Genomic DNA, 58396 nt, shown 5'->3' with positions numbered 1-58396 from the left:
GTTCCAAGACTAAGAATGACACCAAAACTCTTGGACTCTTCTCCAGTACTGAAGGATTTCCCAGGTTTGTTCTGCTGTCAGTGGTGGGCTACCTGGCCGTGCCGTGAACTAATCTTTCCGTGTTAAGGAATTGAAGGCGCTAACAGAAGACAGCATGATGAAATCTTGCAGCAGTTGGGGGGTGGAAGTACTGATCACCAAGGCATTCAAGATATCTTGCTGCACTACTTCTGTAAATATCCGTAATCATGAAATATCTTCGACTAAATGATGAGATTTGAGGTTTGCGTGATGTTCGCAGCCAGTAACCAATCACTTAGTGCTGCTCCAGTTTTGGAGATGTGGACGAGGCACCTGCTCATAGCTCGCCACCCCCAAGGATCCCCCCTTTCCTTGGCAAAGAGCCAATAAGTATGGACTGGGTCTCTGTTACCTTCCTAGCTTTCCCTCTGGATATCACCAGGACTGCTCAACTTCTTGTTATAGTTTAAACTCATTAATTATCATCATTATCAGTAACTTGCCCTTTTTACATGAACTGTATGGCATCATCGTTAGTCCATGCGGAGTGAAGGTGTGTGCGCTTGGCGTTCACCAGCCATTGTGATGTCGCCGTACTCATAAGGTCACAGCCACGATGAGTGGTTGTGATTTTTTTTTTTTTTTGGAAAGCTGAAATGACTAACCCGAACCATAAAAAACTTGCCTCCTTCTAGGCTCAAGTCACATTCCCCCAACCCCTTACATGTTCCACAGCTTGCAAGTTAGAAGCTTCATAGTTTACACTGGTCTTCTTATTTAGAATAACCACACTATCCTGTCCACCATCTCAAAGATACTACATGTGCAAAATACGTTCGCTATTTATTATCAACCATCATATATTTCCTGGACAGTGATTTCATTGAGAGAGGGTGTGTTTTTCACTGTCAGCTGTGTCAACTGGCCATGTAAAACAGATAGAAAGGCCTGGAAGGAAAGGCATTCATATTGGTAGTGTAATGATTTTTATGAGGAAATATCCGAAGTAACTAGTATTTACTGTTCTTGGTCGTCTCTGTCAATCTGATGCATGACAGTCCGATGGTCCTGCTTGTTTTTTGGAAGTATGTTAAGTACGGTAACAGGACAAAAGGTGGCTGGCATATCAATACATGCCTGCTGATGCCCCAGGGATGCAGAGAAGAGCAGACAGTGAAAGCATAAAGGTCTGGCATGCTGACTGTGACCACAGCTATTTGTGTGTTTCACAACACAGTGTGTCTGAAGAGGGCCCGATAATGCATTCTTTAAGCATGAATTAACTTCTGGAGCTTTGCCAACATACCTTCACGACTTAATTTTTATCTGTAAGTGCGAGCCAAATACAGCCAAATAAAGGCATATGGAAAAGGTGAACTGTCAATATTTCTTAGACACCACCATATTTATTTGAAATACAGTCATGATTATTAGCTCCTGCTGAAGCTTTGAACCTTAAGTTGCAAGTTTTCGTAAGATGGTGATTTTAAACTGCCCTTTCTGTGTTTGCGTGTTTTGTGAATGATTGTGTAAGGGTGCCTTGTCATGGACTAGCATCCTGTCCAGGGTGTGTACTCTGCCTTGCACCCTGACCTTCTAGGATTGTCCCCACATCATATGACCCTGTGCTGGAGTAACATTTTGAAAATAGATGGATCGCTTTTGTTCAAAAAACATATTTTCGTTGCACTGCAAGCATTTATACAACTGGATATATTCCACTGGAGTCGACCAGGATCAAATATGATTCTGAAGTGTATGATCGCATACAGCAACTTATCCCAAATGACAAACCTTATATATACTTATGCAGTCTTTTCTATTAAGTATGCCTCTTGTATATATCAATGTAACAGTTATCTCAATTTATTCAAAGTGACAAATTATTTTCTTTTTATGGGTAAATTGCTATTCAAGTGAAAGATTGTTGTAATCATTATTAGGACAAATATCCTTCACTGCATTTGACCAGCTGATGGGAAAAATTTCAGTCTTGACTGCCATTTTGGTTCGTCTGTTGTGCTTAATGCATAATACATACAAAAAAGAGAATGACAACAACCACCAAGTGACCGTCCTTTCGGCACTCTGAAGTTCACCACTTCAACAATCAAAGGCATCCTGCTTTGACTGCTTGTTTCCATGGCAACTCAAGAGAGCTGTGTATGTGCTCTAAAGGAGGGTCAGTCCAGAGGAACTTCTTGACCAATCAGGAGACTTGCTGGGGGACTCCCTGCCATGGCCCCCACTTACAAAGGTCTGCAGGGGAACACATTAGTCTTCTTGATGACCTCTGCCCTCGGACATCCAGATGACGTGTTTCATTAAGGCCAAGAGCTTTTAAGACACTGAGCATCTTGACTGGATGCACTGTGTTTGTGTGATCCCTGAGGAACTTCTGTTATACCTTTTCGGTATAGCGGTAGGAGATCCGTTTAAAAACAGGGAGTGTTCACTTTAGAGTGTTGAGTGTTCACCAAAATCCCAAATTTTGTGCTTGCTGTTATGGCCTGCCTGAAGCAAACTCTAGGCGATGAGAGCAGCAACATCTGCAGATTCTGCAGGGGTTTTTAAAATGAGCAATTGTTTTATACAAGGAATTCCAGGAGAGGTCATTTATGACTTATTGAAATAAGGACTGAAGAGACTGAGCTGGAGATAAAACTTGTGGCTCTCAATGAATCACAGTGCCCTGTCTCTAAAGCCTGATCTCTTGTTGGCCACCATTGACACGTCATGCCTTTGTGAGGCAAGGTGTGGTACCATGTTTACAAGGATGGAATTCACACTCGACACAGCCTGGGAGCACATGAAAATATTTTATAATTTCCATTTCAAAAGTATATAAAAATAAAAGAGCCTAGTACAGAACCGGGCAGGAATTTACCGACTGTTTGTCCTGGCAAGACCAGGTATGTGCAGTGCTTATCAATAGCAAGACAAAACAGGCAAGCACAAAAAGAAGCTGTATCAGATGATTATAAACAGTTATGGAAGAATGTTCTGGAACAGATTATTTTCCATTGCTGCTGAGACACATTAAGAGGCCTCTCAGCAGATTAGAGTGACCCACACCACAAATGTCTCTGTGGGACTTTATCTGTCACACGTTGTCTTACCTTGAAGTGACTCTAATTAATCCCAGCTTTAAGCTTGTTTTGTCAGCATTTCAAGAAAGTGATGTTTCTGGATTTATTTCTCTCTGAAGGAAATAGCTTACTTTTTCTGAATATTTTGTGTCATCTTGGTGATTTATAGGACCATTCAGTGGTGGAGGATCCTGAGGAAGTGGTGTTTGCCTTCAAATGTCCTTTTGTTTCATGTTCTTGGAAAAAAGATGGAGTGTATTATTTTGATTTATAGAATGGAAGTACTTTAAGTTCAGATAGTTCAATGCAATGATGGGTCTTGGATTTCGAACATGAGAAATGTATGGTGGAGTATTATCCTTGGCAGCACTGATGATGTCTTCTGGGAATAGGAGGCTCTTCCAGTCTCATAATGACTGTAGCAGGGGCTTCTGCTGAGGGCTGTGAAAACTTGCATTAACATGTGTTTCACGTTCTGAGAACGTGCCAAACTGCCATTTACCAAAGGTAAGACACATCCACACAAGTTACAGAATTAAGTCATATATGGGCTGGAATGGGGCAATACAATGTTCATTGACGCTTATTCACCATCGGAGTCAAAGGCACGGTGAGTAAGAGGAAAGCAGTGCAGCAGTGTTTGACTACGCTAAGAGGATCCTGATTTTGCAGTTGGATGCTGCTAATAAGAGCACTGCTCTATCAGTATGCTGCCTTAATCAGTGGGTGAGAATGCAAATGCTTAGGTTAGCGGCTGGGATTTTGAGTGACAAGCCCATGAAAGGAATAATTTCACTAAATGCTGCCTGTCACTCAGAGAGGAAGTGGATGAGTGATCTCTAACTGTTGGCCTCCTGTCTGGATGTCTGGCCCTGCAGGATGACAGAGGTGATGAATACCTGTGAGCCCCCCATGGAAGACTTCAGTGCTGCCGGTGGTCCTGAAGAGCAGGCCATCACCTTCCAGGTGCTGCTGACATACGTATGCAAACATGTATTTAACACACAATGAAAGACAAAAATATACTTATAACAGATGAACCCCTTTATAAGCACACAAATAAAGCGATATATACAAATATACATTATATATAATTATCTTTTTTGAATAACTCTCATCTTACTGAAGTAAATTATTTCTATATTCACCTAACAGTGCAAAAAATATGTGAAAACTGACATATAAAAAGTTTTTGTTTTTTTGTTTAGTTTTTAAAACGCATTCAATAGTTAAAAACTGCATTGACATTGTCACCACAAGGATTGCTTTCAAAGTTTCCTCCAAAATGTTTCCACCAGGTAAAACACAGTGTACCCTTAGACACATGTAGACACACACACACACACACACATTTTCAGAACCGCTTGTCCCATACGGGGTCACGGGGAACCGGAGCCTACCCGGGAACACAGGGGCGTAAGGCCAGAGGGGGAGGGAACACACCCAGGACGGGCACATGTAGACATACATAGCCATATCCGCACAAACACATACACTGGCAAGTGTATGCAATGTATGTCAAACAAGTGCATGTGTAATGTATGTCAGACACAAAGTTTCCATACAGAGACACACATGCACACGCATAACTTACAGAAAATCTGCAGCCCGTGTAAAAGAAGCAAGAAGTCCATGCACACAAAAACATACAGGTGGAAACGAGCGTGTATGATGACACGAATGCTCAAATTGTCGAGGCTGCCATTAGGTGTGTAGAGACATCCAAGAAGTCCTCTGCTGACTTCAGGAGCAGCTGTCTGCAAGCCATCTTCCACTCTTTGCCACTGCTGGTGGATGATGTGACAGGTGTAAATTTCCAGTTGCTCTTCTTTGACAACGGGAGTTACTTCCATCAGCCCCCCCAAACGATTCTGTCTGGACTCCCAAGCCACGTTTTTCACTGTGTGCAAAAAGGTGAAAGTTACAGATTTTCCTTTGCTCCGTATCAGCTCAGACTCATTGCAGGGGGCACTGATTGCAGCTGGGAATGGAAAGGTCATGGTTTTAAAAGGGGAAATCGTCCCCATCACTTGCCGGGGGGAAGGAAACCCCTCCCCCTTGATCAGCGCGGCATGGTGAGCGGATCCAGTGAGCTCTCCTCAGCAGGGCTCGGTTTCTATGGGCCGATGGCTCGCGTTCAACGGCTGCCATTTCATCCTCCAAGTCTGCTGCTTGGGAAAGGATGCAGATGCCTGTAACCCTCTCACCTTAAAACCCTCCCAAATCCCCCACCTCCACCAGTGCCATCAGAATGGCTTTGGAAATTACTGCAGGCTTCATTAGTCATATTCTGTCACCCTGATCCTTGTTCAACGTTCCTAATTTAAGCCTCATTATCTCAAGCAAATTTGCACGTAGAACGTGCAGAATACGAAGGATCAAGTTGCTTTGTGTCTTTATTTTTAACATTTGATGCATTCCTAGGCAGAAGAGGCACCCTCGCACCACATACCTAATAAAGGGGGTCAGAGGGAATGTGTCCCACTAATGTCACAACTATCTGACATTCATTCATTTAGCTGAAACTTTTTTTCTAAAGGGACTTGCACTTAAGTCAATTTTTTACCCGTTTACACAGCAGGATCATTTTTTACTGGAGCTATTCATGGTAAGTACTTTGCTCAAGGGTACTGCAGCAAGAGATGAGATTCAGACCTGGCTCTAAGCACCACACTACCCCCTGCTTAATGTTTGCTTCCAGTATTTATCCTATTGCTAATAATTTTTAGGCCGCCACTGCCTGACACGTTGTTATGCCACCACCCCACACACATATATTTGTCCTCTCAGTGTTGTGTAGGGCTGGCAATTGAATGGGGTGTCTTCTATTCCCTCCTCCTTCCCCATTTCCCCTTTAATTAGATCTTCCCCGACTCCCATGACCGGTACCCCAAGTTGTCAAAACGGCTGCCTTCCATCGTGGTGGAGCCCACAGAAAGCGGGGAGGTGGAGAGTGGGGAGCTCCGCTGGCCTCCGGATGATATGACCCCTGTCGAGGGAGCTGGGGAGACTGCAGCCACCTGCTGTGACCAGACCAAGCCACCTGCACACTGTCAGACAGCAGGTACAGAAATGAGACAGCTGGTCCCTACCAGAGCAGCCTGAAAAGGGCAACAGGGGAATCTCGGTAAATGGAGGCAGGAGTAGGTGCAAGACAGAAGCAGCAAGAGCAGTGTTTTCTTACCGCAGCGCTAAAACATTAAAAATCTAAATAACAAAGTGGTAACACATTTAATAATGGATCTTTTATTCTCAGTTTATTTTAACTGAATAATTGAATGGAATTTGCCTGCTTGGCTCAAGCTATACTGGAGGCTGATGTTCCACTAGATGCCAGCATGCCAGGCCTGAAGAGCTGTCGAGTGATTTGTTTTCCAGCGGGGAAGCCACCTGTTCACGCTGGCACCTGGCCGTCTTATCGGGTCTCTGTCGTAGTCCTTGGTCACCTCACCTATGTGTAGCATCACGCCCGGTTCGAGCCCAGATGCATCTTGCCAGCCTTCCTGCATCTGTGACGCAGATTCAGGGGGCCTCTTCCCTTCCCTTCTGTCCTGCTCCCCTCTCAAAATGACAGCAGGGGTGATTTGTGCCTTATTTGTCTCTATACATTATTGATTTGTTGAGCATGCATCCTTATCCCCTGGTGACTTAAAGCCTCATAGTATTTACTGAAGCAGCTCTCTTTCAATTTGTCCTGTTGAAATGTACATGAGCAGGGCTCCTGTAGAGATTTAAATCAGAACCTTAACCAGTGCTCCACAGGGCAGTTGTTGCCATGGTCTGTTGCCATGCCATTGCCATTGCCATGGCTAGGTGTGTCAGACTGCAAAGAAAAAATGTGACACGTCCTATGCCGCAACGCGTTGCTTGTTTTGTCATGCAAATAGACTAGAGATGGAGTCATAACTCAGTTCCTCTGTTTTGAAGTCATCATCATCTTTGGGGAGAACGACAGGTAATGCAGCCATTAATGTAATGCAAAACGCTAAAACTAACAGGCAGATTTCGGAATCTCCGAAAACTCCATGTCAAGGATCTCGATCAGGAAGTAGTTTGAGAAACATTTGTGTGAACCCATTGCCCATTGGCCTAAGGTGTGTAAAATCATCCCCTGTTTTCCTACAGAGGAGCTGGATGTTGCTGGTGAAGACAGCCTGGAGATGAGCGGGGTCATGGGTGGAGACTCCAACTGAAGCCACTTCACCCTCATGACCTCAGCTTTCACTGTGAATGTCTCCAGACAAACACGAGCACAGAGAACAGGGGTGGAGGGTGTGGGGGGTTGGGGTTCAGGAAGGGGCTAACCCACCTTTCCACATATTACCTGGTTCCCTACTGGCAGACCGCAGTTTGGACACACCAGAGTAAAATGGTCTCTGATAGCTCACTCGTGCCAAATTCTGGTGGTAGCTACACTTCTTTGTAGAGCCATTTTTTGGTTACATACCCACCTGGACCTATGTAAAACCACAGAACTTATCAGATCTCTTTTGTTTGTGTTTTGTCTTTGGTTGATTTTTTTTTTTTTGGTAATTTGTAGGAACACAGACAGAAAGTGTGCGTGCATTTGTATGATGTAGTGTACGCTAAGATTTTGACATATCTGCCTTTAATCCCAGTCTGGAAGTCCTCTATCAAAAAGTACAAACAGCGGAGTGGAATACATTTCTGCGTGTGTGTGTGTGTGTGTGTGTGTGTGTGTGTGTGTGTGTGTGTGTTTATTACCTTGCTTATTGTTGTACATTTGGTTGTGGCTGTCAATGTCTGTTTACTTCTGGGGTGGAATAAACACTGCCACTTTGCATAGATTGTACCTTTTAATGAGCAGTATTTCTGTACGTGTTTTTCTGCTGTCAATTTAGCATTCCAAATTTCAGAGGCTATAAGTTTCTGCATAACTAGATAGAGATCCTGAGAAACCTTGTGGTTCCCTTTACTACAGCACAGGATTTCTCCTTTGACCTGAAAGTTTCTGTCTGATTTTCAGTCCCCGGGTGCTTCCCTAAAACTAAGTGGTCATCAGAGCATCATCACACCAAGTAGGTACTGGGAGCAGTCAGTACTGTAGTCAACAGACTCCCTTTAAAAACAAGAAGGGAAGCATCTAAAAGACAACTTTATTATTATTATTATTATTATTATTATTATTATTATAGCAGATTAAAATGTGCTGTCCAGTTTTTTAAATTAATTTAGTGACTCTGTGCATCTGTGATTTTTGTTTTTTGTAATAATGCCTACCCAGTCAGTGTGTCACTGAGTCTTTGTGCCTCTCTGCACATGACTCATAAGTCCTTACTCCAAGCCATCCTGCTCCCAAGCCTTACTGGCCAGAGTTTCCCCTCATTAGTAGTCCTCCGTGATGTTGAACCTCGTGCCAGTTAGCGATAGCTTAGCTTTGGGAGGACAGAAACATACACCAATAATTATTATAGCCACTTGATCTATTAAATAATAAATTGTTCTCTTTGTATTATAAGAAAAACAGATTAAATGTGCATAATGTAATAATTCAACTTAGAGGTCTATTTTATGTAGACATTGATTTTGTTCAGTCACTGAAATTATATTTCCAGATATTTTTATTTAGAGCTAAATATAGAAGTTGTAGACAAGTAGAAGTTGTACAAAGGATCATATTTCTGTATATGTTGCGATAAAGATGACTGCAGGTTTACAATAAACTCTGGTGTTAACTAGAACTGCAGGTGGTAGAGTGTGTTTATTTCTCATTTGCTGGGTATGTTGGAACACAGAAAAGTGCAGACTTTGTGTAAGAGTGTGTATGCCCTATTAACCACTACTAGGACTACTTCAAGTTTCCCCCAAAGGCTGAAGGGATGTCTTCCAAACCACCTTGCACGAGCCATTCAAGCCGCTTTGCTTCTTTCTTCCAGGTACAGTGCTAGTCAAAGGTCTGAGAACAGGCAACATGTGCAGCCTGGGCAATAGCTGTATGGCACAAACTGGGCAAAGAGTCAAAGCACAGCAACTCACAAGTGTCCTACATCTCTAGGAGTTGCTGCAGAAGAGCTAGGAAGTAATGTTGGCTTTTTTTCTGTACAAACTTACCAAAACACCTCTTGAAAAAATAGTGCCCTACATATGTTCCCAACTAGGATAGTGTATTTTCAGGGATCTCTGTAATGTCTCCAATGCCATCACTAGTGGGGTAAATAGTAGTGCTAATTATAGAAACCCACACTTGGAGAGGGACCACAAAAATTCCAGTAGAAATTCATGTTTCTTGTTTAAAAGAGCATTTTACAGATAAAAGCAACAGAGCAATATTCTTTCAAGTGGCCCACAATTCCTGGCTATGGCCCTGATTGTATTCTACCACCACCCTAAAGGCTACATCTCAGAGTGGACGGTCCAAGCAAGAAATAACCATCTACTCATGACCTTCCTCCATGGATGTGGCCTCTGTCCATCAGGGCTGCCTCTCTGCATTGGTGTGGCTTTGCTCCCGAAATGTCAAAGAAACTGCTCAGTTGTTCTTCTCCGGTAATAGAGAAGGTTATGCCGGAGATCCCTTTGAATTGCCAGAGGATTCTCGGCAAGTAAAGCACAGGCGAACTGACCTTGAAAATACTTTTTTCTATTCCTCATGCAAAACAAGCAATAAAAGTCCAAGAATAACAGTACGGTGATAGTCTTGGGCAAGAATGAAAGTGGGCTGACCCTGTCACACTGCTAGCCCTCGGTAAAGAAAAATCACCCAGAAATGGAGGCCCACTGGCGTGTGGGAGGCTATAAATGATTCAGATCCCAGAGGGACTCAAAGGTCATTGCGTCCTTCATACAATTATGTAGGGGGAGAGCAAAGTGGAGGCAAGGGCCCAGTGGGAGTGGCACTCGCTCCCAGCTAAACGGTGGTCAAAGGAAAACATCATCCACTTCCTCCAGAGAAGCCAGCCACACCTACCTGTCACTGGTGGTAACTAAGGTCATCTTGAATTTCCTGGCTTCAGAGTTTGGGGAGCATTGCACTACCATTAGGAAAAGCAGAAATAATACAGTGTTCACGTAACAGCTACAGTGTATCTTGAAAGTTTGTGAGCTCTTTAGAATTTTCTCCATTTCTGCCTAAATATGATCTAAAACTTGATCAAACTTTCACTGAAGTCCTAAAACTAGATAAAGAGAACCCAGTTAAACAAATGAGACAAAAATTTTACTTGTTAATTTATTTACTGAGGAAAATTATCCAATGTTACATATCTCTTTGTGTATGTGAACCTCTAGGGTTATCACTTCATTTGAAGAGGAAATTAGAGTCAGAAGTTTCAATCAACAAGATGACAATCAGGTGTGAGTGTTCTGCTTTATTTAAGTCTGATTTTCACAACAAAGGTTTATGGAAGTGTGTCATGGCTTGAACAAAGCAGGTTTCTGAGGACCTCAGAAAAAGAGTTGTTGATGCTCACCAGGCTGGAAAAGGTTACAAAACCATTTCTAAAGAATCTGGACTCCACCAGTCCACTGTCTGGCAGACTGTGTACAAATGGCGGAAGTTCAACACCATTGTTACCCTCTGCAGCAGTAGCTGACCAACAAAGAAAACATCAAGACCAAGGCGTGTAATAGTCTGGGAGGTCACAAAGAAACACAGGGTAAAATCTAACGAACTGAAGGCCTCTCTTGCATTAGCTAATGTCAGTGCTCATGAGTTCACCATCAGGAGAAGACCGAACAACAATGGTATGCATGACAGGATTGCAAGGAGAAAGCGTCTACTCTCCAAAAAGAACATTACTGCCTGTTTACAGTTTGCTAAAGACCACATGGACAAGCCAGAAGGCTACTGAAAGAATGTTCTGTGGACAGATGAGACCAAAAGAGAACTTTTTGGCTTGAATGAGAAGTGTTACGTCTGATGAAAGGCAAACATTGCATTCCAGCATGAGAACCTTATTCCATCTGTGAAACACTGGCTGTGGCAGTATCATGGTTTGGGCATGCTTTTCTGCCTCTGGACCAGGATGGCTTGCTATCAGCGATGGAACTATGAATTGTACCAGCAAATTCTACAGGAACATGTCAGGGTATCCATCTGTGTACTGAAACTGAAGAGAAAGTGGGTCATGGAACAAGATGACCCTGAACACACAAGTGGCTCTACCAAAGAATGATTAAAGCAGAATAAAGTTAATGTTTTCGAGTGGCCGAGTCAAAGTCCTAACCTTAATCCTATAGAAATAGAACCTGAAGCAGGCAGTTCATGTAAGGAAGCCCATCAACATCCCCAAAGCTGTTCTACAAGGAGGAATGGGCTAAAATTCCTGCAAACCAATGTGTGGCACTGATCAACAGTTAAAATTGTAAAGGATTCACAAACTTTCAAGCACCACTGTTATGTTATTCAAGCGCAATTAGATCTGGCCACTTAAAAGAAACCATTGAGACAGATTCCAGGCATGTCTAAATCATGTGCACGCAAACACACACACACCAGCGTTTGTCAGATCCTGGGCGTAACTCTGAACTGGTCTGACTGCTCTGCCATAACAAGCCATTTCATGAGCTGCCAGAGACCAGTGGGCTCTCTGTGACTCGCTATGACAGTTTAACATGGAAATGGTTAACCCCAGAATGTGATTAACGCGATCCCCTCCCTGTCCAGTCCCACTTTAAAGGTCCGTAGTAAAACCCTAACCAAATTTGTGTTTAGACTGCATATCCATTTGTGTCTATATTGTGAACTGCGCTGCGTTATCCTTGTCCACTCAAGAATCTTTTGTAATGCTTTAATCTTTGTCCACTACCCTACTTCAGTATCAAAGAGGCACTGGATGTACATTTCCCTGTATATAAGCAATTGATTCACTTATGAATGCAGAAATGATTCTACTCAATATTAATATCAATCTCAGCATCTCTGTTAGCCTATTGTTGTAAAATGTGAGACTACAAAGAAAAATTTGGGGTAATTTTTTATTCATTTTTCATTTCCATTTTCCACAACAGCGATAAAGCAACATCACATAGACACTTACAAATCTGTTGATGTTAAAGTGCCTTTTGATAGAGACCATTAAGGCAAGGCCTGTTAGGCAGGGTATTTTTTAACTGCCTGTGTCATGTAAACACTTTTATCTCTTCCTCCTGCTGGCTTCAAAAAGGGCCTTTGAAATACGCATAAGGCTTCCCTAGAACAAGACTGTCACTGCTGAGACATGTCCACCTACTTTCACAAGCCATGCGATCAATAGGTTCAGCTCGATCAATGAGGAAGCTGCCATGTGGCGGAACTGAGCAAACCCTTTGCCCTGTAAGTGAACCAGACCAGTACGTCAACGATGTTGTTTTAGTGAAACCTGTCGGCACTTGTGCATTACACCTCCTAGGCCCCTGACGATGAATAAGCTGGAAGCACTCCTCTATTCCACCTCCATCCAGATACCTCCATCCACCCTGCCCTCTCAACAAGGCTCGCAGCTCAGCTCATCATAAGGGATTCTTCCAAGATAACTGCGGAAAAGCTGGCAGCCAGGGTATAGTCAAATGACAGAGCAGCGGATGATGACAGTTGGATGCCGGCAGCAACGGTTCTTCCATGTAAGGTGCTAGCAGGGCCCCAGCTGGGTGTGGGGATTTTTGGAGCTTCCCAGGAGCTTGGTCTGCTCAGTCATGCATGTCCACACCTCTCCAACCTCCATGTTACGGCTAGCAAATGAGTGTAAGTCCAGAACAACAGGTCCCAGATAAGTACAGAACAAGAAGACAAGCTAAATCACTGTCATAGCTCCAGGAACGCAGAAAGCATGCTGAAAAAGTCAAAGGGCAGTGCTGCTTACAAAAGTATGGTTGGTTCCATAATTGGGGAAACAAGGAGATCTTTTCTTTTTATGCTCCGTTGCATGTAAAAAACATCCAACCGAACCTTTTCATGTTCACGGTAATGCAATAGCTTAGCCTCAAAACCTTCTAGTGTATTTAGTGTGGTTTTTGATGACCAAGGACACAGCTGTATACCCGTAGGCAAGGAGAATGAGACCCTCTGATAACGATGTTCATCTCCCTCTATGAATTTTGCAGGCTCCATGCCCGCCCTTTAAGCTGTCCCCAGTTTTGTTACCGCTCCTCCTCTGTGTATGGGTGGTTATCAGCACTGAAGACCTCACAGAACCAATGCTGGAGAACAGCAACTGTGTCATCTGACAGCCTCAGACAGTCAGATGAACACAACATGCAAAATGGGTGGCAGACCAAGAGCAGGCCTGATTGCTTGGTTTGCTTGAACAGGAAGCAGAATACACAGCTCTTTTCCATAGACATTTGCCAGGCTCCTTTTACAGCCCTGCTCATTCACCACCTGCTCATTCACAAAGATGCTAAAGTTCATTCCGAACTGCCGTCGGCATCGAGGTGTTGTTGTGGGCAGGGGTCAAACAGGGGTTGCAGTGTGAATAAGCAGTGACTGGACACGAGGCTGATGTCACCACAGCATGCATCTTTAAAAAACCCGATAACTGTTCCAAGCCATGGCCTCATCTGCCCCTAAATAAGTCTGTCAACACCACAATCAGCCCTTCTCACCTCTCACTCACACCCCCAGGAGGGCTCAGATTATGCTTGCTGCGCGTCACTGCTCTCGGTCACATACAGTGTCACCACGACAGTTCAGGCCTAGTCCCTTCAAACGGGCTTCAGAAGCAGAGCAGGGAACAGAAGATGTCTGTGTAAGTGGTTTATAGGGATGGTATGCAGGAGTGATCCCACATTTTGTGAAACTTCGATGTGAGGCTATACCCCATGTACACGGAGATAAAGACACAAACTTGTCAGGGAGTAAAAAGCCATCCTCTAAAGCAGGGTATGTTTACTAGAGCAGACGCACAAGGACACACACGCATAAACCACTATGATAGTGTCTCCGGCAGAGCTACCCATGCAGCGGTACACACACAAACACAGAGATGCCTCATGTCACAGCATGCATAAAGCCCTCTCACGTACCGAGACAGACACATCCATGAAAAGCTTGCGCTCAGGGGAAAAGTCCCAGACAAGATTTTAGCATTCACATATAGCTGCAGCTCCATCATCCCTCAAGACAGAACCGGTCTCTCACCTTCCCCGCTGTGTGACCTGGGGATCCGGACGGACGACGGGATCTTCAATGGCTCCCCCAGGCAGCACGCCCTCCTCTCGGACGCAGAGCCCCCCTTTCGGAGGTAAGGCTGGTGTTATTGTAACGAAAAGGACAAGCTGAGCTTTTGCGCCCAGCTGCTTGCACTTCCCGCCATCCTGCCCAGCGCACTGCAACCATAGCGGAGCCTGCTAAGTGTCCTTCGCAAGCTGTGTCGCATGTCTGGATGACACGGTCAACATAGCGTCACTTTCCACCTGCAGCTATTCACTGATAATTCTTCCGCAGGGCCACAAAACGGCACGAGGGCATCGACTGCGCATTAAAAGAAATAGCAGAGGCCGTGTCGAAAAAGCAAGACGAAACAGAAAGAAACGGAGGCACAACCAGCCTCCCTTCCAATGTCATCTGGACGCATTTTCTGGGCCTCACGCCAGACCTTCATTCCTCAGCCAAACAGAAATGTAATGAATTTTCACCTCGAAACTCAAGCATGTTACCACCATGGCCGGGGCAAATTTAGCACCAGGAAGTTTTGGAACTTTTTGGAATGTGGCCTCTGGAAAAAACAAAGCGATGTCTGGGTCTAGGCCTTGGAGCGAGGACTGACGCTGTGGTGTCTTGCGCTACGACAGTGAATCCATCCAAGGTGATTCAAGCCTAAGATTCATGTGGTTGGCTTTCACTCCAGCTTCCACTTACGTAGTACATGGCAAACAATGTAGTTTAAGGACATAGATAGAACAGCGGCTGCTCTTTGATGCGGCATCAGGGTGAAGAAAAGAAGTTATGAGTGGGTAGGCGGAGAGTGTGGGGGGGTTATTATTTTAAGACCCCAGAGTGCCTCATAGCCCCCTGACAGTTCCCCTGCTTAGCCTGAACATCCCCCAGCAGCCTCTAGGTGACGGGGAAGGAGGCGCACAGCGGAACACAGCAGCTTTCAAGTGCCTGTCAAACTCAAAGGGGAGGAAACGCTTCTATGGCAACCCGCATTTTGATATGCAGCCTTTGGGTCCAAAATAACTGTGTCAGCGCACAAAGCCGGCACTCAGGAGCCCTGAAATACGCCTGTCTGTGATGAATGGAGGAGTGCGCTTAAATATTCATGTGGCCGACCGCGGAAGCCTCACGTCTCCTACCTTTTATCAGTGTACAGTGTGGGAAGGCGCCCCAAGAAAGAGCAGGAACTTTTCTTGGCGGCATAGTTTTGCGTCATGCCAAGCCATCTTGCGGGCACGAGTTTCGACTCTTGTTCGATATTTGTGTCTGAGTCACGTCAGTTTGAAGGTGAGCTGTTTTGTCATTCCAAAATCCAAACGGGTGCCGACACCCAGCGTTCAGTGTATCAGGAATTACATTGACAAACCCAGCCTGCTGGTGAGTTCTTAGTAAACCCCTTGGAGTGTCTGAGACATAGACGTAACAAAGGAGGCTTGGGGTGTCCTCCAATATTGATTCAAGCCTAATTTCCCCACCCGCAAAACTTGTGTATCGCTTCATTGATCACCTTTGCTATATGTTTGGCCCCCAAAAATACTTGCCACGTTGTTATGCCTCTAGTGTAATAATCTCTCTCACACACACACCCACACACACTGTCTGAAACCGTTTGTCCCAAGCAAGGTCACGGCAAGCCGGAGCCTAACCCAGCAACACTGGGCATAAGGGACACACCCAGGACGGGACACCAGTCCATCGCAAGGCACCCTAAGCAGGAGTTGAACCCCAGACCCTTGAGAGCAGGACCCAGTCAAACCCACTGTGCCGCTGCACCCCCCCAATGTAATAATATGTTTAACGTTATTCATAATATCTTAATATACACTGAGAGGGCATGCACCCAGAATCTATCAAGTGTTTTTAAGTTCAGGAATAAAAAGCATAACGGCTGCAAGACGTCAGCGTTCCAATAAGACGTAAGAGTGTGGGAAAGCCTTTCAATACTTATAAGCCCACATGATCCACATGGGACAAGCGGTTCTGAAAATGTGTGTGTGTGTGTGTGTGTGTGTGTGTGTGTGTGATCCACAACCTTCAAAATACATTATTATTATTTTTTTTAGGTTAGTGATGCTTCGAAGGACATATCTCTTTATTAAATTATAGAAGGATTTCAGTGTTGGATATGTTTATGTACACCAAGGGTGCAGCTTGACTGAGAGCAGACTAATGGGTTATGCGACTGTTAATGTATAGCTTTCATTAAGCTGTTTATACTGCTTTGAATCTTCTGATCCTGCAGACCATTTGTGAAACATGGGCAAAGTAAACAACTGAAAATTTCATGACATTCTGGGGATTGCGGAACAGATTTTTCTAGGATGCCTATGATTCTCGTCTCAGCATAACTTCAGTTGCCTTTGTAGATGGAGAGGACTCACAGATGTCACAGAATGAAGGATATGGAGGCCTCTCTACGTGGTAACTGGCCACAATTCAGCAGTAATTTTCCAAGAACACCGCTGAACTGGAAGGTGGAAGTGAACCAGCAGAGGTCAGTTTAGCTCAGTCCAGCGTTGAAAATACAGGAGCCCATGATGCAGTTTTTCAGACACTTCAATGACTAGAGAGCGCGCCCAATGAGCAGCCTGCAGCCGGAGGTGTCTGGTTGTTGCCTGAAACCAAAGAGAAGAGCATGAATCGGTGAAGATTCTTCAGTGAACAAACAGAAAAAGGGGGGACATCAAGGCGAAGGGCTCTTCGCCCAGGCGGCCGCATATGCATATAGAGCACTTTGTTGTTTGTAATGGAAGCAACATCTTCAAAGACCAACAAATTGAACAAAACGTCCTACTCGACGCAGATGACAGACAAGTGGAGATCTAAGACAAGGCACAAGGTCCGTTCTTCATGTTAGACTTTATGTTTTTATGCTTCTGCTGGAAATCCTACAGCTTGGACCTCCTCAGATGGGTGAAGGGCAGAGCTGTTAGCAACCACAACTGTTTCAAAGAGGGGAGAGGAGATTCGCGGGGGGGTGTCTCTTCTCCCACTGCAGCTTTGAAAGAATATCAGCAGCCTCATCCCCACCCCCAGGTCCCCGCAGCAGGCATGGCGGGGGTGGGCTGGGGCGTTTTGGAGCTCAGCATGAGTGGTGCCCTTTCTTCAATCCAAGTGGTTATTTCCATGGTGCATGAAGGGGGGCTGTTTTTCCACTGGGTGCGACATGCAGGCGACCCTGTACTGTATGCAAAACCCACCATTTGAATACGGTTGAATCGTCCTCAGGGAGTGGAGTCATATTACAGGGCCCTGTGTCATCACTGCAAAGCTCCGGGTTGAGGAACCTTGACAAGCTACCGGTTCTTTGCTCTAACAGGTACTTCTCTGTGCTGCTGCCGCTCTGTTAAAGCCCAATCTGAGACAGCGGCCCGGCAGAGCTAGACATCCAGAATCCCATCCAAACAGTCTGCTGAGATGCATCACCGTACAGTAGACCACCACTTCATGTAGCATTCAAGATCCTGTGTGTGAAACAACACCGTGAGCCAAGTATTACACTTCACCCACAGATGGAATGGGGTCCAAGATAAATAAATCACAGTTGAACACTCACACTCTAAGCATGTTTGTGTCTGTGGTTCCAGCTGCCCCCTCATGGTGGGCTCAGGAATAATGACTAGAGCTAAAGGAACTGCTGACCAACACCTAAGCTTGGTAAAGCAGTCACGACAGATGAATAAGGTTACTCTCTGTCTAAGGCATGATTCTGTGTGGGAGAGAGCGCTTCGACCTGCTCAGCAACAAGACCGCTCAATCTGAGAGGTGCAATGATGAGCCAGGTAACCCCCCCCCCAACAACCATCCAATTACCAGCCACAGCCCAGTACAAACCATTTCCAATTTGTGAGTGTGAATAAGAGAAAGACAAAAAGGGGAGAAGGAAAGAGAGGCGAGACATCATAGACAGCAAGAAGCCGGGGAGGTTTCATTAGAGGCAGATTAAAATTCATACATTCTAATCAGGCGCTATATTTAGCCGTCTAAGCCGGGTCCACTGCGGCTCCCGCAGGCACTCCATCACTGTCGGAGCACGTCTGCTCCCGGCACCTCGCCTTCGGGAGAAACCCCGGCACCTCCGCGCAGGCAGTGGGGGGGAACAAGCCCTCCAGCTTCTCCCTAGATTATTATCACAGCTCTCCATTCTGCCTACATGTTACTTCTGGTCGAGCGGCAGCAAGAGCGCAGCGGGATGGAAGAAGTAGGCTTCGCATGTTCGGATGGGTTTTCATGGTCGATTTGGCCTTTCCTGCACAGCAGCAACAGCCCATCTCAAAAAAAAAAAAAAAAAGCCTATGACCACGTGCTCCTTCCGCTCCTGCACATTTCCATTTACTCATTTAGCAGACACTTTTCTCCAAGGCGACATGCAATAATGACCGTGTGGTGTTTTTCCTGACACCTTTACTCGAGGCGGCTTTCAGTGTTATATGCTACACCGAACTCCCGATAATCATTCACCCGCCTGTAAACCAGAACAATATAAGAGGATATTCACACACTAAGGGCAATTTAGTGCCCCCAGTTCAACTGAAACACGTCTTTAGAGTGTGGGAGGAAACCAGAGCACCCAGAGGAAACCCACCCAAAAGCGCCGCGTTCAGCATTAGAAGTGTACCATATCCCAAAAACTGCTTTGAGTGCCGTCACAAGCCAGTACATGTCTTGTTTCCTAATTTGTGACCCTTTTGAAGGGGTAAAATTCACCGAAAATGCCTCGGCGCATCAAAACCTTCTCTGAAACAGGAACTCAGTCCTGCAAAACGAGTCGAAGGCGGAACAGACAACAACGCGAACAGAGCAGCATTGTGTCACGGCAAAATCAAATCTCTTTCATCAGAAGATCAAGTTGGGCGAACAAAAAAACCTTTCTTATTCATAGGGTAAGTCCGAAGTTCCCCACTGCAGCGACTTTAGGGAAAACGAGGGAAATGAGAGGATGCCCAGTCACAAGCGTGCCGCCTGTGTGCTACACACACCACTCAATGCAGCTGCGAAGCACGCGTTCCCATACGTCACACTTCACACTGCACCTGAAGTTGGCCTGGGAAGATGCAGAATGCTGGCTAGAAACAAACCGGAGAGACACTGAGAGCCTTTTCTGAAATCAACACACACCCTCTGCAACATGATGTACTTGTTTCCCTCCCACCCTCTTCCACATCCCCCTGCTACCCCCAACCCATGATCTATGTAGTCAGCTGTGTCCTGCTCTCTCACAACCTCCAGCCTACTTCTGCTGAGGACCAGAAAACCCCCCAAACGCACACAAGTGACGAACATTCAAACACAGCCCTGTCACTCTCTTCCACCCAGGACTTGTTCGGCCCCCCTGAACCGCCCCTGTCGCCTCCCCGCCACTGCTGACTACCTGAGCCATCTCTGTGCTGTCCTTCAGTAGCAGAGGCATTTTTGACAGACCTGCAGATAAGCGATGTGAACCGCAAACCCTGGCGGGGAACCTCGTGCGTTGGGCAGTGAGATTCTGGGACTGGCCCTCTGGTGCCCCGACACAATGCGGATGCACAGACACCACCGGGCCTGAACCCATCTGGGCACAAAATCTTCACCCCTGCAGCTGTGAGATGCCAAACATCTCCTTCCTCCCCACCTCACTTCACTCCCCCCATACACCACCCCTGCTCCAGGCACCCCCCTCCCATCAGCACCCCCCCCCACTTCCACCAACCCCACTGGGACCATCTGTGCATCTGGTAAAATGTCAGAAGATCCGGTGAGAATGAGCGCCGCTGGTTCTCTACCTTTTCTGTGAGGAGTGACGGAAGGAAGGCTGCTGGCAATGTCTCGCTTTCACCATCACCGTTGGCTCTTTTTCAATATTTACTTGTTTACTGCACAGTGTTCTGCTATTCAGTCTCTGATTGCTGCCTATGCAGTGGCCTAGAAAATGAGGTTAACGCTGATGCAACAATCTTTCTACCCAGCGTGCTTCTTTTACACATTAGTGGGTACATGTTCTCATGCTGTGGGCATGACGGGGGTGTGGTGGTGCGAAGGGTTTGGCCTGTGCCTGCTCTCTGGTGGGGCTGGGGTTCGAGTCCTGCTTGGAGAGCCTTGTGTTGGGCTGGTGTCCCATCCTGGGTGTCCCCCCCCCCCAGCCTTGCACCCTGTGTTGCTGGGTTAGGCTCTGGCTTGCTGCGACCCTGCTTGGGACAAGCATTGCGTGTGTGTGTGTGTGTGTGTGTGTGTGTGTTATCATGCTGGAGAATTAGGAGTGGACAAACACCCCTTTTCTCACTGCAGACACAAGGCAACCGACATCTACCAATAAGACCACAGTGGTGTTTAACTCTGACCATCTTCAATAATCAAATACCTATCATTTCATACCAGCCGTATGGGTCAAGGAGGCCCCCCCCGGCTTGAGATGTTAAAAGTTTTGTTCCGCTTGTCGCTTGCAGTCACACCATACTCTCCCCTGGACGGCGACAGGGCTACAGATGCAGTCGAGTGTTTTAGGCTGCAGACTGAAAGTGAAAAAATAGAGTAGCTCGTGATGTAAAGCGGAGGAGGTGTGCATCTGTGTTCGGACCTCCCGAGTTGGTGAGGCTGACAAGATGTGAAAGCTGGGAAACTGGTCGTGATTAAATTTGGAAGAAATGGAAGGGAGGTGACACTTAAAAACAAGGATGCGACGCTCGCTCACCAGCCATCTGGAAGACCCTGTTCAACATGAGGTCTGCATCAAAATGTGAAACCTGCTGCCACAGTCCACAGGGAGCGTAGTGGTTAAGGGCACTTAAAACGAAAGGCTGTGTGTCTTGATGTTGTTAGATAGCATCTAATACTGGAGTATCCTTGAGCAAAGTGTTGCTCCAGCAAATAAATTCTACAGCATAAACTGGTTAAATTGTGAGTCTTTTCAGGTGTGTCTGCTAAAAAAAAAAAATGAAGTGACACAAAATTTCCTTAGGAAAAAAGAATGAATTCACATATTTAGCAAACACTTTTCTCCAAAGCAACTTCAAATGAATTCTATGTAGTGTTACCAGCCCACACAGCTTATTCACCAAGGTGACTTAAACTGCTAGATATATTACTTACACCGGCTCACTCATCCATACATCAGTGGAAAATGCTCTCTCTGTCTTTCACACACTGTGGGGGAACCTAAACAGCATGTCTTTGGATTGTGGGAGGAAACCAGAGCACCCAGAGTAAACCCATGCAGACAACATGCAAACTCCACACAGACTGAGCAGGGATCGAACCCACATCCTCTCGCACCACCCAGGCACTGTGCCACCAGAGATGCCTGTTACAAGCAGCAAACATTCTACCACAGCATATAAAGGTCAAACATATATAAGGCAGTATGTGATATTCACCAGAAATAAAGGGCACCTTCTTTAACCTGGTCTTTTTTGGGGGCTTACATGACTCACGGCCTTACGTATGTAAACTATGCTCACAGATGGAACTTCAGGGATGAGAGGATTTTATTGAGACGGCACACCACACGGCATATTTGTGCGAAAGGAGAAATGTCATGTCCGTTTGATCTGTGCAGTTCCAGCATTTTTTTAAACATAAAAACCACAGCAATTGTTAGCCAGGACTTCACCAGTGAAGCAGACAACAGTTCCTTTCTTTTGAATCTGGAGGCACCGAAACAGGTTCAGATGGACAATGCTTGACAGGCTTCTTTTGTACCAGGCTGTTTCCTGTTGATGAAATCTTGACACAGTTCCCGACTACATATACCGGCCATGTGAATATTTTTAATAATGTGCTTCGGTGCTGTGCTGCCCAGTATGTGTTACATCACGAAATTGGTAGAACTTGTAGTGACGATAACCGTTTCTCAGAGAGGATTCCATCACAAAGTTCTAAAGGGTGTAATTATGGTTGTGCAGAGCTGGAAGTGCAATATATAAGTATATAATATACATACACACACATACAGGGGGGCCACGCCGAGTCAAAGCCTAACCCGGCAACACAGGGCATAAGGCTGGAGGGGGAGGGGACACACCCAGGACGGGACGCCAGTCCATTGCAAGGCACCCCAAGCGGGACTCAAACCACAGACCCACCAGCGAGCAGGCACAGGCCAACCCTTCTGCGCCCCCGCACCCCCCAATATATAAGTAATCACATGGTTTTACAAAACCTTTAAGTTTGGATGTCCATGAAATGCTGGAACTATACTGTACTTCATCGCTGGGTGAGTGATACTCACAAACTCCAGCTGGGGATTTAATATGGGAACAAGCTGGCGGTTTCAGTCGAAGGTGTCGCCCTGCAAGCCATCTCGCATAACGTAAAGGTGACGGTCAGCCACTCGGACTCGTCCTTAACGCGGTCTCGCTCGTTACAGATGCGCCCCTCCCACCCCTCCCCCATCTTCCTGTTGCTTTTCCAGGCTGTGCATCCATACGTTCAGCAGCCCTCTTTTCTCTTGTTACATTACTATTCATATGTAAAGTTTGAAAACACACACCAGGACCAGCTTTTAAGCCAGTGTGTGTGGGAGGTGCGAATGGGTGGACTGTCCATTTGCTGCCGGTGACAATGTGGATGAAAGATAGACTCAGTAGGATGTGCAACAGTGATAGACACTGCTGCTCCTGGACATACGTCTTGCAGATTCCTGAAGGCGTTCTACCTACCTATAAATAGTGAAGCTCTGAATAATGGACACTACAAAATGGGACTGTGCAGAATCATGCCGAAAAGTTCTTCTGCGCTCTCCCACATTCCACAAAAAGGATAGCCTCGAACATCACGCTGGCAACTTCATTACAGAGTCTCATTTAAAGCGGCATTAACTTCTATACTTTCGCAACGTGTGGCAGCCTTCGTTCTTGTACGTTTGTGATGGCAGCGTATCGGAAAACTTGAACTTCTCCAGGAGAAGGGCAGCCTGGGGGGGCGAGTGTGACACCTTGCTTATAGCCAGGTACCTCTCCTATTATGTGCTATGTCAAGCTGTTGCCAAGCCCCTCATTGACATCATCTGCATGTTCCATCTTCATCTTCATTGTTCGTGTCACCTGTTCCAGAATCCTGCCAGTCAGAATGTATAATTTTGAGACTGAAAAGAGAATCATTGCATATGCATGAGCCACTAGACAGATGCAAGGTGAATTTGCCTGTGTTGTTTTGCAGCTACTGAATAAAAGGAGCGCCTTGGATGGTTCTTCTTCTTCTTTTTTTCCATCGTGATATTACAGTTGACGACTCATCCTCAGATTATTTACTTTGCGAGATGAAATGTGGCAGGTATCAATATTTGGAGGGGCCTCCAGGTTTTTGTCTTGTGTTATTTGCCCTGCTACCCCCGTGGGGTGGCCCTAATTAAGATGACATTAAATGACTCCCCGCAATCCCACCCCCAGAGCGATGGCAGCCGTCCGATTCGGCGCTCAGCTGCTTGGGAATGCAAACAGGCAGCTGTCGCTTGTTGTGACAGACCAGCGAGTGGATGTGGGTGCGAGAAGAGCGCTCCATTTGCGCAGGCCACACGTTCTGCTGCAGACTCGCACGACCAGCAAGAAGGCTACTAACGGGAGATCTGTGAGATCTGTGAACTGAGATCTCTCCTGGCACCGATTCACAAAGGCTCCTCCACCGTTCAGTGACACCACCCCTGTGAAAAAGGCGATCGATCCCTTCAGAAAACGAATCGAAATGTTCCGCACTCGAGGTACCACCGGACGCGGGAGGAGATGTGGAACGGCAGCAGAACGGCAGATGGGATGTTCGTAGCTCCATCCCAGTAAGCGGTGGAGAGAGGCTCGAGCGAGAAGATGTTGAGATGATCAGCTGAAAGGCACTTGGCAGCTTGATTCAGAACCTGAGGGAGCGTGGCTCTGCACAGGCGAGGCAGGTAGTGGGCGCCGCTGTGCCGCCGCCTCGCTTAGCTCCATAACTGCTTGTGGTAGAAGTGACCTTTACACATTCAGCTGCATCCCCTGTAGCTTTTCGCATCCCCAAGAGAGGTGACCTCACCAAGGCAGCGTCACAGGGGCCACTGATGCTGACAGTAGTGAATGAGCAATGTAGCTTATCAAATGAAGCCTCTTTCCTTTAGGTTACAATCCAATTACTAAGGGGCAGCTTTTAGGCTGGGCTGCGCCGTCAGCACAAGGTGGGGGTCATCAGGTCACCATTGACACATGTAAAGGGGAGATAAGCACATCACATGGGCGGAGGGAGCGAAGGGTAAGGGAAGGGGAGTGGAGCTTGTGGAGCCTTTGAGACTTCTGAACTGAAGCTTGATCTGCCTGCCTTGAAAGGTTGGAGGGTTCGAACCCGTGTGGGCTCATCACTCACCCTCATTACTGAAGAGAAGCGGCTAATGACGGATCACGCTCTACCGTCACGACCCCGAGCTCCCCCACTCCGCCTTCCTCAAAACTCTCCGCTTCACCTCCTGCGCTTGCCGCCCCGACGGCACTAACCCAGGCAAGCGGGGCGCTGCTTCACATCCACTTTTGATCACTTTTTCATATTTTTTGATCTGGCCTGTTTAACCCTATATTACCGCCCGAGGGACGCTGGGAGGTGTTGCACCTGCCGCTCACCAAACACCAAAGACAGGGCCACGGCTCTCAGCAGAGCGGGTCCCTCAGAGTATGTCCTCAGAGTCCGAGTCCACGGGCAGACAGAGCTCCACCTCACGGCACACTGTCAAGCCGGATCTCCGTCACAGGGATCCATCTGTGCGACGGCGCCCAACAGTGATTACGCGCTCATACGCGCACACGCAAACATCCCTACTCAGAAGCACATATGTGCACACACACACACACACATACACAATAACACGTGCCACACTTTGGAGGCTCATTCCTGCAACATACCCCTCAGCATCGGATTTGTCAAAATCACAGGGCCTCCCCAGCAGCACCCTGGGCCGGACATACGGCACGGCACGGTACATCAGGGCACGGCGTAGAACAGAGAGCGTGTTGCAACATAGTGGTGCAATATACAAAACACTGTCAGAAATACCTCATTTAATTGATTTAATCCCTTGGAAGCTGTCAAACTCGGTTTTCTACCGCAGTATAATTAGCGCTCGTTTAGCATAAAGGGCATGGCCACTCCCAGAAGGTTTGAGTCCCTTCCGTACGTGTGCAGGGTTTCCAGTTGTTCCATATTTAAGGGATAAGAGTTGCGCTTCGTATTAAAACCATACAGAACGCGGTTTGTCCCGTATTTTAACCTTTTCACACCCAGACGTTTAAAAGTTTTTATTACATATATTGACAGCGTAAATAAACTTCGCAGGTCTCATGAAAGTGTTAAGAGAAGATTAGGAAAACATCGCAGAAATGGATGTGAAACGCAGCTGTGTTGCGTGTGTGAGTCCGACTGTCATTGGCCGTTGCTACCTGGATGCTACATGTGACAGTGGGGGGAGGTTAAAGGTCAAGGGTCAAGTTTTAGGTCGCACCCACTTCACCCGATGCTGATGGTTAGCTATTGTTCAGTATATTGTATTACACAATACAATATATTACAAGTTTTCTTTACACTTTTACTTTTCAAAATATATTACAAAATGTATGATCTATTGCTTAAAATACATTTCCAGTACAAAACTACATGATTTGAGTGAGCTAGAAGCTAATTAAATGTCTCAGGTTCATTTTAACATTTAATTAAGTCAAGCAGAGACTTCTTTTTAACACATAAACATTAGCTACAAAGAAATTTCAAGTGTCCCTTATTTTCTTCTGCAGGGGTTGGCAACCCTATACTGTATACGCGTGTGTGTGTGTGTGTGTGTGTGTGTGTGTGTGTGTGTGTGTGTGTGTGTGTGTGTGTGTGTGCTTCAAGTGCTTCTGAGGTGAATGAAACAGAGCTGATAACAAATTATGTAGAAAATGAGTGAGGTGAGATTAAATCTTGCTTCTGATACTTACGTAACTGCAATAGTCCAGCCGCCATGTTCTCCCGTTTATTCGGTTTTCATATCTAACAGTTAGCTGCAGTAATAGTGTGTTAGTCAATCGAGCTGCTGCTGTTTCTCAACTGAGGACAGTCACAGTACTCCAGTGAAGCCGGACAAGGTAAAATGAGGTATGAGGGCCTTATTAGCCCACATGGCTGTGATGTTGCTGTCACCTCGTGGCTATGATGGGCAAATACAGCTGCAGTGTTTCCAGGTCACATCTGTATTTCTCACACAGGCAAAACAGTACTGCTGGCTTAAATGCCCTCCTTCCCTGACTTCCCTCAACACTTAAGATTTTTTGTAAAACTGCAAAATTACTGCCAAAACGTTCTGAAGAAAGCCTTTACTTATAAAGTAAATAATACAGACATTTATTCACTTAGCAGATGCTTTTCTCCAAAGTGCCTTCCAATGAACTCTATGTAGTGTTATCAGCCCACACACCTTATTCACCGCGGTGATTTACACTGCTAGACACACTACTTGCAATGGGTCACTCATCCATACATCAGTGGACCACACTCTCTCTGTCACTCACACACTCTGGGGGAACCTGAACAGCATGTCTTTGGACTGTGGGAGGAAACCAGAGCGCCCAGAGGAAACCCACACAGACACGGGGAGAATGTGCAAACTCTACACAGACTGAGTGGGGATCAAACCCATGTTCTCTCACACCACCCAGGCGCTGTGAGACAGCAGTGCTACTCGTAAAAATCTTACCCATAGTTTGACTTTCAAAAAAGTAATACAAATACAAGCTGTTACAGTTCTTTCTTACTTTGATATATATGTGTACAATTAGTATACATTAATTACAAATTGACTGAAATAGCCAATAGCAATCTTTTTTGTTGCGAGGAGGGCACATGTCAAAGGTCTGTTATGTCCCACGTGTTTCCTGCACAAGCGACCGTTTAATCATTAACTGGTCACTTGTGAATGATCACTGTGGGTCTCAAGGTGATGCTGGCTAATCTATAAAAAGGGAGGATCTAGCTCCGAAGCCAGAACGTCCTCCTTTTGATTTTTTAAAGCCATTCTTAGGATGTCTAACAAGTCTGTACAGGTCATTTTGTTAAACATCAGCATCAGGTAAAAGATGAAAGTGAAAGCATCTACAGTAAGGAAGGTAAAAGGAGCATAACACCTGTCTACGAAGAGATTCTTCTATGAGTGATCAGATCCAAAGGTAATTTTCCAGCTTTCATAGATCATTGTGGGATATCTGGTACGTTCAGCCATAACTAAGATTTCACGTGTATGACGATTGACTCGGCGTTCTTAACACGCCTAACATTACACAAGATTATGAACGTTCTCGCGGCTATACCAGGAACCTCCTCGTGGAGTTGCAGGTACAAGTGCGTCTGATACAAATGCCACACAAGTACCGTGCATTTACAGTTAAAGGTTGTACTATTTGGTTGAGTCCTTAGGGCTGCAGATTCGCTTTACTTGTTTGACTGTAATTCTGAGGCATTTAAGGTCATTTTCTTTGTTACAACTCATTGTATAAATCTATCACTGCACAGCTGCTGTCCACAGCTTGTTAAAGCCTTCCATGTTCGGTCTTTGTCAAATAAAGAAAGTACTCGGTGAATGATCGAGTGGGTGAGCCGGTGAAGTAGCCGAATTTATTCATTAACCATCAACTGTGATTGGAAAAATATTCAGATTCTGTCTGACCTGGAACAGATTTATTCCGTTAAATGATACGCGACATTATGAGAAACGTAGCCAGAAGAGGATGGACTGAATTTTGATGACATGGTAGAATGTTGCGTGGAAAGGATGAAAGTAGTTTGCCATGTCAAGGAGCTCTATTTGTTCAGAAAGTGAAAGAGTACACAAGGGGAGCTTCTGGCAACATATTAAGTTTATTCCTGGGAAAGTGGGTAAAGAGGGACGTGGGAAGTCCTGCCGCAGAAGAGAGAACGCACAGACATGCAGCAATGGCAATGTCTCATTGTTTGCTGCTGGTTTGGGACCACAGAGGGTAAGTTCACTGCAAGGGTTACTTCAAGTGTGTCGAAGCACTACGGTAGAAACACAGGTGTCTTTGAACTGCACAGAGAAAGCACCACTGAATGATTCCGCATGATCTCTTTGTCGTTGTTCTCTGTACTGCGATGTGGTGAGAGGCTGCTGGTGATCAGATACCGTTCTCAAAAATCAAATACTGACTTTAGGTACTGTACTGTCCATCCATCCATCCATCCATATTCCAACCCGCTTGTCCTAGTAGGGTCGCGGTGGCAGCAGGGAGAGGAGAGAGGCCCAGCCGCCCCTGTCCCCCGCAACTTCCTCCAGCTCAACCTGGGGGATCCCCAGCCGTTCCCAGGCCAACTGTGAGATATAATCCCTCCACTGGGTCCTGGGCCGACCTCTGGGCCTCGTCCCAGTTGGCTGTGCCCGGTATACCTCCAAAGGGAGGCGCCCAGGGGGCATCCTTATCAGATGCCTGAACCACCTCAACTGGCTCCTCTCAATGTGAAGGAGTAGCGGCTCTACTCTGAGTTCCTCCCAGATGTCCTGTCCTGTACTGTGAAAAAGGTAAATCTGAGCCTAGTAATATAGAAAGACATACGGTACTGCTTGCAAACCCTATAGGGATGACAATTAGTCTTCTCTAAAATATTAAATGCATCACATACATCATCCGAAACTACTTGTCCCATACGGGGTCGCAAGGAGTCTAACCCAGTGACACAGGGCAAAAGGCTGGAGGGGGAGGGGACACACCCAGGACAGGACACCAGTCCATCACAAGGCACTCCAAGCAGGACTTGAACCCCAGACCCACCAGAGAGCAAGGCCCAGGCCAACCGACTGTGCCACTGCGCCCCCAACATTAAAGGTATAAAATCTAAATCTTAAATCATCTTATAAAATGAATAAATGATAATGATTTACACATTTGATTCTACTTACCTACTTGTTTCCACCAATGCAACTTGGGGTTCACTTATTTTTTCACTAGGGGGAGCGCGGTGGCGCAGTGGGTTGGACCGGGTCCTGCTCTCCGGTGGGTCTGGGGTTCGAGTCCCGCTTGGGGTGCCTTGCGACGGACTGGCGTCCCGTCCTGGGTGTGTCCCCTCCCCCTCTGGCCTTACGCCCTGTGTTGCCGGGTAGGCTCCGGTTCCCCGTGACCCCATATGGGACAAGCGGTTCTGAAAATGTGTGTGTGTGTGTATTTTTTCACTCGCATTACTTTCGTTTTTCTGCTACACACATGATTTCCTCTAAAACAAATGGTATGGGACTGGTGATTACACACCAGTTATTTCAGATGAGAAAGACTGCTTCTGGTTCAAAAACAACCTCAAGGTAGATCTAGTGGATAGAAGGGCTTTATGTAATTTCTAGCTGCACTGCATATCCGACAGTTTCAGATCTTTTGGTGAAAGGACAATAAAAATCTATGTGGTTTAACTTAAATGGTGATAATTTTGTGACTTTCAATTAGATTTTTTCCCTAGTTAGTGCTATTTTTTTATTTAAATAGGCTGTGCCTAAACCCATTAGACCATTCAATTAACTATTTCAATAACTGATAGCTGCACATTTAAGAACCTAACATATGACAATAAAGTTCATTACCTCACGTATCCTAATTCAGGGTCATGGCAGTCTGGAGCCTATTCGAGAGGCATAGGGTGCTAGGCTAAGGAAGGTACACTTTGGATGAGACGCCACTCCATTGCAGGATAACCACTCCCACTCATTCACTCCAACAGTCACACACCATGAGCCGTTTAGAGATCGCCAGTTCATCTGTATTTGGAAGAAAACTTGAGTATGTTTATTCATTTAGTTGACACTTTTCTCCAAAGCAACTTACAATGTTAAGGTTACAATTATTTACCCCTTTATACAGCTGGGTAATTTTACTGGAGCAGTTTAGGGTAAGTACATTGCTAAAGGGTACTACAGGCAGAGAGGGATTGAACCTGCAACCCTTGCATCCCAAAGCAGTAGTTCTAACCAATATACTACCAGCTCTTCCAGAGTACCTGCAGGAAAGCTGTGTGAACATAGAGAGCATGCAAACACCATTCTGACTGAACAGGGATGGAACCCACACCCAATCACTGAGCCCATACAGCATGAGGCACCCACAATACCCGCTGTGCCACTATGCCACCTCTCCTATACCAAACTCATTCAGCATAAAACTGTAAAATTAGAAATAAAACTTGGACAGCTGAAGTTTAGCATATCATGTAATAGAATGTATTGTGCCCTCCTCTGGCTTTGGTATTTAGAGAGAATTACAGTGACCTAGTTAATTTTGGTTTGTGACCGGTTCAGTGAAAATAAAGCCCCTTATTTCAGTGTTGACAGAGACACCACTGAGATGTTGCCAGTATCTTACAGATCATTCTTATTACAAGGTCACATCACCTGCGCATGACATCAGGGAAATTTACGTGCTTTTTTCACATGGAACTTACATCCATTTAATCTCACTTCTGCTTTGTGACATGCCTCACGAGCAAAATCATTCTCAAGTTATAATTTATGTCGGAAGTCATAAGCATATTAGTATATTTGCTGAGAAAGTGGCAAATTTCAGATAGTGACTGAACAACAGAATAAATTTCATCACCATATATCCAGATTGCACTTTAGTCAGTAGTGGTAGTTACTCAAGAACTGACAACATAATCTTTACTATTTGCCTTCTGTTTTGAACAGTGCTGTGAAAAAGTATTTGCCTCATTTCCAATTTTCTCTACACTTGCAATTTTTTGACATTAAGTTCAATTAGATCTGTAATGTCAGTTCATGTATGAATGGAGCCTGTAAGAGAGAAGGTGACTCCAGTACTGTTTCTCGGTTGTTTCCTTGGTTTGGAAGGTAATGAAATGTGTAAACACAGGTGGGAAAAACAAATTGCCTCTTCATCGTCAGTAACTGGTTGCTCCGCTTTTGGCTGCAACGACTGCAGCCTGAACAGAGTTTCCTGTAGTTGTAGACGGGGGTCTGTCATCACTGCGTAATAATGTTGGCCCACTCCGCCATGTAGAACTGCTTCAGCTCAGCAACAGTTGCAGGTTTCGGAGCGCTATCAACTCTTTGCGGGTCTTGCCATAACATGTCAGCTGGATTGAGGTCAGATCTTTGACTGTATCATTCCATACATGACTTCAATTTAGTTTTCTGCCAATCTGATGTTGACTTGCTTGTAAGTTTGTCATCGCTGTTTTAATGCATGACCCAGGTGCAGTTCAGCTTCGGCTCATGGACCGATAGCCTGGCGTTCTCCTTTAGAATTTTCTAAGAGAAAAAGTTCTCTCAATGACAACGGTCACGCGGAACATAGGACGTGGGGGCGGATGGACCCAAGTGCAGGATCAGTTGTCAGGAACTATGGGGTCTGGCAAGTTCTCGTTTTCAGGGACGGGTGAAAAGTCGGTCGATCAGTGGTCAGGGTGAGAGCGAGGATGCAAGGACGTAGTCAGGGGACAGAGCGAAGGGTTGGAAGCCGGGAAATGGAGACAGGAGACAAGGAAAGAGGAAGACCTGGACATAGCGCAGGAGAGACGGTTGTCTCAGCGAGATTCTGCGATTGTACGAGAGCTGAGGAGTATCTTTCAAGGGTGTGTGTAGTGATTGGTGTCATGTGTTGTCAAGTGTGATGCGGGCGTGGACGTGACAACAACGAGGTGCCCAGGTCTAGTGGCAGTGAAGTATTCCCAAAAAACACCGCCATCACCATGCTTGATTGCTGGCAGAAGGTTTTAACTCCGAGAAGCCAGTGTTGTTTTTCACCAGGTATAACAGGGCCCATGTCTTCCAAAAAGTTATATTTTTGATCCATCAGTCCACAAAAGATTCTTCAAGAAGTCCTGAGAGACATCCAGGTGCTTTTCCACAAACTGTAGATGAGCTTTCATGTTCTTTTTAGTTAGAGTTGCTTTCTGCCTTGCCACTCCCCTGTCTATCCCATTTTTTTTTTATCTCTTACTGTGGAGTTGTGAGCACTGACTTGAGCTGACGTAAGAGAGGCTTGCAATTCCCTGGATGTTGTTATGGGGTTCTTTTAAGTTCGTAAATGATTTTACGCCTTGCTTGTGGAGAGGTTTTGACTGGACAGTAGTTCAGTGATAGATTCACCGGTGCTCCAAACGTTTGACGATTTGGGCTCACACTGTTGTTCGATTGAAGGTCAGAGCTTTAGAAATGGCTGCATGACCTTGACCAAACTTCTAGGCTTAAGCACCTCTTCCCTGGAGGTCTTTGCAAATGACCAGCCTGTATGGATCTTTGTTTTTCTAGCTGGCTTCACTAGCCCATGTTAAGTGCAGCCAGTTTGTTTTTTTTCCACCATATGAACTAATGTTCATCACACGAGTAGCTGCAAAAAACAAAATTGGGGCAATTTTTTTTTTTTAAATTTTTTCACATCTAGGGTTTCATATTTCATTAGCTTCCAGACGAAGGAAATTGCAAAAAACAACATTGCTGTTTTTCAGGCTAAACTCATATACTACTAGAACTTCTAAAAATACGTGATCAGATTTAATCGGAAAAAGATGCAAAAATTGAGAAAATAAAATTGAGAAAATAAAAAACTGGCAAATACCTTTTCACAGCACTGTACTTCAGAATGAAAACACACACACACACACACATCATGCATTAAATTCCAAAAGAATATTCCCAAAATACCTGATGTTTAATTTTCATATGGTGTACTGTTTACTGCAAGATGTCTGTTTTGTCTTGAAAAACCTGATTTCTGCCCTTCCAGAAACTTGTGTGACATACATGCTGCATGTCATCCTGAACAAATCCTTTGTTTTCTGTAAATAAAACTCCAGGCTAGTTTTTGCCGACTCCACAAGGGCCAGAACTGAGGGACGTGTTCCACGGCAACAGAGCCAGCATTTTCACAAAGAGTCTTTAGGGCATCGCTCATCACCTTCCACAGTCTGCTCTGCTGCCCACAGGAGCAGAAGATGCCTGGCATAGTCGCAGTCATGGACACAGAACCAGATAACATCAAGGCAGGGGAAGCAGGAGAGGAGACCACGTCCATGATAGCAGAGAATGAGAGGACCCAGGTGGAACACGGTAAAGAGGAGAACACCAAAGAGGAGCACAGCAAGGAGGAGAGTGACAAGGCGGAGAACAGCAATGAAAAAAAGGAAAAGAAAAAGCCCTCCATCATTAAAAAAATGAAGAATGTAAGGAATTCCATACGCAGAGGATCGAAGGAGCTTAACGGCACAGAAGCAGGGACAGCAGCACAGAATTCTGATCCTGAGTCGCAAGCGAGGACGTCTCCAAGTAAGTCTATCGAGTCATGAATTCTATAAAAGACCTGGAGTCAGTCCAGCGGAGGTCTCCACAAGGTCACAGTGAGCTGAAGGGGCACAGACAATACATATAATGTTATGTTGCATAGCATTTCAAAAGCTACAAGGAGAGCTTACATCTCAAATACTATTTTTAACATTGCTTAATTGCCACTCCTAATTATTTTTTGTATATGGTACAGGGGCAAGTTTTCGAATTTGCTGACTGTACCATATACATATATATATATTCTTAAAATCTGGGTCCACCAGATCCGTTTTTAACCAGAAGCATCCCCTTCCGTTGTTCCCAAGGCACATTTTTACATAACTGACCAGGTATAGGGGGCGCGGTGGCGCGGTGGCGCAGTGGGTTGGACCGGGTCCTGCTCTTCAGTGGGTCTGTGGTTCGAGTCCCGCTTGGGGTGCCTTGCGACGGACTGGCGTCCCGTCCTGGGTGTGTCCCCTCCCCCTTTGGCCTTACGCCCTGTGTTGCCGGGTAGGCTCCGGTTCCCCGTGACCCCGTATGGGACAAGCGGTTCTGAAAATGTGTGTGTGACCAGGTATATGTATGTGTTTGTATATAAAAAGCATTAGGCTTCTTGATCCAATGGCGAAAACTGTTTCAGTTTTATTACAATTCCTGTAATAGTCCAGAGTGCTGTAACACTGGTTTACTGGAGGCTCGGTGCCGTGTTTCTAAGACATGTCCCGTCACCTCCTCGCCATCTGCATGAGAGCTACCCAGCATGCACTGCTCCCTGCTTTCAGCCACAGGTGTGCACTCTGCTCTACTTTGAAAGTATTATATTCCCAAAACTGGTTTGGCCAGACAGGATAAAGATCAGCACAAATATGACGCAGGGGAATTTTAAAGGGGTTTCCCACCGAGCACGTCTCTATTTCTGTCCTAGCTCCGAGTATCCGGTCTTTGGAGATGTCTCCGAGAAGTCCCCTAAGCCCCTCCAGCCCATCAAGCCCCGTGAATATAGATGTGTCCCAGAGCCATAAGCGTGGTCACTCAAGAAGTCCCTCAGGTATGAAGTAGTCCTTTCTGGACTCTTCATTAGTCCACTTGTGTTCCATTATGACCACATATGTAATTACATGATACTATAATTTAAGTAATTGATGGAAGAATTTAATTGAGGGTTGATTATACTGTACCACAAAGTCTGGTGTTTTCCTTACATGCCAATCAACTGTCTGAACGTGACCCATTAAACCGTCCTGATGTGACCAAAATTTGAACGATACAGACTCGGCACGCACAAACAAAGATACTGAGGACACAAAAGGCAATTTCCTCTGGAGGAGGTGGTCCACGAGGAAGGAAAAAGACCAAAAACCTGACTTGCACACTCTCAGTGAGAGCATAAATGAGGAAAATGTAGAGCAGGTACAGGAGAAGGATTCCTATGAACTCCCAGAGATTCCAGCCAACCCTCTCTCAGGTGAGTACCTTACCTGTCCCTGAAGAAATGTTTCTGTTTCATAGTGATGGCTCAAGTGACCTTTATCAGTACTTGTGAACTGAACAGTTAACATTTAAGGGTCTGGGGTTCAAGTCCTACTTGTGGTGCCTTGCAACAGACTGGCGTCCCATCCTGGGTGTGTCCCCTCCCCCTCCAGCCTTGCACCCTGTGTTGCCGGGTTAGGCTCTGGTTTGCCGCAACCTGCTTGGGCCAAGCGGTTTCAGACAATGTGTGTGTGGGTTATGGTTAAGGTTTAAGGTTAGAGCCATGGTTAGCACAGATACCATCAGACAGACTGAAATGTGTAAAGCACTTCCGGGTTTCTTTGGAAACCTGTTCTTTAATGATGCTCATCTTGTTGAAGTGAAACTGCAGTGCAAGGCGACAAAAATATGTACTTGAAGGCTTTGCATAGCAGCAAGTTACAGCCTGTTGAGAGCTGACAGTTTCAGATTAGTTTTTGTTTTTGTCTGTATTAAGATCATTCTGCATATTTGGTCAATCTATAAACATATCAGGGAATATGCTGATTTTTTTCTATATTTTTGGGTGAAACAGCTGAATTTGACCCTGCTACCTTAAAGAGGCAGGTTTTGTGTGTTTGCTCAGTCACAAATGTGATACAAGTTGCTGATGGCTGGTTATTTCCATTGTCTGACTGACTGATTGATTTATCTGTCTCTCAGTTATGCAAATCAACACCCTAATCGGGAATATGCAGCTTGAGGATGCTCACCTGAACCTGCTCTCCATGCGTCTGGAGCTCCAGAAGGAGCTGGAGGAGAAGGGCAAGGAGGACACCCCTGTAGAGCTGGTCAAGAAGGAGAAGGACCTTAACCTCCTGTACAGTGCCTTGCGAGACAAGATGAAAGTCATTGTCAAGGACTCCAGCAATCAGCCTTCCTGTAGCACCGAGCACTTGATATGCATGGTCCAGATCATCCAGGAGGAGGAGAAGAGGGAGGGAGATCCAGGCAGTGCAGGGTGGAATTGGCGGGACACCTGGAAAGAGGCGGTGCGGGAGGGGGTGCGGGATAAAATCAAGAGTGTACCCCTGGACACCAAAGAGCAGAACACATCTTGGCTGGCAGTACACCTGGGCCTTCTACGCAAAACCACCATGGAGGACTTGGAAAATGTTAAAAATCACCTGAAGGCCTCCTACCCCCCCAGTTTTAATGTGTTGAACACCTATGTGGAGAGCTACCACGAGAGCATTGCCCAGCATCTCAAAGACATCCCGCAGAAGGATCTTGAGGCAAAGGATTGCTATGCCCTCTTGAACTGGATTGTGAACTATTACAAAAGGTGAGTGTCTTCCACCACTTCCCACTTCCTATAGTTTTGAAGTACAACAGAGGCCATATCTCTAAAACATAAATTCTAACGTTTCTTCCTCTCTAACGGGAAGAATTACTTGTTTTGCATGGCATGTGGGCTCATAGGCATCACTCACACTGTGGCATCTCTAGTAAATGTGCCATTTATCAAAGGAATAGTTACCATTATCTCATTCCCATGTGACCCTGAGCGGACGTTTATACAAGGTTGTAATGCCCATGTTTTCTGTCCCCTCGTTGACTCCAGCGAGGAGATGATGGGTAGTCCAACCCTCCAGCCAGACATAAACACTGACAGCATTTCCCTCCCGCTAGAGGACGACTTCCTGGACCAACTCAAGAAGACCTATTGTCTCCTGATAAAGGTGAGGACCATCACAGCCTGTAGTGTTACCATGAGATCTACGATCCCAACCACACTACATGATCTATCTCCTTATTATACAGAACTTAGTTCACCGTTTAATGACATTTTTGATGCATACCCCCAAGCACAGTATATTTACTGAGGCAACGTTTGTTTCAAACCGATATCCATCAAAGTCACAATCATTCTCAGCATGCATAAGTGGCCTAGCACCTTAACCGCTGTACGTCCTATTTGCCTACCGGGTGGACGGTCATAAAAGTCATTCCCACCATGCAGGAAAGGCTCATGTGTTCAAGCAGCAAGGTGAAAGTTGTGCTTCACAACTCTTGTTTTTCAGGATGACATGAAAACAATTATGGGTAACGTCATAAAGCTTCAGTCAGAGGACGGCTGGATTCCAGAGACAGATCCAGAATTGGAAGAGGGCTTCTATCACTCCGAAATCCACATGGACATTTTGACGGTATCCAAGCATGCTTAAGTTCGAAAACGAACAAAAGAGGCATCTGTCCAAAAATGACACATAAAAGCCACTCTGACTTAGTAAAGGGGGGAATGTTAATATCCCTCGTTGACCACTAGGGGACAATACAGGCTTTCCCTGCGACAACAGGCCATAAAATGGGACATGAGCCGAGTCCATTTTGTTGCTTCTCAGGCTGTGAAGTCCTACTGCAAAAACTCCAGGACAATAGACGAAGACCTGGAGACCCGAGCTGCGTGTATATGTCTGGAGCAGCTCCAGGGTTTCCTTCAGCAGTAAGAATGGATACAGCCTTGTAATGCAGTAAATCCTACTGTTTGTGCTGTATTCTGTATGATAATATGATGAAGGCCAGCTGCTCTTAGTAGCTTTCATTTTCCAGGGAAGAAAATGTTTAGAAAATGTTTTGTGTGGCCTCTCTGGCAGGTTCAAGGCAGAATTCCTTCAGTGGTGCAACACCCAGGGCGACGCGTCTCTGGGAGACAAATATCGGATCGCCTACATCAACAGCTTCATGGCTCTGAAGTAGGTCCCTCGCAACCTTATGTCGTGTAGCGTGATGTCAGGCTCCTTAGAGCGTAGCCTCGGGTGCTCTCAGTCCACAACCCACATGCCAGAGGGACTCCAGCCTGTCTGTGCTGGCAGGGGTTAATGTCAGCTTTGACAAGGTGACCGCCAGGCCCCTCCGTAGAACTCACCATCCTTCCCATCTGCTCCGCCCAACCTTCCGATTCACATAAATATCCTGATGCTTCAGTGATTTCTCTAAATGAACTGGCTGTCACTTCCACTGTTTTTCCCAAACCCATTGCCGAGAAGTTCCTGGCTTTGTGAGATCTCCTCGTGCAGGGTTTGGAAGCCGAGCCTCAGCGAATGCGAGAGACCTGAGGGCGAAGCCGCATCTGTGCTTTGAATCAGGAGCGATGATGGACTTCCTGTAAATTCCGGGTGCTGGTATTTGAGTGAAGGAACACCTAGACTTCCAGCTAAAGACAATACATCCTTTCCTGGCTCCAGTAGTCAGCCAGACATCCGAGCGGAAACCTCAAAACATCCAGTTTCCAAATGTTTCGCACTTCTCCTCAAACCACCTTCTCTTTTGTCACATTTTTTACAGTAAATGTGCGAGGCAGGAGACTGCATTGTGCATAAGAGCATCTTTGCTGGTCATGTAGTGGTTAGAGTTATCATCTTTGGACCCGCAGGTTCACATCCCACCTCCAACTTTAGTACCCTTGAGCAAGGCACTTACCCTAAACACACACTGTCTGAAACCATTTATCCCGAGCAGGGTCGCGGTGAGCCGGAGCCTAACCCGGCAACACAGGGCACAAGGCTGGAGGGGGAGGGGACACAACCAGGATGGGACACCAGTCTGTCGCAAGGCACCCCACGCAGGGCTCGAACCCCAGACCCCGCAGAGAGCAGGACCCGGCCAAACCCGCTGCGCCACCGTGCCCCCCCTTACCATAAACTGTTCCCTTTTGAAACAAAATTACCCAGCTGTATACATGCTTAAGTAACTGTAAATCACTCAACACTGGAAGTTACATTGGAGAAAAGTATAAAATTAATGTCATGGTGAAGACGTTTTCGGCACCTTGTAAATATGCAGCGCGGGTTACATATCTAGAGTTTCAGTCACAACTTGGAGAGAAATATTTGTCTTGGGAGATTAAGAATGGTTAAGGTGTTTACACCTTTTCATTCGCTGCCTCAGATGCGCAGACTATTGAACAGGGAGACAAATGGAGCGAAATGTAAAAAGCTGAGTCAATCGGGCCACTGAACTTTTCCTTCTGTCTCCTCATGTGCAGAGCACACCTGGAGGAGTACAGAAAGAGCAGTCCGCAGGAGGTGGAGCAGATGGGCGAGAAGCTAGATGGTGCGGTCCACAGTCTCAGCCAGACGATCATCGCTCGATTTCATGGCGAGGTCAAGGTGAGAAGTCAATCAGGCCACGTTTGAAGGGCATTGCACCACTCTTCCAAGCATGGCGAGTTCCGGGCAGTGAAGACAGCCAGCATATTAAGAGTCCTTTGACATGTAAGACATAACATTTACCATCACTTTAAAGTATCTCATTTAATACAAATCACGCCCCAAAACGCACAAGCAACCGACCTTCTTGTGAAACACTTTCAATGTGAAACGAATGCGGCCCTGTGCTGCGGAAGAACATGCACCAGCCAGCCTTGCCGGGTTTCCGATTTGCCAAGCTCGGACTGGCCTCGTTACGACTCGAATTGGATGAACAGGCGAGCAAGTTGCGCTGAAAGCGGAGTATTGGGCTCATTGTGTTTCATGCCCAGCGTGGTGTAGGCACTGTAGGAAAAGTACTCTGAGAACCTGGTTTGATATCCTTGCTTAGAAATCCCCCATGTTTGGGAATAACGGGCCCCCACCCAGGAGATACAGTAAGGCACATGACCTGGTGTATGCATGGGGGTGGATGTTTCCCTCCTTTTCCGCTGCTCAATCAGCCGTGCATGCCCGGCAGCCCTTCTTCAGGGGAATGATGACAAGGAAGTGGCTCTCCAGCGATGAGGATTTCCGGCACATAGTGAGGAGGACGGAGGACCTGTCCCGGCTCAGCAGCAGAATGAAGCCTCCTTATGTGCAGGTGAGTGATGGAAAGGGAAAGAAGGTTTTGGAGACACTTGCATCTCTACCATGTCAGTGCTCATCCAAACACACGTCTGGATGCGTATTTGGTTGATGAACTTTCATGAGCTCTTACAAGGACTGACTCAAATCTGGTGAGCCAATATTGTAGCAACGCCCCTATGTAAAGCCTGGCCTTGGGCAACTCACGCTGTGGTCACGTTGCTGTCACTGCCGCCAGCCTCACTGCCTTCATATGCTCTCACAGTTCACGGGCTTCTCCTTCTGATAGAGAGGAACTAAGGCTCTTTTTCACATCTCCTCAGTTACTTCTGTTTAGGGGTCATGGAAAAGGGCTTTTTCAATTTTCTGAAAACATTTAGTGAGGAAGTAGACAGTTTGAAACTCTGAAGTTTCCTTCTTGGGCCACAGCAAGGTTTTTGCTAGGCTTTGATGTGTCCTGCCTTTCTGGGAAGTGCTACTAGCTTCAGCTTTGGTGTGATTGCTTACAGTCCATTATTGCGAAATATGGGCAAAAAGTTGTTACTCACAGGGTTTCCTGGGGGTACCTTCTGTGCATATTAATAATGGCCGTGGATGTCATTGAACTTGGGAAGCATGTTCACGTTTATTCGTTTAGCTGACACGTTTCTCAGGAGAGACTCACACTGATTTACTAATTTTTAATGGAAAAATCCAAAGTACGTGCCTTGCCCAAGGGATAGGTGGGACTTAAACCCGCAACTGTCAGATCCAAAGACAGCAGCACTAACCACTACACTAGTTATTGCAACACACCTAAGCAATGAGGGGAAAATAAAAACTAAGGGCTCCTTATGTTACGAACGGCTGGGTTATGAATTTCTGCAGACACAAACATTGTTTGTAATTTTCAATAGTTTTTCATCGCTTTACTATTTTCAAAAATTTGCAAAATATATGCAAACCTGTGTTTACCTGCCGAACCAATAGATGACAGTAAGGTGCACTCAAGCAGAGCAGGAGTGTGGGATCTCCTTCATTCAACTCCTTTCCACAGTGTTTACAGCTCATGTCTGAGGTTCATGTGTGCTGATGATTCCAAGAGCTCCAGTGAGAAGACTGTTGCCATGGAGACAAAAGTAGAGCGATAATAAATGTATCGGTGAGCAATCAGGACAGAATACGGATATTTATATTTTTAACCTTTTATTTATTGTGACTCGATGGCAGAAGTAACTTGTGAATTATGAACGAAACAAGTTAGAAAGAGCCGTCCCATTCAGCTAAAAAACAGCATCTTTCAATAAGAAAATATATACAGTATGCATAACATAGGATTGAAAAATAAATTGCATGCACAGCAGTTTACCAGCAAACACATCATCCTTACAAATAGCATCCTTACCAAATCAGCTTGTATTTATTGTTTATGTAGCTGACACTTTTCTCCAAAGTGTCACAGTACACAATACATAATGTGTATACACAGTAAATAATACTGTGCATAGTACATAATGGTGTAGTACGGTGGCACAGCTCACAGCACTGCTGTCTCACAGCACCTGAGTAGTGTAAGAGGACATGGGTTCGATCCCTGCTCAGTGTGTGTGGAGTTTGCATGTTTTCCTCGTCTCTGCATGGGTTTTCTCCCAAAGTTCAGGCTTGCTCTGCATGGGTTTACTCTGGGTGCTCTGGTTTCCTCCCACAATCCAAAGATATGCTGTTTAGGTTCCCCTACAGTGTGTGAAAGACAGAGAGTGTGTGTTCCACTGATGTATGGATGAGTGACCTATTGTAAGTAGTGTATCTAGCAGTGTAAGTCACCTTGGTGAATAAGGTGTATGGGCTGATAACACTACATAGAGTTCACCGGAAGTTGCATTGGAGAAAAGTGTCTGCTTGAATAAATTTAAATGTAATAATATGGAATGCAGCATTTTTTTCTTGCTCCAGCCCCATGCAATGCAGCAAGAGATGTGTTGCATAACTGATCAGATATGCGTGGTAACCCACACTGCTACACTGTATTAACTGTGTTCCCCTAGCATACTTTTCCATTGTTAGGGGAAGTTAAATCGCATGCCCATTTACCACAACAGCAGATTGCAATGTTTCCACGACAGTAAAGTGAGATGACAGGAAGCACAGTGCTGCTCACATGATCCCGCAGAACAAAAACAGACAAGGGGTCCCAGCTGTCACATGAGCCCAAGGAGCATGTTCGCTTGCCTCACCCCCAACACTCTTCCAATCAAATGCTTCAACCTGAATTTTTGTGATCGCCAACACTTGAGTTTATCTGAGTTGTTGTATTGCACTTCACTAGCTGGAGAGCAGGCCCAAGAGAGGCCAAATATAGGATAAATACAGACTGTCACTGTAAGTGTATCATTTAAAAAAAACTGAAGGGTTCATAGGGGTGCGGTGGTGTGGTGGTGCAGTGGGTTGGACCGGGTCCTGCTCTCTGGTGGGTCTGGGGTTCGAGTCCCACTTGGGGTGCCTTGCGACAGACTGGCGTCCTGTCCTGGGTGTGTTTCCTACTCCTCCAGCCTTACACCCTGTGTTGCCGGGTTAGGCTCTGGCTCCCTGCGACCCTGAATGGGACAAGCGGTTCAGACAATGTGTGTGAATGTTTCATAATTAATGGTTTGACTTTTTGAAAAAGCAAACAGACTGCGGATTTTCTTCATCCATATTCCGGTTGGTGTTGCAATAAAGGCTATCCGACTGGCTGCTCACTGAAACCAAGATGAGTATGAAGGATTCGTTTGAAATGATGTAGATTCCATCTCCTTTGGCTCATCCTGTCTGACTGGCAGACCTTCGGGAGCAAGGTGCACTACCTTGTGGTGAAGGAGTATGTCTCCCAGCTGATGAAGAACAACTACAGCTGCAAGAACAGAAAAAATGTGAGGGCTGCAGAAAAGATGAGAAATGAATGGAGAGACCTGAAGGATGTCTTTGCAGAGCTGGTGAGCGGAGAATTCCATCGCACCATCTCCACTAGGACAAAAACACAAGAACGTTTATGCCCCTAGACGCTGGTCCTGAGAAGTATACTTGCATGGACTCACTTGCATTTACCAACTCATTATTTAGCAAGGCCCACAGAGATTTCCCTTTTTTTGGCAAGAGCTTCACTACTAACTATTTCTAACGTCAGACTAACCAAATGTCACCCCGTTTTCCTGCAGAACTCTAGTGCCACTTGGCTTCACCCCCTTGGGGAGCATCTATGCAGGATCATTGGAGAGACGAATAAGAGGGAGATCAAGAATGGTCTGCAACCTCTTGTGAATGACTATCCTGACATCAGGTACAGCACCCCTTGCCCTTCCCCACAGACCCTCCTCGCTCCCAACTGCTCCAGCCTTGAGATTCAGCTCAGATTGCTAGTCAGCAGGGTAGGGCGTTGCTGCGTTGTAAGAATGAGCCTGGCCCTTAGATCACAGCCTTATACATTCTCTAAGATCAGCTCAAAGCTTAAGTCACTGCAGATTTCTGCAGACACTTGTGCTCATGCAGGTCAGCTTTCAGCCCACTGGAAAAGTGCTGTGGACTTAGTCATCGCATTATGACACGTTGAGGAAAATCTCCCATCCTTGACACATGAAGAGGAGGTCAACAGTTTGCATCAGAGCAGAATGGACCTTAGTGTAATTTCCAGTAAACACAAAACCTGCATCTACAGTAATGCAGAAAAAGAACAGCTTTTTGGCAGGTGATGTTCAAATATGTTACGGTATATTGTTATAATAAAGAGATGAGCAGCAATGCATTGTTTCCATTCCTCTGCTGACTGAAACAGTTAGTCCTGAATAGATCCCACCTCCTTCTGATGCTCTCAGCTTCTCCTTTTTTCCTCCTCTTACAGTCATTTTGAGCTTGGCTGTCATCTAGTAACAAGAGCCTTTTTTTGGTCACATTAACACTTAACATTGTTGTCCACATTCAATACTCCTATTCACACATTCCTACTCAGTGCATGTGTGTGTGTGTTTTGCTCTGAAGCCCCAGTCCCAGATGGACTATAACTTAGGATTGCATGAGTCACTGCCGTCTTCACATTTGCCTTCCCAAACACTGGGAGGCATTTCAGGCGAGAGGGCCAACAGGAAATAGATGTACTTTCCCAAATGTTTCCTAATGGATGGGCTTTCCCACCGTGCTGATGGAAAAAAACTTTTTTTTTTTTTTTAATCTGGAGCATGATCAGCAGAGGGACAGAATAAAGTTATGAAACAGCAAAGCACAAAACATACTGTAGTTTAATGCGGTATTAGATTTCGGTGTGAATTTCACACATACTGTATGGTAATCGGTGGGGGTATGGGGGTGCAGGGGCGCAGTGGCACAGTGGGTTGGACCGGGTCCTGCTCTCGGGTGGGTCTGGGGTTCGAGTCCCGCTTGGGGTGCTTAGCGGTAGACTGGCGTCCCGTCCTGGGTGTGTCCCCTCCCCTTCTGGCCTTACACCCTGTGTTGCCGGGTAGGCTGCGGTTCTGAAAATGTGTGTGGGTGGGTGGGTGGGGTAATACATTTAAAAGTGAACTCACTTGACAGCGAGATGGAGCTACTCTGGAGATGAATCTGTGTTTAGAGCTTTCTGCTTGTTTCCATGCAACAGAAATCAGTTTAGAAAAAAAAATCTGACTTAAATGAACAGCAGGTGGTGTGGTGGTTAGAGTCACCACCTTCAGCTTGAAGAGTCTCAGTTCGGATTTGCTCCAGTAAAAATGACATAGTTGTGCTAATTCGGCGATGGGTAAAACAATGTACTGGAAGTAGCTTAGTGTTGAAAATCGCTTTGATGAAAGCTTCTGCTAAATGAAGAAATAAGGAAACTCGCTTTGCACTCAGGCAACATGTGCATACTTACTGCTCTCCAGCGGGCCGCACCGCCTCCTTCCGGATTTGGATAGCGTCCAGCCGAAATTGTGTGTTGCCAGTTTGAAAGCCTTATTACGCACTAGGGGAATTCTGCTCCTCCCCCCCCCCCCACCCCCGTGTTCAAAACAACTAGACGTACTGCAGTGCTTTCAGTTTACTTTCAGTTTCCATTTCCTATAACCGAAGGCTCTTCTCGTCTCTCAATCTCGCACAGCCAGAAACACCTTTCGGCCGTGCTCTATTTCCGGGGCATGGCGCGGGGCCGGGAGCGGCAGCTCATACTACGTCGCCTTGGTGAGCTGAAGAGGACTGCGGGGTACGCAGGAGGCATGAGAGGCCAGACGCTGTTCGGCGACATCCAGGTGGCCACCAACACAGACTGCCTGGCCAACATGCCGCTGTTCTGCTTGGGTCGGCTCCTGCCCGACAGCTAGCTGAGACTTTTTTTTTTTTTATGGTAAATGGTAAAGAAAATGTGATTCCACATCCACTCTCTGGGGCAGTCTAAATAATCCCGATGGCTGGGGGGAAGGTGCCACACCAAAAATAGGCTCTCGCTGAGATCCGGTTTACGTCTGATACGACATTCCCCGGAGTCACGTTCAGCGCTTTGTCCTGGACTGTAGATTGGAATAGAACTGTGAATCTGCCACGCTAAAGTCTATCATTAAATCCCTTTTCTGGGAAAATGGCAAAAGGGGTGGGGAGCAGAAATAAATAATAAAACCTTTGGCTTTGCAGTCCTCGGCTTCTGAAGCTGTTCAAACTCTTGCCATGCAATGCCAAGATGTCCAAGCAGGCGTGTGTTTTACAGAGGGAGGATTTAAAGAATAGAAGGGAACTCTATTATACTCCAAGTACGGCTACAATGGATTATACGGTAACTGAGATCCAAAAAAACTAGGATTCTTCTCAACACAACTCACAGACACACATACACACACACTTACATGTATGTATTTATGCTGAATAATATACTACATGGCAAGTTATTCAAGAGTATGAAGGCATTTCTCCCTTTAACCTTTGGAAACACTAAATTTTGGTCACAACTGAGTAAACATTACAGTATCATTTCAACTATTGCTGTTGCTAGAAGGATTTTCCTGACCTTATAACAACCCCTGGCACAGCAAGCAAGACCATCACATCAAGTTGGCAGTCTCTGCTACAGGCAATGAGTTTGTATCTAACTAAATAATGAACAAAGTGCCTAGACACTGCTCAGAGCACCTGGAGCTGGCAGGAAGGATATGGTGTTTTCAAGTTGTGCAGAAGCAGAAAATGCAAATGTACGTGATATTATTGTCATGCAGTTAAACTTCTTTGTAAACATGAATATATGCCTTAGAAAAATATCATGTAGACCAGGTTGTGGAACATTTCTATTAGTGAATTAAATTAAACCATTTGTTTTTTTTGAGACATATGCATACCTTAGGAATGAATGAGTTTTGCTGTCTTCATTTTGCCCAAGGATTCTGCTGTACATAAACTGTGGTTGCACCTCCTATACCAGTTCCTCTCCTATAGAAGCTCAAAGTTATGTAACATTTTGACATCATTTGTTTTCACATTAACAGAATAAATAAGTATTTTTTGGTCGTTGGTTGGCATGGTGGTGCAGCGGCTGTGGCTGGTGCCTGCTGTCTGGTAGGTCTAAGGTTCGAGCCCTGCTTGGGGTGCCTTGTGACGGCCTGGCATCCCGTGTAGGGTGTGTCCCTTTGGCCTCGTGCCCTATGTTGCTCATCAAGACCACTGGTTCTTGATCATGGTTATAGTTTATCTTCTGTATTGAGTTCTGGGGTGAAATAACCTGGAGGGAAATTAAATAAGTGACTGAGGGAAGTTTCCCTCCCACTACATTTCATAACAATAGAAAATGCAAGAAGGAAGCAAGACAGTAGTACATAGCCTGACTTGAGCAAAATACCTTCAAGCACATTTACGGGGAAATTATTGGAAAAAGAATAAAAGCACATAAAACATTTTGTGAACCATGTATGAGAAACTGAATAGAAGATCAGAAAGCCACAGACATTTGACTGACATCAAAAGGTGAAGAGGAAGTTGCATCGAAAGTGAAAAAATATTTCTGATGCACTTGATTGCATTTATTTCCATTTGCTACATTTTGTAATACCCTCATGAAACGGTTCAGTTAAGTAACCGTCATCACAAAACAATATCCCTAACTATGGGTAGGTTCAGATAATATAAAATAAGGGTTGGGGGTAATGGTGTGACATCCTGTCCAACCTTTGGCAACTTTTTTTAAATTAATATTAATTTGTCACTTAGTTTATGCTTTAATCTGAAGAGGCTTACAATGACTGACTACTTTATACTGCTTGATATTTTTACTAGAGTAATTCAAGGAAAGTAGCTGACTCAAGGATACAACAGTAGTAGTAGGGAGAGTGCACCAGCACCAGCAACCTTCACGTTTCAAGGCCATGTCACTGACCACTATGCCACCTGCTGTCCATCTTGTGGTATACAATATGTGGTAAAATATGATGAAATTAGAAAATTATATTTTCTCACCAGGATTGCTCAGGAAACATTACTATAATGGGTTTATTATAAAGTTTACTCAGAACAGCACTCAGTCATAGCCCTATTTATGACATTATCAAATTTAAACACAGTTTAACATGACTGTTTCATCCAACTATAACTGTGAGTATTTTCCTAAGTGCAATGTTATGAGACACTTGATATTATCACTTTAAATCATAGTTACGTTAAAGCTACAGATGTGAATATTCCTTGTGTGTATGTACAGTATGTGTGAATTCTTTTGTTCTTTCATTTGTTCGTTGAGTTTTTTTCCCTATTTGCCTGAGGAACCATGCTGCAGCAGTGTGCAGCTGCCCTCTCTTTACATTATCAGACAACCTCTAATAAGTTTAACCTTTTTAAAGTGATTCTAATTATGCAAGTGAGAATGCATATTTTAGGGTGCATTGAAATTGCAAAAAATATTCTATGTTCATGCTTGTGCCAGTACATCGATATTTTCGTTGTACAGCTTTCCCCCGAAGAATCACTTGTGCACCCAGTGTAACTGTGCAAATGACAAATAAACGACTCTCATTCTCTCACATCTACTGGCAAAACATATTTTTCTGTTTTGAACTGTGTGCTTCTTATCACAAGCTACACTTGCTATATGCGCCTTATCTATAGAACACAGTAAATATCCTGCAAAGTTTTTTAAACCTTGGTCCAAAACTTTAAAATAAGAGAATCTATGAACTGAGTATATTCTGACACGAAATATGTTTGTTTTCACTTTAACTTCAGACTTCCGTTGTTTAGAAACTGTGGTCAAAATATGGTTTTGTTTGAAGTTCTTCTCCACTAGGTTCTTCACCTCATCACATAAAAATGAAGAAAGTACAGATACCGTGATGGGGAATTCTTCTTCACAAGGTATGTTTTTAATGACTAATAGTTTAACTTTTTTAAATATGTTGTTAGGGTTTGTTTCTCTGGGTAGGAAAACCTGTAACATGGTTGTGTCAGACTTGTCGTAAACTTGAAAAGTCTGTGTATTATATGTACTGTAAAACTGCAGGAATTATTACACAATTTTGCTTTTCACAAAAACTAAAGCAAAATGTATACAAATACAGGCAAAATCAAGCGATTTCAAAAATAAGACGTCTTGAAACTGCAAAATAATCTTTACTTATAAAATGACAGGATTTGACTGTCAAAGGACAGTGTCTAGTATTAATTATTAAATGGTCTTATACTAATAATTAATGATCTGGATCTCTGCCAGACAATAGAAACAATACCAAAAAAAATCCAAAGGCTTCACACTGAAGGCCATCATTTTGTTAGCATTAACAGGATGAAATTTGTATGACTGGAGGAAATGAGAAAATGAATTGAGCCACATCTAGCAGTGTATGTCTAAGGTTGCAGTAGGGCTCCTTTGAGTTACACTGATGGCTAAGAAAGTGGTTTGACCAGGATACCGTCATTCTGCACTTTTTGCATTTCTCACCAGAATGTATTGAAGAATCCAAAGTCATGATATAAAACAGATAGATACAAAAACTTGTGTAAAAATACACGAGCCTAACAACCGCATTTCCTACTGCTCTTCATTGTTCATCAGACATATCGTTAGAAGTAAATGTAAAAAGTACAAAGATATGCACCTGTAGCAAATATTTGACATTTAAGCTCACATTGACAATCCACCTTATTATTACATTTAATCATTTAGCAGACACTTTTCTCTAAAGTCAAATACATCTCCAAGAACAATTAAAAAGTGCATTACAAACTGAGATCTACATGCAGACACATGATTTTTGAGTGCAGTCTGTTTTTTACATTCCACCATATAAACCAGTATACATTACATGGGTGGCTGTATATAAGGGTTTTTTATTATTATTATTAAATAGATAACAGAGTCAACGTTTATCAAGCACATAGGAGATCAAGGGAGAAGTAAGTCTAAAAAAGGTGGGTTTTGAGACCTTTCTTGAATGTTGAGAGAGATTTGGCTGTTCTCAGTGAAAGAGGGAGGTCATTCCATCACACTGGAGCCAGAAAAAAAACTTTCTACTTTTGACTTTAGCCCTCTTGTGTGTGGGACCACCAAGAATGCAGAGGTGGAGAGGGTAGCAGTATGACTGGAACATAGTGAGTGATCAGGTCTTGCAGATGTTTGGGACCAGATCTGTTGTTGGTTTTGTAGCCTATAACCAGAGACTTGAATCTGATGCAGGCAGCTATAAAAAGCCATTGAACAGAGACTAGGAGGGGAGATACAGCTGAACGCTTTGGTACAACACCACATTACTTGTGCAGCAGCATTCTGTATGTTGAGAGAAAGACAGACTTGACACAGTCATGCTCCCTTGCTCTTAGCCAATGAAGTAGGTGAAATGAGCAAATCATCTAGTTAGAAAGTTTTCAAAAGGAGGACAGACCATATGGGGGGTGTGGTGGCGCAGTGGGTTGGGCCGCAGTCCTGCTCTCCAGTGGGTCTGGGGTTCGAATCCCGCTTGGGGTGCCTTGCGGCGGACTGGCGTCCCGTCCTGGGTGTGTCCCCTTCCCCCTCCGGCCTTACGCCCTGTGTTGCCGGGTAGGCTCCGGTTCCCCGTGACCCCGTATGGGACAAGCGGTTCTGAAAATGTGTGTGTGTGTGTGTGAGGACAGACCATATGTTGGTGAAGGGTCCCTGTTTTGGACAGGTTGAGTTGTAGGTGGTGATTGGACATCCAGGCAGAGATGTTTAAGAGGTGAGCAGTAACAAACGAGGAAATATCTGTAGCTTCAGGGGGAAAACAGAGGAAGAGCTGGGTGTCATCGATGTAGTAGTGGTAGGAGAACCTGTGAGAGACAATGACAGAGCCGAGGGAACAGGTGTAGATGGAGAAGAGTAGGGGGCCCAGCACGGAGCCCTGCAGAACACCAGTTCAGAGAAGCTATGGGGATGACTGGGAATCATGGCAGACCACTTGACAAGATCTACCAGATAGTTAGGACTCAAACCACCAGTGGTCGACAGAATATTCAATAATCACTTACCAACTAAGCATATGGTTATGTGGAGTATAGCCTGAGCAATACAGGTCACAGCTCCATAGGCTTGGAGCTGTCATGAGATAGCAGCATTACCCACTTAAGCAGAAATGGAAGCCAGTTTAGGCAGGGAATCAGATGCAGCATCAACATGTTCTGGATGAGTAAATATTGAAAAAGAGCCTTTAATAAGTTTGTAGAGAATATTCTACACTGCAGCAGAAATCATGGAAAAGGATGGTATGCCCCCTCCAGGTAAGGGGAGAGTTTTTGCCCCAGGTGGAGGAGTTTAAGTATCTTGGGGTCCTGTTCACGAGTGAGGGAAAAAGGGAGCGTGAGATCAGCCACAGATTGGGAGCAGCAGCAGCACTAATGCGGTCTCTGTACCGGACTGCAGTGGTGAAGGGGGAGCTGAGCCATAAGGCGAAGCTCTCCATTTACCGGTCGATCTACGTCCCTACCCTCACCTATGGTCATCAGCTCTGGGTGATGACCGAAAGAATAAGATCGCGGATACAAGCGGCCGAAATGAGTTTTCGCCGCAGGGTGCTGGGACTCACTCTCCGTGACAGGGTGAGGAGTTCGGACATCCGGGAGGAACTCGGAGTAGAGCCGCTACTCCTTCACATTGAGAGGAGCCAGTTGAGGTGGTTCGGGCATCTCGTAAGGATGCCCTTTGGGCGCCGCCCTTTGGAGGTATACCGGGCACGGCCAACTGGGACTGAGGGATTATATCTCACAGTTGGCCTGGGAACGGCTGGGGATCCCCCAGGTTGAGCTGGAGGAAGTTGCGGGGGACAGGAGCAGCTGGGCCTCTCTGCTCTCCCTGCTGCCACCGCGACCCTATTAGGACAAGCGGGACAGAAGATGAGATGAGATGAGATGAGCAGAAATCACAGAAAATAACATGTCATTGGTGTATCAGGAGGCACAAGGAGGGGTTCATCCCCTGTCCTAACGAGGTCCATCCAGCTTAATGAACCTCTGCAACAGCCACTCTTGATGCAAGCCATCCAGGACAATGATACCCCAGAGGATCCTGGGACATTACCATCTGGTAAGTTCACCCATTTAACACATCATAGACATACATTAACCTCTGTTAGTCCCATAACTTACTCTGAAAGTATATTTTAGATATTTTTAATTTCCACAGTTATGGAGATCAACAACTTAATTGAAAGTAAGAGACTCAAGGAAGCACACCAGTACCTGCTCTCATTTCGGCATGAGGTGGAAATAGAGAAAAAAGGTGAGGGGACACCCTCCACACAACAGAACAATAAAATGAAGGACCTGAGGCTCCTGTACAGTGCCTTGCGAGACAAGATGAAGAATGTTGTCAAGGATTCGAGCAATCAGACTTCCTGCAGTTCAGACCTGCTGCTGCAAGTGGTCCAGATCATCCAGGAGGAGGAGAAGAGGGAGGGAAGTCCAGGCAGTGCAGGGTGGAATTGGCGGGACACCTGGAAAGAGGCGGTGCGGGAGGGGGTGCGGGATAAAATCAAGAGTGTACCCCTGGACACCAAAGAGCAGAAAAAATCTTGGTTGGCAGTACACCTGGGCCTTCTACGCAAAACCACCATGGAGGACTTGGAAAATGTTAAAAATCACCTGAAGGCCTCCTACCCCCCCAGTTTTAATGTGTTGAACACCTATGTGGAGAGCTACCATGAGAGCATTGCCCAGCACCTCAAAGACATCCCGCAGAAGGATCTTGAGGCAAAGGATTGCTATGCCCTCTTGGACTGGATAGTGAACTGTTATGAAAGGTGAGTGTCTTACCCATCAGTTTGGTTACAGTGTTTTAATTATACCAGATATGTGATGTAGTTACACGTTTTGCCACATTCTATCGCACTAAAACACTCAATAAGAAAGTCTATATTTATTTACCTAATTAGACGTGGGAAAATACCACCAGCTCTGCACTGTTTGTTGCTGTGTGTATTTTCAAAATCATAAACACACACACACCATCTGAAACCGCTTGTCCTATACGGGGTCGCGGGGAGCTAGAGCCTAAGCCGGCAACAGAGGGCGTAGGGTTGGAGGGGGAGGGGACACACCCAGGACGGGACGCCAGTCCGTCGCAAGGCACCCCAAGCGGGACTCGAACTCCAGACCCACCAGAGAGCAGGACCCGGTCCAACCCACTGCACCACCGCACCCCCCTCATAAATGCTCATCTTTTGTTATTGTTAACCAAACAAAGATGCTTGCTATTAGTTTAATTTATAAATTTGCTTATAAATATACTTGTATACTTTTACTTTCATTTATTCCTCTTTTTTAACCAAGCCAGGCAACTGCGTAAGACAATGTATTGCTCTAATAATAGCTCTTTGGCTACTTAGATAGACACCCAGTTTTACTGAACTCTGCAGAAACCCAGCCTTTAATTATATGCATTCTATGGCCAGTGAGAAGATGATGGGCAGCCCAACCCTGCAGCTGGATGTGAGCATCGGCAGTATGTCCCTGTCGCTGGGAGACAGCTTTCTGAACCAGATCAAGGATAAGTGCTGTGACTTGATAAGGGTGAGTACCATCACATGCTTCCAGGGGCCAAGGCATGTGAAGTTGTGACCAAATACTACACTGTTTATCTTGTCTGGACTGAGATCCATTGAATTCAGACGAGGAAACGAATATGGATTACATATTGATACCAGGCAACTTTGAAAGAATACAACTTTTCACACATTTTTTGTAATACGTTTTGTGAGTTGCACAGCAAATGCAGTTGTGCAACATCTGCAGAGAAATACACACACACACACACACACATTTTCAGAACCGCTTGTCCCTTACGGGGTCACGGGGAACCGGAGCCTACCCGGCAACACAGGGCGTAAGGCCGGAGGGGGAAGGGGACACACCCAGGACGGGACGCCAGTCCGCCGCAAGGCACCCCAAGTGGGACTTGAACCCCAGACCCACCGGAGAGCAGGACTGCGGTCCAACCCACTGCGCCACCGCACCCCCTGCAGAGAAATAGTTCTGCTTTAATTTTTTTTTAGGGTTTGCAAAATTGGAAAAAAAAAAAAAAAAAAAAACTAAATGGACCAGTATGTGACTGTTTCGTTCATAAACCAGGAACGTCTGAAAATTTTTGTAAAGTGTGAACGCATTTTTAAAATCCTTTTGATGAACACTGCATCTGGTGACCTGGAAAAAGACTAAGGCATTGCTGGGTCACCCAAGGGCAGATTTAATGCAGTTATTTTGGCGTAAAATGCAGTTTCTGTCACCAAGACAAATTCCTTGTATGTGTGAACGTACTTAGCAATAAAGCTCGTTCTGTTCTGTTCTGTAATTTACACCGATTCTCTCAGAACACACTAAAATTGGGTAACTGATAGTTAGACACTACATGACTTCCACTGGAAAAATGCCTTATGTCAAGTGATAACCTTGTTTTTTTTTTTTTTTTTTTTCCTTCTGTACAGGATGAGTTTGATACCATGATGAAAAATCTCATTGAAATGGAATGTGAAAAGACATGGGGCTGCAAGGAGCCAGAGACCATGCCCACACACTATCACTCTGAAATCCACTGCCACATTTGTTTGGTACGGTATGCAACACGGCTGCCTACAGCTCACAAAGTTTTGTAACTGGTACAAGGAACTGCAGCATGCTAAGAGCCACATCAAAACATCTGTAGACCCTCTGCAGCTGCTTCTTTGTTGAATACCGAGAAACTCACATCAAGCGCGAAACTGTTTCCCTTCTCATAGACGATGAACGGATACATAAAAAACGTTCAGGAAATTGACCCAGAGCTGAGCAAAAGAGTTCTTTGTGTCTGCTTGGAAACACTGAAGCCTTTCCCCCACAGGTAATGGCATGCATGTTGGCTATATATCTGTGATTTCAGCTCAGGAATGACGTATGTGAATACAGGGCTTAGCAAGTCTGGGAGAGATCAGGGTCATGAAACAGGAGCTCCAACTCATAGTTTTTTGACAGTTTCAAAGAATAAAGAGAGAAAAGGATACGCTGCCCCAACATCCCGTAAGCCAACTCGGAAAAGCCTCAACTATCCCGTAAAGTGTCCTGAACCCTGCCCCGTTACGTCATAGTGTTGCAGAGCTACTGAGACATGTCTTCTGTGACGTTTACTCATTCATGTGAGCCGTATTGTTTTGTTAACCACTGCGGGGGGCGTTTTTTGAAGAGCGGTAGCAGGACGCCTGTGTGCATGCATGTTTATTTTCCTCTTTTTTTCTGAGGAGCAGGTTACGTCAGGCCTTCGATCAGTGGTACAGTTCAACCCATAAAGATGGCTTCGATTTACAGGCCTCTCTTCATCGGACCGCCTGCATTAATAGTTGTATCTCCATAAAGTGAGTCTGATGTGCTACAGTGAGCCAGTTAACGATGAGACAAATCAAAATTAAATGCATAAGATATTTACAGCTATACCACAGAACTGTTCTTGTTGATGTTAAAACCTTAAATAATGAAACCACTGGAATCTGTAAAAACTAAACTTTCAAAGGGAAGTCCAGCGCCACGAAAACATTTGGAGTTTTTGGCTGAAGACTCGAAACCATTCAGTGCCAAAATTTTCTGATCATAGAGGAAAGAAGAGGGAAAATACTTTTTCCAAAGCACTGTACTAGGCCAAACCTCCCACCTATGCCCAGTTGCACCAGAAACACACGCACACACTCACGCACGCAATGTCTACAACTGCTTGTCCCGAGCAGTGTCGCAGCGAACCGGAGCCTAACCCGGCAACTCAGGGCACAAGGCTGGAGGTGGAGGGAACACACCCAGGATGGGACGCCAGTCCATCACAAGGCACCCCAGGCAGGACTCGAACCCCAGACCCACCCTGTCAGATACAAGATACATACATATAATCACTCACTAACCTTCTCATTCCCACATGCCCTATTTTCGGCAACCCCACCACCAGCTCGACCTCTCTTATGATCAATGGTATCCCTATGAGGGTCCTCTTTCAACAGCAGGTGAGACCCCTCCAGTGGACTATAAGCTGAGATGGAAAGTTCACAAAGCAGCTGTCAAAATGTATGATCACAGTCTAATACTTCCAACCACTAAAATTTATTTGCAACTCCAGTTCAGTGGTTTAGATGCAGAGATTGCTTGTCAACAACTCAATGAGAACTTAGCAATGTCTGGCATTTCATAGTTATCCTTGTTTGGGAAAAAAAGCACTAGGATATTAGCTTTACTGGGACATTTATTTCCCTTTTTCTCCTATTCCAGGGAGCACCTAGAGACATACAGGGAGAGCAGTCCGCAGCAGGTAGAGCAACTGGGGCAGGAGATGGATGAGGGAGTCGACCAGCTGGGTAAAACAATGATGGAGCAGTTCCAGAAAGACATTGAGGTATAGGGGGCTATGATGCCACAAATACCAAACCATGCTTCCAGCTCCCCTGAGTCTTCTGGTTTTGGAAAGGAAAACATAAACCAGTGTGTGGGCACATCTTTCCACTTTTACAACAGATTTAGACCCAGTTTTCCAGTTCTGTATTAGACCTAGTTATTTCCAACTGTCCAGCTCCATCAGGTCAGATGACAATATTTGAAGAAGCAGTGTATCATAATATCCCAACATGATGAACATTTTCCATTACAATTTACTGTTTTTTAAGAGTAGACTTCTGAAAGACTTCTCAAATTTTGTGGATTATATGACAAAGGAGATCATGTCATGCCACTGCTTTTCCATCTGCATACACTTGCTTGCTTGAGCAGGGGCGTGTCTAAAGGGGTGATACTGGGTGGCACCGCCCCCAAAATATGATTGGCTCCCTCCCCGGTGCCTCCCAACACCATTGGGCTAGAGTATTGTCAATTGACAATGCCCAACACCATTGGATCAGAACGCTGTCCATAGCTACTTGATTTGCGATGCGGAATCACAGTGCCTCGTTTCTCAAACAAGAAGACAGACACGAGTCGACCACAGACCATGTCTGTGTTCATGTTTTAACACACTCAATTCTATATTTTGAAATATGTGAACTTGGGCATTGTTGTTCTCTGCCTATAAAGACAACCCTGGCAGGTATAACGACTTCAGAAGCTCCTAAGCGTCCCATATAACATATTTTAAGCTTAGGGTACCCAGCAGTGATTTTTGAGTTTTGTGCACAGAAAATAAGGCAATGCAGTTTCAGTACTTGCTCAAAATCAGTGTTATTCTCAAGGCTGTAATCTGCACACTCAGTGTTAATCAGATAGATGTTGTACAGTGGATCATTAACTACACCCAACCGTATAACACTGGAGAACTTTGCAGAAACCAGTTAATTTTTAAAAAAACTGACCATCAATATGATTGTGTTATACATCAGCCCTTCTTCAAGAAACTGATGACGCAAAGGTGGCTTACAAAGAAAAATGACTTCTACCACATTTTGAGGAGGATGAAAGAGCTCTCCCAACTCTGCAAAGGCATGAAGCCCCCCTATGTGCAGGTGAGATTGAATTTAGTGTGAAAGGTATGATTTTTTTTGTGGAAAACACAGACACTTTCATCCTTTCTTTGTGGTAGACGTTTGTGAACAAAGCGCACTACCATGTGGTATGGAGCTACGTCTCTCAGTTGATGAACAGTAACTACACCTGCAAGAACAAGTATAAGAGGGCAGCAGCTCAGATCAAAGCTGAGCTGAGGGAACTGCAGAACATTTTTACAGAACTGGTGAGTGTTGCATGTCCATGTTTACATGATCCCTTCTGATTTTCACAGTAGTCAAAGTGGTGATCTACATTTAAGTATTTTTCAGCAGAATTCCAACTTAAATTGGCTCAGCCCACTTGGAGATCATCTGTTTAACATCATTGAAAAGGAGAAACCACAGGATATTAAAACATCCTTGCAAGACCTGGTCAAGGATTACCCAGATATCAGGTTCAGCAATTTTCCTCGTCTACCAGGGAGGGAAAATGCTTCTTAACTCAAAACAAAGAGTTTTGTTACCTTAAGATATTCTTTCATTTAACTAATGCCTTTGTCTACGGTGACAGTGTTAGGTAAGCAGCTAGTAATTATTTACCCATTGAAAGACAACCTTCCTGATTTCTCACAGGAGCAATTTATGGTAAGTACCATGATCAAGGGTAAGGCAACTGGAAGGGGATTTAAACTGATGAGCTTTAAATTTCAGGCAACTGCGGGAACCAGGAGACCGAGGGACTTTACAATTTAAGCCACCTTTTTCTTTTATGTGGTCTCTAAGTTCCCAAAAAATTTTCATACAATTAATTAATAATACAATACAAAATGTATCTACTGCATAGAAAAACGTTGCAGGACAGATTGAGGAAAAACAAGCTTCAGCCCATCAGAATAACTTGTATATACATGCTGCAAGCTGCTTTGTGGGATTGAAACCACTCTTGGCTGCTGATTTTGTATGAAGCACAACCAGTCTCTCTTTGTGTTGCAGCGGGAATCATGTGGCAGCTGTGTTGCGTTTCCAGGGAATGGGTTGCAGGCAAAAATACGCCATTCTGAACCACTTCAATGAGTTGAAAAATGGGACAACTGACACTGCGGACCAGAACGGGGGTCTCTTTAATAAAATCCATGTCCCTAGAAGTGATCTCTTCTGTTGCCTCCCTGTCAGCTAATGGCATCATTTACAAATTTTGTTCTGTCCATTTTGTTTGTTTTTCAATAAATTTTAATCTTCTTGGGACTGTATGCTCATAGGCAGTATTTATAGCCGAACCATGTCTGATTTTTCAAATATTAGTTGTCATTTTTACCATGTATATTAATAAACAGTATAAATACAACAGTCTGTGCTTTCATATAGTGATTTTGGAGAGCACAACAAGGTATGACAGAAATGAAGATAGACCCCCCCCCCCATACACAAACACACACACAACCCCAGCCCATTCTTCCCCTAACTCATCCACACACTCGTTGTCATTTCTTAATTAGGTTACATATCAGATAAAAGAGGCTCATACTGTATTTCCATGTTTTCTTTTATCTGTTTTGCGACAAACAAAACAATTAAAGTTGGATTTTAAATAAAATAGTTTGAAAAGAGTGTTTTGCGCCCTGTGTTGCCGGGTTATGCTCCGGCTCCCCGCAACCCCGTATGGGACCAGCGGTTCAGACGATGTGTATGTGAGTTTGAAAAGAGCGAAATTTAAATTTATTGATATAACAAATTAATTGTATAACTGAAGGCTCAAGATGACATACAGCTGGTTGCTACCACCTTACATTTATTCGTTTAGCTGATGC

General features: G+C 45.2%; 3 protein-coding genes across 10 annotated transcripts in view; all 3 read left to right on the top strand.

The window, feature by feature from the left end:
* si:dkeyp-72h1.1 (LBH domain containing 2) overlaps positions 1-8766 on the top strand; it is a 9950-nt gene extending 1184 nt beyond the window's left edge. The window contains exons 2-4 of the mRNA XM_018727479.2: positions 3989-4076; positions 5973-6174; positions 7236-8766. Coding sequence (XP_018582995.1) covers positions 3990-4076; positions 5973-6174; positions 7236-7303 — 357 coding nt within the window. The 5' untranslated portion in view covers position 3989 and the 3' untranslated portion in view covers positions 7304-8766. The remainder of the gene's footprint in view (positions 1-3988; positions 4077-5972; positions 6175-7235) is intronic.
* Positions 8767-27109: 18343 nt separating this feature from the next.
* Positions 27110-46220, top strand: exoc3l4 (exocyst complex component 3-like 4). Of its 4 annotated transcripts, none has more exons than XM_029258259.1 (14): positions 27110-27326; positions 33094-33433; positions 34356-34478; positions 34701-34895; positions 35603-36224; positions 36504-36621; positions 36964-37089; positions 37285-37385; positions 37537-37635; positions 38928-39051; positions 39611-39733; positions 42516-42668; positions 42891-43012; positions 44798-46220. In XM_029258259.1, exons 2-14 carry the CDS (start codon positions 33103-33105, stop codon positions 45015-45017), a joined length of 2457 nt encoding a protein of 818 aa, XP_029114092.1. In that variant the 5' UTR covers positions 27110-27326; positions 33094-33102; the 3' UTR covers positions 45018-46220. The 4 variants fall into 4 exon arrangements, with proteins under 4 accessions (XP_029114092.1, XP_029114091.1, XP_029114093.1 ...); XM_029258258.1 differs by having other exon boundaries at positions 32965-33433; XM_029258260.1 differs by lacking the exon at positions 27110-27326 and adding an exon at positions 28613-28690 and having other exon boundaries at positions 32965-33433.
* A 1666-nt stretch (positions 46221-47886) lies between these two features.
* Positions 47887-58057, top strand: LOC108919368 (exocyst complex component 3-like). 5 transcript variants are annotated; one of them, XR_001964914.2, is made up of 12 exons: positions 47887-48021; positions 51065-51196; positions 51296-51911; positions 52563-52680; positions 53592-53714; positions 53883-53983; positions 54384-54491; positions 55387-55510; positions 56484-56606; positions 56684-56833; positions 56922-57233; positions 57582-57647. XR_001964914.2 is itself a non-coding variant. In XM_018727314.2 (12 exons), the coding sequence occupies exons 1-12, from the start codon at positions 48000-48002 to the stop codon at positions 57763-57765; spliced, it is 1923 nt and encodes a 640-aa protein (XP_018582830.2). In that variant the 5' UTR covers positions 47887-47999; the 3' UTR covers positions 57766-58057. The 5 variants fall into 5 exon arrangements, 4 of the variants coding, with proteins under 4 accessions (XP_018582830.2, XP_018582832.2, XP_029114055.1 ...); XM_018727314.2 differs by having other exon boundaries at positions 56922-57043; positions 57582-58057; XM_018727316.2 differs by having other exon boundaries at positions 56922-57043; positions 57160-57664.
* The last annotated feature ends 339 nt before the right edge of the window (positions 58058-58396 follow it).

The sequence above is a fragment of the Scleropages formosus genome, chromosome 15, assembly GCF_900964775.1.
Source record: "Scleropages formosus chromosome 15, fSclFor1.1, whole genome shotgun sequence".
NCBI lineage: Eukaryota > Metazoa > Chordata > Actinopteri > Osteoglossiformes > Osteoglossidae > Scleropages > Scleropages formosus.
The sequence above is the reverse complement of the archived record's forward strand: the minus strand, read 5'-3'. Positions and strand labels throughout refer to the sequence as shown.

Bases quoted from the DNA above. Each gene is read 5' to 3' on its own strand.
- exoc3l4 (XM_029258259.1), top strand. From the start codon at position 33,103: ATGCCTGGCATAGTCGCAGTCATGGACACAGAACCAGATAACATCAAG. The intron at 34,896-35,602 runs GTGAGTACCTTA...TCTGTCTCTCAG, and splicing joins TCCAGCCAACCCTCTCTCAG to TTATGCAAATCAACACCCTA. The intron at 39,734-42,515 runs GTGAGTGATGGA...TCTGACTGGCAG, and splicing joins TGAAGCCTCCTTATGTGCAG to ACCTTCGGGAGCAAGGTGCA.
- LOC108919368 (XM_018727314.2), top strand. From the start codon at position 48,000: ATGGGGAATTCTTCTTCACAAG. The intron at 54,492-55,386 runs GTGAGTCTGATG...CTCCTATTCCAG, and splicing joins AATAGTTGTATCTCCATAAA to GGAGCACCTAGAGACATACA. The intron at 55,511-56,483 runs GTATAGGGGGCT...GTTATACATCAG, and splicing joins AGTTCCAGAAAGACATTGAG to CCCTTCTTCAAGAAACTGAT.